The sequence below is a fragment of the Neomonachus schauinslandi genome, chromosome 3 (genome assembly GCF_002201575.2).
Source record: "Neomonachus schauinslandi chromosome 3, ASM220157v2, whole genome shotgun sequence".
Taxonomy (NCBI): Eukaryota; Metazoa; Chordata; class Mammalia; order Carnivora; family Phocidae; genus Neomonachus; species Neomonachus schauinslandi.
The window spans coordinates 54,172,236-54,244,324 of record NC_058405.1 but is presented as its reverse complement, the minus strand read 5'-3'; the positions used below and the strand labels follow the sequence as shown (position 1 = coordinate 54,244,324).

Genomic DNA, 72,089 nt, shown 5'->3' with positions numbered 1-72,089 from the left:
CCCACAACACCAGATTAGACCACATTCTGGACCAGTAAATAAGTCTTAATAAATTTTAAAAGATTGAAATAATATAATGTATATTCTCTAACTTCAATTGAATTAAATTAAAAATCAATAACAAAAATATATGCAGGATTTCTCCAAATATTTGGAAGCTAAAGAACACTTCTAAAAAACCTATAGATCAAAGAAGAAATCATAAGTGAAATTAGAAATTAAGCTGAATGAGGGGCGCCTGGGTGGCTCAGTCGTTAAGCGTCTGCCTTTGGCTCGGGTCGTGATCCCAGGGTTCTGGGATGGAGCCCCACATCAGGCTCCCTGCTCCACGGAGAGCCTGCTTCTTCCTCTCCCACTGCCCCTGCTTGTGTTCCTGCTCTCCCTGTGTCTCTCTCTGTCAAATAAAGAAATAAAATCTTTAAAAAAAAAAAAAAAGAAATTAAGCTGAATGAAAATGAAAACACAGTATTTAAAAATCTGCTGGATCCAGCTAAAGAGTGCTTAGGAACATCATATGGTTGTTTAAGTGTTTATAGCATAATATGCTTATATTAAGAAGTAGAAGGGCTCAAACAACATGACTAAAGTGTGCACCTCAATAAAGTAGAAAGGGAAGAGCAAAGTAAGTTCAAAATAAGGATAAAAAAAGGAATTAAAATGGATACAAACAGAAATCAATGAAACAGAAAACAGAAAAGCAATAGAGAAAAATCAGTGAAAAAAAAAACAGTTCTTTGAAAAAAATTAATAAAATGAATAAACTCTAGCTAGACTGGTCAGGTAAATACATAAATTACCAATATCAGGATTGAAAGATCCTTGCTAAAGATCCAACAGTCACTAAAAGAAAAATTAGGAACAAGTTTATGCCAATAAATTCTCAACTTGGATGAAATGAAAAAATTCCTTGAAACACACAAATAACCAAAGCTCACCTAAGAATTAGCTAGCTTAGATTACCCCCTCCATATCTTTTAAAAAATTTGAATTCATAGTTAAAATTCCAAATGCACACAGCTTTATAAGAGTTACCTTTTGTAACTGATTTAGATATTTTAATTTTTTGTCCCTAGTTGCTTAATCTCTTTATCTTGGTGTTCTGTGGTCTTACTATAACATTCGTTGTCTAGTATGTTTTTTTGGCATGGGACCCATTATGTTTCCTAAATCTGAGGATTTGTGGCCTTCATGAATTTTGGAAAATTCTCAGTCATACTGCCAGAAACGGAACCTCCACTATTCATTAAGTAGTGTTAGGCTGTTTTTTTGTTTTTGTTTTTTTTATTTTTTTAAAGATTTTATTTATTTGAGAGAGAGAATGAAATAGAGAGAGCATGGGGGGGGGGAGGGTCAGAGGGAGAAGCAGACTCCCCGCTGAACAGGGAGCCCGATGCGGGACTCGATCCCACGACCCCAGGATCATGACCTGAGCCCAAGGCAGTCGTTTAACCAACTGAGCCACCCAGGCGCCCAAACTGTTTTTGATCTACAACTGCAGACCATATTTAGGCACAGTTCCTACCTCGCTCAAATTCCAGTTCTCCTGGGCACTCACTTATTGTGACTCTTTTAAACTTAGATAGACTCTTTCATAAATCACCAATGCCCTGTCTCTAATTAGTGGATGATTGAAAACTCCAATCCTGAAGTAGACGAATTTCAGGGTATCCGCTGAGTCCCCGCCCCTTCTTTGTGATTGGCCTTTCACCCTCCTGCTGTTCTATTAGTACAGCGTTACCTCTTCTCCATTAACTAAGCAAGTTGAAACAAAGACTGATGAGGCCCAAACTGAGTTCCTTTCTTAGACTTTAGAATGAGAACACGTGAGAGTGAGTCACTTAATGGAAGGAAAGAAAAGAAACCAAATGAAGCTGAGGCTTTTTGAAGGAAGTCACTACAGTGAGGACCAGAAACTCCAAATAATAGCATCCCCAGAACTGACACTCTCTTCCTAAAAGGATTAAATTCCACTAGATTTGAAGCCTCAAAAAACCACCCAATTTACTTAGGTAGGTGGGGTGGGGATATTCTGGCTAAACCAGAAAATCCGTATCCTCACAGAGGTCCATTTTCCAGTCAGAGGCCATCAATCTTTGTGCCTGACAGTGGAAAAGAAATTAAATAGAGAGATTTCTCACAAGATGTTAACAATTTGAGTATCTTATTAGTGGCTGGTATATTTTTGTCAATTCTTCTTCTTATTGATGTAATACAGAAAGCAGGGAATGGTTCCCTGGGAGATTGCTATCTTGACATCCTTTCTCCATAACACCAATATTCACTTTTATCAAAAAAAAACTATTGATTATCTGATTATCTAGACTCGGACTTTTCCACTGCCATAAATAAGCTTTTCCAAAATAAATTTATTTTTAACAAAAAATATCTAGCTCCAGGGCGCCTGGGTGGCTCAGTTGGTTAAGTGACTGCCTTCGGCTCAGGTCATGATCCTGGAGTCCCGGGATCGAGTCCCACATCAGGCTCCCTGCTCGGCAGGGAGTCTGTTTCTCCCTCTGACCCTCCTCCCTCTCATGCTCTCTGTCTCTCATTCTCTCTCACTCAAATAAATAAATAAAATCTTTTAAAAAAAAAAAAAAATATCTAGCTCCATAGATTTTCAGAACATTCCTCCAAACCTGTACACAATACCACATGTTTTTTTATCTCTTTTAAGTTACTAATGAAATTATTAGCTATTTCTAATTAGTTCTATACTTATCTATACTTATCATATATACATGTAATTAAAAGATTTTATTTATTTATTTGAGAGAGAGAGCGAGAGAGATCACAAGCGGGGAGGAGAGGGAGAAGCAGGCTCCCTGCTTGCAACATGGGGCTTGATCCCAGGACACTGGGATCATGACCTGAGCCAAAAGCAGATGCTTAACTGACTGAGCCACCCAGGTGCCCCTCTCATTATATTTTTATAACAAAATCTGACTCCATCTTCTAGCAGAAATGCCCCTGGAAAAGTCTCAGATAAAGACTAGTACTTGTAAATGTGTGATTAGCATGGGCATAAGATGTTAGAAAATTTGAAAATTTCCTTCAGAGAATTCACTGGAAGGATAATAATTATACATGCTCCCTTTTCCTTCTTTAAATACTAAGTGGTCAAGTGTCCTATAGTACTCCTGAGGACCATTCCTGGCTCCCAGGTTGATTTGCTCAGTGACCACAAGAATGATTTCACTTCCTGTTCTTCAGTCTCAATAAGTAGAAATAATAATTTCACTTCCTATATGGGCAAGAGTTTTAATAAGGATGGGTTGGTGAGGCAATTTGAGATCTCAAATGATTGAGAGGTGAGGGAGGGGTCAATCTATGAGTTCTAGAAGGAAAGGAAGGTTATTATGATGAGAGATTGAGGAATCTCTGCTTCCCCTTCTCAGCAGTGTTGCTGAAATATGAGAAAGTAGTGCCCACACATTGCTTCCAATTCCTGATTATTTCACCAATGCAGGAGCAATTAAGCCAAGATATGCACACTGATTTTAGAATTAGAGAAAATGAACTGATTTATATATGCAAGCAAAACTCATACTAAATTCATATAATCTAACTGCAGATGAACACTGCATACCAGGACCATAGTAGGGAGGAAGAAGAAGGCAAAGAAAAGACCTTAGTATGGGTACTAAAAGCCACAAAGAATTCTCTTAACTAAAGAAAATTACAGTGAGTGCATGCTGGTATTATTCCTGCACACATCCAATTCATCACCCCTTATACTGGAGTCCATCATTCTCGTGAATGGTTATACATAAAAGTAACTTAATAGTTTTGCTTTCTTAGGAAGAAAAAATATAAAAAGTTTAACTCATCACATTTTAAGTGAACAATAAATAATATTAAATCATACTCAATACACAAAATTTGTTCTAAATTACCCTTAAAAATTTCCCTTTAGGAGCCCTCCTACACTGTTGGTGGGAATGCAAGCTGGTGCAGCCACTCTGGAAAACAGTATGGAGGTTCCTCAAAAAGTTGAAAATAGAGCTACCTTATGACCCAGCAATTGCACTAGTGGGTATTTGCCCCAAAGATACAAATGTAGGGATCCGAAGGGGTATGTGCACCCCAGTGTTTATAGCAGCAATGTCCACAATAGCCAAACTGTGGAAAGAGCCAAGATGTCCATAGACAGATGAATGGATGAAGAAGATGTGGTACATATATACAATGGAATATTATGCAGCCATCAAAAGGAATGAAATCTTGCCATTTGCAATGACGTGGATGGAACTGGAGAGTGTTATGCTGAGCAAAATAAGTCAAACAGAGAAAGACATGTATCATATGACCTCACTGATATGAGGAATTCTTAATTTCAGGAAGCAAACTGAGGGTTGCTGGAGTGGTGGGGGATGAGAGGCATGGGGTGGCTGGGTGATAGACATTGGGAAGGGTATGGGCTATAGTGAGTGCTGTGAATTGTGCAAGACTGTTGAATCACAGATCTGTACCTCTGAAACAAATAATACATTATATGTTAAAAAAAAAAAAAAAAGAAGATACCAGGAGGGGAAGAATGAAGGAGGGGAAATCGGAAGGGGAGATGAACCATGAGAGACGATGGACTCTGAAAAACAAACTGAGGGTTCTAGAGGGGAGGGGGTGGGAGGATGGGTTAGCCTGGTGATGGGTATTAAAGAGGGCATGTTCTGCATGGAGCACTGGGTGTTATATGCAAACAATGAATCATGGAACACTGCATCAAAAACTAATGATGTAATGTATGGTGATTAACATAACATAATAATAAAAATAAATAAATTTAAAAAAATAATAAAACTAAAAAAAAAATTTCCCTTTAGTCCCAAGTATGGTCCATTAAGCGGGGAAAGGGAGAAAAGGGAGTGAAGAGGAGGCAAAAGAGAGAGAGAGAGAGAGAAGCAGCAATAAATAAAGAGAAATAAAAAGGAGAAAGGCAGATAGGAAATGAGGGAGGTAAAAAGTGACAAAAAGGGAGTCAGATATACCAATAAAAATAAAAGAGGAACAATTGAAATGAGTATAGATAACAATTTTTGGTAAAAACTGAATAATTATAAAATACCTCTCCCTCCTATTCCTTTTACCTACTTCTTTACTGAATTTGTTTTTGTTTTTTTGTTTAATTTTATTATGTTATGATAGTCACCATACAATATATCATTAGTTTTTGATGTGGTGATCCACAATCCATTGTTTTCGTATAACACCCAGTGCTCCATGCAGTACATGCCCTCCTTAATACCCATCACCGGGCTAACCAATCCCCCCTCCCCCCTCCCCTCTAAAACGCTGTTTGTTTCTCAGAGTCCATAGTCTCTCATGGTTCATCTCTCCCTCTGATTTCCCGCCCTTCATTTTTCCCTTCCTTCTCCTAATGTCCTCCATGCTATTCCTTATGTTCCACAAATAAGTGAAACCATATGATAATTGATTTTCTCTGCTTGACTTATCTCACTTAGTATAATCTCCTCCAGTCCCATCCATGTTGATGTAAAAGTTGGGTATTCATCCTTTCTAATGCCTCAGTAATAGTCCATTGTATATATGGACCACATCTTCTTTATCCATTCATCTGATGAAGGGCATCTCGGCTCTTTCCACAGTTTGGCTATTGCAGACATTGCCACCATGAACATTGGGGTGCATATGGCCCTTCTTTTCACTACATCCGTGTCTTTGGGGTAAATACTGAGGAGTGCAATTGCTGGGTCATAGGGTAGCTCTATTTTTAATTTTTTGAGGCACCTCCACACTGTTTTTCAAAGTGGCTGTCCCAACTTGCATTCCCACCAACAGTGTAAGAGGGTTCCCCTTTCTCCACAACTTCTCCAACATTTGTTTGTTGTTTCTTTCCCTGTCCATTTTGGCCATTCTAACTGGTGTGAGGTGGTATCTCAATGTGGTTTTGATTTGAATCTCCCTGATGGCTAATGATGATGAACATTTTTTCATGTGTCTGTTAGCCATTTGTATGTCTTCTTCAGAGAAATGTCTTCTCATGTCTTCTGCCCATTTTTTGACTTATTTGTTTTTTGGGTGTGGAGTTTGAGAAGTTCTTTATAGATCTTGGATACCAGCCCTTTATCTGTAGTGTCATTTGCAAATATCTTCTCCCATTCTGTGGGTTGCCTCTTTGTTTTGTTGACTGTTTCCTTTGCTGTGCAGAAGCTTTTTATCTTGATGAAGTCCCAAAAGTTCATTTTTGCTTTTGTTTCACTAGCTTTTGGAGATGTATCTTGAAAGAAGTTCCAATGTTGACAATAAGGAACATATAAACATTTGAATTTTTAATGCTTTAATTTTTAAGTTTTAAAGAATCATAAAAATATAGTTATCTAGAAAAGTTATCTAGAAATTTTCAAATTTTAACAAGGTCTCCTTTTGATAAAATATACTAACATTGTTTCTTGCATTATTTTGACTTTTTTTTTTTAAGATTTTATTTATTTATTTGAGAGAGAGAATGAGATAGAGCATGAGAGGGGGGAGGGTCAGAGGGAGAAGCAGACTCCCTGCTGAGCAGGGAGCCCTCTTGCATTATTTTGAAAGGCATCATGATACAACAATTTGCAGAGTTGAAATATAGAAGGAGATGGGGGGAAAATTTGTTCTTTGTTGTTGTTGTTGTTTTATTTTCAAAGTTCCTATATCTTTTTGACCAGAAAATAGACCCTGAGCTTGTATTCAAGGTCACAACAATTGTCTCTTTGAAACAAAGAAAGGAAAAAGGATTACTACTTCCCAATGCCTATTAGTTAAAATACTGGGAAGGTCTTCTTTTTCCTTCTATTCTTTCCTTCCTCCCACCTTCCCTCCCTCCTCTCTCTCTTCCTTCCTTCCTTTCTTCCGTTTTGTAGAAGGGTTAAATGATCAACCAATCTGTTTTTGTCAAGTGAGTCTGTCAAAGTGTTAAATCTAGTGAATAGACAAGGGGGAAAGTTGCTGGATATTTATCCATTCATTCCCTATGCTACCCATAGCAGTGACTAGAGCAATATTACTTCCAATGAAACTTTGAAGTCATCAAATAAGATCTATATCAAAGATTCCATCCTACATTAAGATCATGCCTAGTACTACTCCAAATGGTTCAACTATCTAAATTTTCATTTCTTAACAGGTCAGATTTTCCTCCTCTTATGTTTGTATTAACAAACTATAATAGTCTTATTTTGTTACTCTATGAAAACTCTAATGTACTTGTGCTGAGATTTAGGTACAGATTCTCAGCACTCCAGAAACGGACATAGAGTAGTGTCCCCTAGTACAGAGTGGGGCTATATATAAATTCCTTACACTTTAAACACTTATACAACTATGAAACCAAAAGAAATTTATACTTATATACTATACATATTAAAACAAAATAAGTAAAATTCAAATTTGCAACATTAGTTTAACGTATGGATTTGCTGAAAGTAGAACTCTCATATAGAAAAATAACAACTCAGGGGTGCCTGGGTGGCTCAGATGGTTAAGCGTCTGCCTTCAGCTCAGGTCATGATCCTGGGGTCCTTGAATCGAGCCCCACATCGGGCTCCCTGCTGAGCAGGAAGCCTGCTTCTCTCTCTCCCTCTGCCTGCCACTCCCCCTGCTTGTACTCTCTCTCTGTGTCAAATAAATAAATAAATAAATAAATAAAAATAAAAATGTCAACTCAGATCCAGTTTTAAAATATACTCTCTTTAGAATGGTGGGTTACCAGGGATTTGGAGGTAGAGGAGATGGGGAGATGCTGGTCAAAGGGTACAAGCCTTTAGGTATGAGATGAATAAATCTGGGTATCTAAGTACGGCACAGTGCCTATAGTTAATAGTACTACCTTACGCATTTGAAATTTGCAAGAGAATAGACCTTAAGCATTCTTACCACACACAAATAAAAGATGGTAATTATGTGAGGTGATGGATGTGTGGTAATCATTTCACAGAGTATATGTATGTCAAATCATCACTTTGTATATTATAAATACATGCAGTGTTGTCAATTGAACCTCAATAAGCTGAAAATTTTTTTAAAGATTTATTTATTTATTTGAGAGAGAGAGAGAGTGTGTGCACGAGCAGGGGGGAGGAGAAAAGGGAGAGGGAGAGAGAGAATCTTAAGCAGGCTCCACATCCAGTGTGGAGCTTGATGCAGGGCTCGATCTCACTACCCTGAGATCATGACCTAAGCCAAAATCAAGAGTTGGACACTCAACTGACAAAGCCACCCAGGTGCCCCAATAAGCTGAAAAATTTTTTTAAAAATTTACTCTTTCCCACCATGAAAAAGATTATAGTGTATAGAATAAAGCCTAACTCCTTAACATGGCATTCAAGACCCTCCAAATATATCCCTTTCTAACTTCTTTTCTTTCTGTATTCCCCACTCACCATTCACCAACTTCCAACTTGATGACTTGCCATGATTTGCCAATCTCCCAGAAAAATCCAGTCCTTGCACCTGCCTGTGACTTTGCCCATGCTATTTTCTCAGCCTCTAGTCTCTGCTGCCTATAACATTCTAATTTTGCTCTCAGTTTCAGCTCCAATGCATTTATTTCATAAAGCCATCTTCCAGCCCCCTAGACCTAATAACTGCACCTTTCCCTGAGTTTCCAGAGTGCATTGTTCATATCTGTTTCACATTTCCCAGTATCATGTTAACGGTTTATAGACCTGTGTTCTTTACTATATTGTTAACCTTATAAAAAATAACAACTTTATTGAGATTAATTCACATATCATACAATTCACCCATTTGAAGTATGCAATTGAATGATTTTTAGTATAGTCACAGAGCTGTGCAACCATCACCACAAACAATTTTAGAACATTTTCATTACTGAAAAAAGAAATCTTGTACCATTAGCAGGCACTCTGCACCCCCTTACCCCCAGCCCTAGGCAAATCTTAATTTTCCTTTTTGTCTCTGTAGATTTGCCTTTGCTGCACATTTCATATAAATGGAATGATTTAGATACTTAAAAATCTTTTAAAGGTAAGGACAAAGTCTTATTCATGGAAGGAGGAGTTAATGAGCAGGATATGTGATATAAGAGAAAGAGAATGAGTATGGGATCAGATAGACCTGAGTTAAAATCTCAATTCAGCCATTTACTAATTGTGTAACTTTGGACAAATCACTTCATCTCTCTGAGTCTCAGTTTACACATCTGTAAAATGGGGATAAACAATTCCTCTCTTGAAAGATGGTTGTGAGGATTAGAAAGAGGATATGAAAAGTTCCTAGAATAGAGCTTGCTCAATAAATGGAAGCTGTTATGTGTATTTATCTCTGCATATCCACAGTACCTGGCCTAGTAAACAGTAATGCATATTGATTTAATTAATGGATGAGTGATAAAAAATTCTAATGCCTTTCCTTCGGAGTGCCAATGAGCTTTCAACCACTTAGGTAAGGACATAGAGTTCCTAGGGCCAAATCTGACCTGGAATATCTAAACTAGCTTCCTTTTGTTTCTCAGTCATTACTCTGTCTCAGAGACTGGTCAATGAAGAGAGACAACAAAGCCAATAAACAAATCTAGGATCTGAAATCAGAGAGAAAAAGTTGCTTTCTGGCCCTGATACTGGCATTCTGAAGGCACTTTGAAAAACAGCTCATCCATCTTAACCTCTAGTTTTCATTTCTGTACACTTCTTCATTAAATAATAATTTCTGCTTTCCCTATTACAGGACAAAAGAAATGTGAATCACACCTGAAAACTGCTTGATTTCTAAAGCTAGACGAGCAATACCATCTGAATCATGAGTAGATAAAATTACAGAAAGGGAGAGGCACAGAATAGGTGTCAGTCCAAAGGAAAGAGAAGTCCCACCACCATAAAACAATTAAATTATATCTAGAGATGTCCAAATAAATTGGTAAATAACAGCAATAAGGTTTCCTCACAGGAAAGAAAGGCACTAGCATACCAATCCAATTCTCAAAATAAAAGAAAGAAATTTTTTTTCTAAAAGTCATAATAATAAATTTAGCTGAGTCATACTTATCATAGAGAATATAATGATTCAATCAATGGCCTGAAAGAAATTGAACAGTCTGCCTTAAAACAAAAAGTGTACACAAGTAATTCAATCTCTATGGGAGATAAAAATGGCAGGCTTTTTTTTTTTTTAAAGGATCTAATTTCTAAAAGATGGTAGGGCAAGTTATGTGAGTTGTCTGTAAGATTTAATTTTTAAAACCATAATCCTGCAAATCATGGGGGTTATTAACTATATAATCATTTAATTGGGCAACTGACGATTGAAGCAATGTAGTCTTACCAAAAAAAGAGACTAAAAAAAGGTAGAAATGATTTTGGAAACTTTTGCCATTTTAACCTTTTTTTTTTTTTTTTAATATACAAAGAGCCAGGAAAATTACCTTCGAGCTAGAAGCAACTATGTGAAATTCAGATGGAGACATATCAAATTGGTGTCATGGAAATACCTGAATTGATAAATTCCAGCCCTTACAAGCAGGCTGAGGAAAATCTCAAGCACTGACATGAAGTAATATCCATTACTGGCATAAAGACAGGCTAAAGCATTCCCATCTCAAATTGTTCTAACTCTTTCATTTACTCTTTTCCCAATAATTTATCCCAAGATGAGAGAATGTTTACCTTCTCATCCAAATAAAGAAGGCCAACAAGTTTTTCTATCCACTTATCTTTTTAAAAATAAGACAAAAAAGAAAAATAACAAAAAGAAAATATATTGATTCCTAATGGGTCTAGTTCTTTATACCAGTGGCCTGCTCACATATGTTCATGGACAAGTCATTCTAAAATCTCATGCCATCATCTCACCTCCCTTTTGTGTAAACAAATATTCTCTCCAGGAGATACAAGCAACCCGAGACCTCATTTCTATTTCAAATGTACACAGGTGGGAATAGCTCCTAAAACTCTCCAAAGATATTTGCCCACTGTAAATAAAAAATTCTTTGAGTATCTAGACCTGAATTTAAGATGATGTATATATTTTTTTCTTGTCACTATTCTCCAGATTCTATCAGAGGTCCATTGAAAGTGAAAGGAACAGAGACAATCTATAGGAACAGCAACTTCACAGGTAATACAATGGCACTAAATTCGTATCTATCAATAATTACTCTGAATGTAAATGGACTAAATGCTCCAATCCAAAGACATAGGGTATCAGAATGGATAAAAAAAACAAGACCCATCAATATGCTACTTACAAGACACTCATTTTAGACCCAAAGACAGATGGAAAGTGAGGGGATGGAGAAACATCCATCATGCTAATGGACATCAAAACAAAGCTGGAATAGTCATACTTATATCAGACAAACTAGATTTTAAACCAAACACTGTAATAAGAGATGAAGAAGGGCACTATGTCATAATAAAGGGGTCTGTCTATTCAACAAGATCTAACAATTATAAATATTTATGCCCCTAACTTGGGAGCAGCCAAATATATAAATGGATTAATAACAAACTTAAAGAAACTCATTGATAATAATCCAATAATAGTAGGGTACTTTAACATCTCATTCACAGCAATGGACAGATCATCTAAGCAGAAGATCAACAAGTAAACAATGGCTTTGAATGACACGCTGGACGAGATGGACTTAACAGATATACTCAGAACACTGCATCCTAAAGCAGCAGAACACACATTCTTTACGAGTGCACATGGAACATTCTCCAGAATAGATCAGGCGTCAATAGATCAGGGTCACAAATCAGCCCTCAACCAGTACAAAAAAATTGAGATCATAACCATGCATATTTTCTAACAGATCAAATAGTTGGGAACTCCCTGAAGAACAGGCCAACTCAGCTCCAATACTCAGTCATCAAGAAGTGGAAACAATGTCTGCAGCTTTGACTGGACTTCTGTTTGTATAAGAAGCTCTCAGTACTGAGACAGACTTTCAGTACTAAGCATCATGGAAGGGTTCCCTTTAGTGCTGACAAGCTTTGGAAATGAGAAAGAAGAGGGAAAATTGAAGTAATAAATGTTGGCATCTAATATTACATTAACTATAACTGAAGTGAACCAAAATCCAGACCCTAAATAACCAACATGAAACTCACTGCAAGAAATGAACAGAACACAAACATCCTCCAGTGTAAATGATGGCATAGAAAAATTATTCTGATTCACCAAGCTTCCTTATCCTTTCTAATATTCATAATTATCCTGGTTCTTGCCCAAGCATTAAATGTGTTCATTAGTTTCTGACAGGCCACATAGAATTAAGCCTTAGTGATTGGGTTTATTTTTGTGCCCTTAACATTCCCCAAAAGTGTTGTTTCAAGAGCCAAAAGTCTACCATCCAGGCTAGTAGCCACTAGACTTGTGTGCTATACTGGACTCTTCCAATGACCTGTTACTTTACCCTAGTGAAGTGCTGGTTTCTCTTTTTTTTAACAGGGGAACAATAACATGGTACCTATAATTTGCCTTAACAGGGTAATGGCGAATGTTCTGCAAACATTAGCTCATGGATATTCTTCTGAACAAATATGAAGAGCCATTTCATACTGAAACTGTTACTACACACTATTAAATATTGATATAGAACATTATAGTAATAGCTTCATAGTGGTTAACAGGGCTGAAAGTCATAGTTATACATACCTTTCAGTCCTCAGGATACCTTATTACTGCCCATAATCCTTTTTACTTCTCAGGAATGGAAGCCCCAATGGTCCATTTAGTTTTTCCCTTTATCATCAAAATAGCTTATATTAACAAAAATTCAATCCACTAAAAGACTATGGCCTGTAACTCAGATATTTTTAAAACTGACCAAAATTTTAAATCTCTACTAGCCCAGATTTCTATTAGGCCAGGATAGGTATGCAAATCTGACTTATGATTTAAATATTATAAAGGTTAGTTTGATGAAGAATCTAAGTCAAATAGTAAAAAGGAAAGATTTACAAATCAGCAGAAAGCATATGTAATCCATTCTGCATCCATTATCATGGTGTTCAATTCACTGAGATGTTGGTTTTTTGCTGCCTTAAGGATACAAGGATTCAGCGTCAAGTGAAATATTAGACGGAATCACTTTTGTGTTCATTTTCTGAGGAAGGATATGTGGAATGACAAGATGTTTAGGCTTTTAATCCTCTGCCCTAAAAAGGGGTGGGATTTCAGTTTTGTCTGTTATATAATATTGTACAAATCATTTAATCCTTCTTAGTCTGTTTCTTATGTATAAAATGAAAATAATGACACCAACCCTAGAGCTGTAAATGCTTTTGATGCATTCATCACACGAAATTTTGATTTGCTTATAGGTCAGTCTCTGAGCTTCTTTTTTTTTTAATTTTATTTTATTATGTTAATCACCATATATTGCATCATTAGTTTTTGATGTAGTGGTCCATGATTCATTGTTTGTGCATAACACCCAGTGCTCCATGCAGAACGTGCCCTCTTTAATACCCATCACCAGGCTAACCCATCCCCCACCCCTCTCCCCCTCTAGAACCCTCAGTTTGTTTCTCAGAGTCCATAGTCTCTCATGGTTCGTCTCACCCTCCGATTCCCCCCCTTCATTTTTCCCTTCCTACTATCTTCTTTTTTTTTTTTTTAAGATTTATTTTATTTATTTAAGAGAGAAAGAGCACAGGAGCACATGCGAGTGAGGGGAGGGGCAAAGGGAGAGGATCTCAAGCAGATCTTGCTCTGAGTGGAGCCCAACATAGGGCTCAATCTTATGACCCTGAGATCATGACCTGAACCAAAATCAAGAGTCAGACACTTAACCAACTGAGCCACCCAGGCACCCCAGTCTCTGAGCTTCTTGAGGGCAGGGACTGTCTCATCCATCTCTATTTCTTGAATACCTAACACACACCAACAAATAAAAATCACTCAATAAATATTTGTTAAATGGTACTGAGTCAACTATTTGCACTGCTTTTTTTTTTTTTAAAGATTTTATTTATTTATTTGAGAGAAAGAATGAGAGATAGAGAGCATGAGAGGGGAGAGGGTCAGAGGGAGAAGCAGACCCCCCGCTGAGCAGGGAGCCCGATGTGGGACTCGATCCCGGGACTCCAGGATCATGACCTGAGCCAAAGGCAGTCGCTTAACCAACTGAGCCACCCAGGCGCCCTGCACTGCTTTTGATAACAACATACTAAACATTATTTTTGTAAAGAAGAAAATACCAGTTTTAAATTCAGATGGTAGATTAGATCCCTGTTTATCAGATATTCATCCTCATCCCTCTCCTGAATGAGAAGAGTGTATATTCTCACCCCTTAAATTTAGACTTGGCCATTTGCTTTGCTTTGGCTCACAGGATGTTAGTGGACATGACATGAGCGGAGGTTTGAACTGTACTTGTACAACTGGGCTTGCTCTCGTGAACTCCTGCCTTTCACCGTAAGATAAGTATGCCTTGAGTAGCTACTAGTCCAAGGAGGATGAAAGACACTTGGTATCAAGCCTTGGAGTCTGGGCGTAGTTTGATAATCAGCATTTTTAACAAGTTCTCAGTTGATACTGATACCAATGTAGATTGTGCCTGCAGATTACAGATTAGATAAATGGAAAGAAATTTTTGAAAAAGATTTAACCAGCCTAAAGTATTCATCATTCTACCTGCATCAGTCAGTTTTTTTTTTTAATTTTTTTATTCTTATGTTAATCCCCATACATTACATCATTAGTTTTAGATGCATCAGTCAGTTTTTTAAAGAGAAGGTAATAGAGATATAAGTAGTGGAATTGGTAAGTCAATTAAGTAGCAGTTTGGTTAAGAAATCTCTTACTTTCCACTTCATACAGCTGCTGGAAATTTTCACTGAGGTTATGACTGTAAAGTAGTCAGCAGGGTGCCTGGTCTGTGAAAGCACTCAATAAATGTTATTATTATTATTACTATTCTAGTTTTCTTTTTATTAATTTTTAAAACTCACCCAACACAGCCAAATAATCACCTCTGCATCTTCGTGTAAGTTATTTAATCACTTGGTCACTGAGTTTATTCATCTGTAAAATAAAGTGGTTGGAATAGATGATCTTTATTGTCTTTCTCTAGATCTACAAGTCTCTAGTTTTACATTAACAGGAATTCATCACACCTGTCTTAATTAAGGTTTTGTAGTCACTGAGGGTGCTCCCTCTTTCTGATCACAACTGATGTCCTGAAAATCTTGTTTCTTATTTATCTCATTTGAATTTCTCATCCTGTAGGATATTTTTTTTTTTTTTTTTTTTTGGTAAAAAGTACATTGGACTTTAGGTCAGTTTCCACCCCTATTTATGCCTGAGAACTTAGAACTGACGTATTATAAAGAGAAAAACCCAAACAGGAAAGGTTGTATTTTCTGTTCATAGGGTCATACTTTTCCCATTTGGGTTTTCTCTGAGGCTTTCCTCAAAAAACTAAAGCCCCATTAGCAGACATGCTACAAAAAGAAGCTGCTATTGCTTTAATGATGTGGGTCTAATTACAATAATGTGATGTGAAAGATTACCAGATACTGGAGAGTGTACATCTCAAGTTATTCTAGGATTAGACACTACAAATAATTCACTAAGATAACCATTGACCTCACTGACTGGTCACTGTCTAAAATTCTGTATATCAACATTCTCACTATCAGTATAACTTCACTTATTCACTTAATTTAATGATGAGAAATCAAAACAGAGCAGAAGTGAAATGCACACTTGCCAAAATGATTAATTTACTATTGTCTGTTTGCCTTCTTTGGCAATGCCCTAAGTCTTTGGCTGAAAGTTGTTTTTACTGGAAGAAAAGTGTTCTGCACACACACTGAATCTCACTGCCTCTTGCCTATATGATAACCCCTCTCTCTTGCCATCATCAGCTTCTCTCTGCTGTGTCTTTGTTCTGTGCTCACAAAAATGGTATTTTATTTCTCTCATTTTAGAAAAATCAAAGCTTTTCTTGGTCATAGCTCTCTCTAGGTTCTGCCATTTTCTGCTTCCTTTTGTAGCAATGTGCTGCAAAAGCACTGTGTATATTCACTCTCCATTTCTTCTCTCATTCTCTCTTGAGCAGACTCCTATCAGGGTCCCCACCATTTCAACAAAACTGTTATTTCCTTGTCGCCAATTAACTTCTGATTGCCAAAATCAAAAGTCGATTCTTGGTCTAAGCTGACTGTCCTCCTTTTTGAAATACTCTCTCAATTCGACTTACAGAACACTACACTCTCCTGCTGGCCTGTCCTTCTATCTCAGTGGCTAGTCCTTCTTGATCTTCTTTCCTGAATCCTCCTCAGTTCCTCACCTCTAATGCTGGAATACCCAGGGCTGAGTCCTCAGACATTTCTTCACTAAGTACATTTATCCTCTACATGATCTCAGTCATCTGTCCTATGGATGGATGGCTTTCAGTAACACAGTATGCAGATGATTCCAAAATGTCTCTAGCCCAGGCCTTCCCTGACCATTCTTTCTAAAATAGCACTCCCTCCTGTTATTTTTTTTTTCTGAATTACTTTTAAAATCTATTCTCTTCGCAACTTTCAAATATATAGTATAGTGTTACTAACTATAGTCACTATAATGTACTTTAAATCCTCAGGACTTACTTATTTTATAACAAGAAGTTTGTACCTTTTGACTATCTTCATTCATTTGCCCCCTCCCTCTGGCAATCACTGATCTGCTCTCTGTATCTATGAGCTTGTTTTTTTTTGGGGGGGGGGGTTAGATTCCACATGTAAGTGAGATCATATGGTATTTGTCTTTCTCTATCTGACTTATTTCACTTAGCATAATGCCCTTGAGGCCCATCCATGTCAATGCAAATGGCAGGATTTCCTTCTTTTTATGGCTGAGTAATATTCCATTGTGTGTATCCTCTTTATCCAGTCATACATTGATAGACATTTAGGTTGTTTCCGTATCTTGGCTATCATAAATAATGCTGCAAGGAACATAGGGGTAGATTTATCCTTTCAAATTAATATTTTTGTTTTCTTCAGATAAATACCAGAAGTAGAATTGCTGGGTCAGATGGTGGCTCTATGCCCACTTCTCAGCCCATCATAAAGCCCACTTTCACATGATGGAAGCAGTTTGGCTGAGATTGTCCTTAGGGCCCCATGGTCACTGGGCATCTCACTTGTGGCTTCAGTCACTCAGTTTTGGTGGCTCTATTTATAATTTTTTGAAGAACCTCTCTACTGTTCTCCACAGTGGCTACACCAATTTACATTCCCACCAACAGTGCACAAGACTCCTTTTTCCCACATCCTTGCCAACACTTGTTATCTCTTGTCTTTTTGATAATAGCCATTCTAACAAGCATGAGGTGATGTCTCATTGTGGTTTTGATTTGCATTTCCTTCATGTTAGTGATTTTGATTAATGATGTCATTTTCTATTCTCTTTCCCTGCTTTGTTCCTTCACAGCACTTACTTTTTAGCAGCAACTTTATATTATATATCTATTCATTTACTTGCTTATCATGTTCCATCTAGACTAGAATGTAAACTCCATGGAGGAAAGGGATTTGGTCTTGTTCCTTGTATCTCTAGCACCCGAACAGCATGTAGTATGGTATATTTTAGGTACTCAGTAAATATTTGTCAGGTGAATAATGACAAAATTAATTCTTTCAAATTCTTCAACACCAATTTCTTTTATGTAACAGTGATAGACAAGCAAGAGCTTTAGCTCTCAGAGTAGGATTATAGCAGGATGCTCGAGCTACATTCAGCATGCCAAGATGAAGGAGGATGAGCTGAGGGGCACAAGTAGGGGACCCTGTTCAGTGGTAGCAATTCTAATTTGTGTCCAAACCAGGGAATGGCAAATCCAGTCCAGCCCAATGCAGATGTTGGTTTTAGGGTGAGGAAACAATGGAATGGGAGGGCCAGAGTGTAGGGACACAGCTTTATAACTATCAGGTGAAGAGTGTACACTACAGGTCTCTAAATAGCAAACAAGGTTATCCAGGGAAACTATCAGATGTTCTGAAGCAAAAGAAAATGTGCTAAGCCCACAGGAGACCTACCACCTTAATGCCTATCTCCTTAATTTCAGTGTAGGATCACGGCTGCCTGCAGATGGCTTCATGCTCAATCCAGTATCAGATGTGGGATGTACTGGAGCAGGTATTGTGGGAAATGCAAAGATAAAACAAAATTTCTACTTTCAAAGTTCCTATAGACTTATGGGAGATGATAAGACACAGCTAATAAAAATAAGAGCATTACATAACATGTAACCTGCTCCTCAGAGAGTCATGGAATCGTAGCAAATTATATCTGCAAAGAGGTTATTTCTGGATTGTGTTTAAATATAGAACTAGTCTCTTGAGTACAAGAAAAAAGAACAATTTACCAGTCACAAATCTCTTCATCTGTAAAATGTAAGCTTTAAACAGAATTCTTCTTTATGTTTCCTTCCAGTTCCAAATTGCTATCATTCTTAATTCACATATATGTATATACATGTACATATTTAGATAGGTAATAAAATATCATTAATTTGGAATTGGCTAATCTGGAATTTATGATCAACCATCAAAGTGAGCCTAGTTGAATTTTAATTTTGCTCTAACAGAGACATCACTGTTCACTAAACAGTGTAAACAAATTATAAAAGGAATGCTCACAAAATTTAAAGAACAAACTGTTTTCAAAGCATTCAGAACTCCTATTTGTGAACAAATAGCTGAAGTAGACATCAGCCACTTGGACTAGTGTTTTGATACACTTCATACAGATCCCTGAGCTAGGGCCCAATGGACAGAAGGGGGTTGACACACCAGTTCCCTGACCCTCACCTCCATTCAGAGCATAGAAGTCAGCTTGATTTGACTGAAGAAGACAGAGGACATCATATCCAGAAGAACCATGGCCTTGCTGCTTATTCCTTGAGCCTCCTACTGTATTTCTTTTTCTGATAGTAAAAAGTGCTATGCAAAGTGTGCACCGAAACGATGTATTTTTTTATTGACAGATTATTATGTAAAATCCATTCATTTGGAAAGATTTATCAAATGTCTACTGTGCAGGAGGCACTAATACATATCCTTGTCACATGATGGATTTTTCAGTGCCACATGTTTATTTGTCCACAGCTCTTGAAAATATGCTAGAAGAATATCTCATTATTACATAATTCTAATGGGAATTTTAATTACATTGCCTCAAAAGGCTGCATGTGGACCTCAGAGGCAAATGGGAATGTTACCAAAAATAGAAACTAAGGTGATTAGAAATAGAAAAGTTAGCAAAACTTTTAGGATGAAGGTCAGAAAAGCAGAAATTCAGAATGAAATGCAAATTGAAAAAAGCCAAGAAGGAAATGGAAAAGGAGATCATGGAAATCATACAACTAGAAACCTTCACTATAACTCAGAAAAATAATAAAGTGAATCATGAAGAAGAGGTGGATATGGGAAAGCAGAAATAGGAGTCATACAACCTATCAGCTGCTCTCTGTGGCTGAGTCAAAAGACAAATCAAGATAGGCCATGGTCCTCAATCTCCCTTGAACACATTGAGGTCATTTCCAACTTGGTGTCTTTCCTAATGCTACTCTCCTCACCCACTGCCTGACTTTTCAGATACTGGTCACTCTTTAGAGCACTGTTTCCAAATCTCCATGTGTTCACCAACCTGCAAGCTCTCAGAACCCCAACCTTTTGGGTTTTTATGGAGGCTTCATTACGTAGCACAATTGATTAAATCATTGGTCATTGACCATCTGTGATTGATTCAACCTCCAGCCCCTAGACGCTCTCCCCTCCCCTGAGGTCAGGGGGTGGGACTGTAAGTTCCAACCCTCTAATCATTTCCTTCTCCTGGCAATCAGCCTCCATCCTTTGGTTACACAGGAGTTTTCCAAAAACCACCTTATTAACATAATAAAAGACATCTTTCTGGTTCTCATCACTTAAAAAATTCCATGGGTGGGTGCCTGGGTGGCTCAGTTGGTTAAGCGACTGCCTTCGGCTCAGGTCATGATCCTGGAGTCCCAGGATCGAGTCCCGCATCGGGCTCCTTGCTCAGCAGGGAGTCTGCTTCTCCCTCTGACCCTCCCCCCTCTCATGCTCTCTCTCTCTATCTCATTCTCTCTCAAATAAATAAATAAAATCTTTAAAAAAAAAAATTCCATGGGTTTTAGGAGCTCTCTGCCAGGAAAGGGGACAAAGATCAAATATATATTTCTTATTATAAATCGCAATATCATATTATCAAATTCTGCTGATTCTTTCAGATCCATTCCTGCCTCTCCTTAAGCACAGTTTTTACCTTGGCTCAGGCCTTAGCATTCCCACCCAGGTTCTATGGTCATTTCCTAACTGGTTGCTTTATATTCGGTCTCACCTTTTTCCAATTTGTGCCATATAGAGCTGGGGATGATCTTTCTAAAATGCAAATCTATTTGTGTCATCCCCCTTCCTAAATCTTGTAATGACTTTTAATGCCTAAAGGATAAAGTCCTAACTTCCTTGCATGTCATTCAAGGACCCTCATAATCTGGTCCCTACCTTTCCTTTTAACATCAACTTTGGCCATTTACCTATACATCATACCTTCTAACCATGCTAAAATTCTCAGACTTTGAAATACCATGCCATTTCATAAATAAAACCATATTTGACTCTGTATCCATTTAAACTATTGAGTTACCTCCAGACCTAACTCAAGGGCCAATTTCTTTCTTTCTTTTTTTTTTTTTTAAAGATTTTATTTATTTATTTGACACAGAGAGAGACAGCGAGAGCAGGAACACAAGCAGGGGGAGTGGGAGAGGGAGAATCAGGCTTCCCGCCGAGCAGGGAGCCCGATGTGGGACTCGATCCCAGGACCCTGGGATCATGACCTGAGCCGAAGGCAGACGCTTAATGACTGAGCCACCCAGGCGCCCGGGCCAATTTCTTTCTTGACCATCCCTGCAAGGCTGATACTTTGGTCATCACTAGGCCTGGTAATTGCCTTCAATCTATTTGTTCATATACCCATTTTACCAACTGGATCTTCTTTACTCTCAGAAGGGTAGAAAGGGACATAGCAGATTCTGGTATGGAAATAGAGTACACAGTTAGTCATCTAGTTTATCAGCATCATCATAATAACCACTCAAATGTTTGTTGAATACTGGTAAGTCAATGATGAGTTTACAAGAAAAGGAATTTCAGGGAAGAGAACAGCAGGAACAAAGGCTCAGAAGTAGCAGTGAACTTGCAGTAGGCTGAGACTACCCCAAGGTGTTGTTTTTCTGACGTTGCTAAATTGCAGGTTTTTATAAAGGGGCTAAAGGTGAGGAAAGGAATCAGTTTGAACAAGCAGTGAGTCAATGAGTAAAACATGAAATGAAAAAGAAAAATAACGCAAAGATTTGTGCCTGGGAGGCTGGCAGATTGGCAGCACCTTAATAGAAAACAAGTCTGATTGCACATTCAAACCAGTTCTCATCATCTGAGTTTGAAAAAAATGTCTAAGAAGGAAAACTGAATGGTTACCTACAAACTACCTATAAATGTCCTTGCCAATCTGAGGGCTTATGCCACCTGGTGGCAGTTTACTCAATTTTAGCTTCAGCTCTTTAAAGTGGTGTCACTATAAATTTGTACCTGAAAACCTTAGCACAGTTCCAGGAACAGAGCAGCTACTTAAACATTTTTTGATGAATAGATATATGAGTTGAATGTATAAATCAATGATTAAACAAGACAAAGCTCTGTGGTGAAAAGAGCTCTGACCTGAGGATCAAGACAGTAAACATACAGCTCCACATTATTACCTGTGGGATGACCCTAAGAAAGTCAACAGATCTCTGGGTCTCAACACTGGTGTCTGTAGACTCTCTAAGTAGATGATCTCTAGTGTTGTGTCCAGCACTAACATTATTGACTTTATATTGGGACTTCAGTATGCTCATCTGGAAAAAAAAATTAGGTAGTCAAAGTTGATGATATGTAAAAATCCCTTAACATTATATTATTTGGTTTTGAATAAGTATATAAGGAAAAAGGGAAAAGTCCATTGTCAATGCAAGAGCCACAGAAATAAGAGATAGGATACTGAGACTATTGGAGCTGAAAAATAGGGGAATTTAGAAAGGGCATGTGTGTGTTTAAGGAGTGAGGTATGAATAACTCTAAAATGGTGAGGGATAAGAAGACCGTGAAGGATCATCTATTTTGCAAATGTGTGTGAACATATTGGGAGGACAGAGAATGTGGTTGAGAGTCAATGGCAGGAAGTATTAACATTATTAAAATCTCTGTAGTCACTTCTGGGTTGGAGCTTGAATATAGATAAAACTGTTTATGATTTGATACAATGGCTATTTTTCAGATAAAAAGTTTCACATCTTAAATTCAGTTACAAGGGAGGTGGTGGGAGAGGAACAGGGGACTAGAAACAGTATACATTCTTGAGTACATATTGCCACCTAGTGGATGAATGTGCATAACACACAAAACATTTATAAAGGGAAAGACAAAGGAAGACATTAAGAGGTTATGACCATGATGCTAGTGTTAAAGCTTTGTTTATGCTCAGTGAAGGCCAGATATCATAGGTGATCCAAACCTGAATCACCACTCTTTTAGAATGCCAGACTAGATTTTAATATACATTTTCAAAGTATTCTGATAAACAGTATCAGAGGCTTTCAGCAATGAGAGAAAAGTATTATGAGTGTTCTTACCTCTGCGTTAGATACTAAAGTCTCATTAATACTAATGAAACTTATGTCCATGAATTTCCAATAAAACATAACTTACAATAAGGCAGAAAGAGGGTTCTCAAGGCAGAGATTAGGGATTCAAATCTTGACTCCCCAGGGTGCTAAGAGCTTTGATATGAAGTCTAGAACCAATTATATTTTTGGTATAATAATCTTGAGTTTCCCTTCATCTGAAAGCAAATAAATATTAGAGTAGGGATATACAGAGACAATGGATGGAAGTTGGGTCATTTATGTATTGAGGTCATGTTTATGGAGGGATTTCCTAGTGGTTCAACTTGGAGGGGCACAACAGTATCCTTCTCATTGGGTTAACTCCGTAAGAATCTTCTGGTATTCTGTAGACAAGTATAAACCTATTTACTAGGTCTTCTCAAAGGAATAATAAAATTCATGCTATTGTTGTTTTTTTAAGATTTTATTTATTTGAGAGAAAGAGAGCATGAGCAGGGGGAGGGGCAGTGGGAGGGGGGAGAGAATCTTCCAGCAGACTCCCCTCTGAGCGAGGAGCCTGATTGGGGGCTTGATCCCAGGACCCCAAGATCATGACCTGAATGGCAGATGCTTAACTGACTGAGCCACCCAGGTGCCCCAAAATTCATTCTATTGTAATGACATTAGAAGTCCAAGGAAAACTAGTCTGGGGCTTTATTTCTTGCTATGTTTAGGTAGTATCCCCATCAAGGGACTTATCCATCCACTTATGAACACATCTAGATAGGGAGCCCAGTAACAAATGCGCTTCTTCTTTGTTGGGTCTGGAATTTCTTTATCTAACCCTTCTTATAAGCTAATAAATTAGCTAATAAACAGCCTATCATTGTTTCATGGATGTTGGCAGAAGACATGAGATGCCTGAGTCAGGGACAAAAGACTTCATTATGCACAATTAGCAAGTAGGATGAACACTACATTTGAGCTAGTTTCCCTAGCTGCCAAAGTCCCATGGGGGCACCAGAGAGGGACCTAGGTATATTCTTGTGTACACAAGTTTATGTCCTACGATAAGAATACTGAATTTTGGGAATTTACCACTTTTATAATATAATAAGTGGTAAGGAAGTATGCCTTTTTCCAATGGGATCAAGCAATGCCTGTCTGGTCCACGTTGGGAAGAGAAGCTTTAAATTTAGATCAGATTGGACTCAATATTCTCAAATTTACTACAAGCTTGAAACAGGAAAATCTAATGATGGGTAAAAAAAAAAAAAAAAAAATGGCTGAAAGCCCGAAGATAGATCTCTATTGCAAACATTCTTTCTTCATACTACATTAATATATCATTATTTAAATAAATTCAACTAAATGAGGATATAGAAGTACCTGGTGACCCGTGGTTCTCAAAGTTGGCTTTGAAATGCACTGATGCCTGGTCCTAACACTCCCACCTGTCATTCTAATTGAATTGGTTTTGGGTGTTATTTATTTAAAGATTTTATTTATTTGAGAGAGAGAGAGAGAGAGCACAAGTGGGGAGAAGGGAGAGGGGCAGAGAGAGAATCCCAAGCAGACTCCATCATGCGACCTCAGAGCCCGACATGGGGCTTGATCCCATGACCCTGAGATCATGATCTGAGCTGAAATCAAGAGTCAGGTGCTTAACCAACAAGCGACCCAGGTACCCCTGGTTTTGGGTGTTTTTTAAAGCTTACCAGGTAATTCTATTCATGTAGCCAAGGTTGAGAACTACCGCTCTAGAGATTCTACCAAAACAAGACTCTAGAGAGTCTACCAAAACAAAACAATTTTACTATTTTACTTTCAAATATCAAGAGAGCTATTGAAAAGTTATTTAATTTTCATGGAAAAGACCTACCTATTTGACCTTCACTCTCTGGATCCCTGTCATAGTGATTTGATTAAATGGTTGTATTCATTTCATTAACAGGATGTAAATAAGTAAGTGCCATGGGATCAGGGACCATGGCTCTTGTGTAATATAAAATAAATATTAAAATATATTATTACAGGAGTGAAAAAAATCAACAGTTTTGCAAAATACATATTGGTCTCTAACATACGGCATTCCCATAGAAGACACATATTTTATTTTATTTTAGATTTTATTTATTTATTTGTCAGAGAGAGAGCACAAGCAGGGGGAGCAGCAGGTAGAGGGAGAAGCAGGCTCCCCACTGAGCAGGGAGCCCAACGTGGGACTCAATCCCAGGACCCCGGGATTGTAACCTGAGCCGAAGGCAGACGCTTAACCAACTGAGCCACCCAGGCATCCTGAAGACACGTATTTTAAGGCAATAATTTAATGTTTTTTTTGTTATACAAACTGGAAACCAGAAATTCCAATGTTTTTAAGAAACATGGCTGAACACATTAAACAGATGTTCTTTCTTTAAATAAACATGGCTGAACACTTTAAAACAGATGTCCTTCAAAAAGACATTAATGTATCACAATTATTTAAATTCAACTAAACATTGAAGATAGAAAACTACTTGGTAAAAAATGACAACACACACACTCCCCCCCCCGAAAATGTTTTATAATCTTTATCTTTGGACTTTGTATTGCATCATTAAAAGATTCCTTCCCTTCTCCCTCCCTTTTTTCCTTCTATAGATATAAGTGATTACAATGTGTTAATCTTTGCTAAATATTAAAAATATCTAGCAAATGAGTAAGACCTGGCCCTTACTCTGATGGAGCTTACATTTACTAGTAGACAAGTAAACAGAACATTTAAAAATGAGTACACTGAGGACTATAAAAAGTGATGCACAGGATGCTAGCGAGGAAAATGACCAAGGAAAATGTTCTGGAAGAGAGACCACTTGTCTGAGCCTTAAAGAATGGTTATGAGTTATTCAAGAAAAATGAGTTTGAGAACTATGCACACAGAGCCAGCAATAGGTACAAAGCCAGAAGGCAAGATAAATCACCACTACGAAAGATAATGGTAAGACCTGCTATGAACCCAATGACATCCAAAAAAAATTACTCATGTTTAGATACAGCAAAATTTTGTTATATGGTAGAAGGTAGACTTTGAACATTAACATGGCCCCTCACCCTGCCTAATGGAACAAAAACTACTGAGCTTCTTCTATATATGACCGGCGTACCACTCACTGAATATATACTACATTGACAACTGAATTTTGGTCATATCTCCCTAAGGAACTAGGGGGACACTGGGGTGCTATATCCATTCACCTAGGTGTTTATATTATATGTCCTTGGTGCTGCTTGTTTTCTAATTTGTAGAAAGCCTAAGTGAAAGTAACCTTAAACCTAATTTGACTTCTAGTCTATCTTTGAATGCAAACCAACCTTTGTGACCTGACCTAGCTTAATGTATATTCTAGGAAATGAAAAAAAAAAGCAGAATGGCTAGAATATGTGATATCGATATAATGGTGGAAATTGAAAAGGTAAGCAGGGGTGAGATCATAATAGCACTTATAAAAGTCAGTGAGCAGGTCTTTATCTTGGGGACAGTGGAAAAGCCATAAAATAATTCAGAGGGATGTAATATGACCAGACTTGCATTTTAGAATAATCAATAATAGCAGTAAAAGAAGGGATTCAATAAGGACTAGTTAGAAGGCTGCTCAAATGATGCACATGAGACATGATGATCTGAATATCTGGCAGTTGTGACAGAGACACAGGAATGGATGATAGATTTACAAAGGTAGAAGCATAGGAAAAGAAGAGGTGAAGGAAAGGGAGACTTTCAGAAACACTCTAAGATTTTTGGATGGGCAACTTCATGGAAAATGATTTCATTCTCTGAGATAGAACATGAGAGGGGAACAAATTTTGGAGGGAAAATGGTAACTTGGAGGATATTGTTTTGAGGGGCCCATAGGATATGTCCAACAAGGAACTTTTATACCCGTCTGAATATGTACTTGAAAGTATAAAATTGAAAGAATTAAGTTACCTTATGAATATGAAACATCAATTATGAAAACAAGGATGATGGGGGATAAGAAAATATAACTCTAAAACGTACTTAAGGAAAGTAAAGGAATAGGGAAGTACGTGTAAGATATAAATTGAAGCAACGTGCAATGCAAAACTAAGAATTAAGAAAATGGAAAACTCAATTGTTACCATTAACAAATCTATTTTCCACAAATGTTTCTCATGAAATGAAAATACTCTTTTTGTTGTTGTTGTTAGAAAGGAATGTGACATTCTGAGCTAGAGTCTGCTGGAAATTTTAGTTGTTTAATAAAATATATAACTGAACACCCCAGCCTTCTGAGAATTAAATAAAACAAAAAGCCTGCTCCAGATTTAGAAAGGACATAGTTTACCACCGGCATGTGGCACAAGGACTCAGGAAATACGATGTAAGCATTTATTTCTCCATTTAAAAAAAAAATGCATCTAAGGAGAGTAGGAAAAGTCTGTCTCCACAAAATTGACATGCAATCATCATGAGTCCAAACTAAATGTGTTAACCTGGAAAAAGTAGTACTGGCAGATTCTAATTCCTTCACTAAGCAAGTATCTAGCACAGAATAATGCATTATTTGCAGCAGCTGCCCCGTCTCTGAAATCACAAGTTTTTAAAACACTGCCTACAATGGAAACGTAGGTGCGCCAGACCACAGTTCCCATAAACATACACAGTAAGCACATAAACCATGATTCCCACTCTTTACTGCACAATTTACAAAAATTTTATAGAAAGAAATCTATTAATTCCACTGCATCCAATATGTTTTGTGTGAATTTACATTTAGGGCAAAGAGGCTATGTATCATATATAACACATACAGATTTCTTGCTTGCCATTTAGCGTGAACACTCAGATCCACACATACACACACACAAACACATAGATAACTGAGCAGTGCTTTCTTGAAAGCCTGAACTTCCAGAGGTTGGTGGCATTCTCTAAGAGTTCACAAAAAAGTAGGATGGATATATTCTAAGTATAACTTTAGGACAACCAAGTGAAAACCATATCTAATCCACTTTGGGATATAAAATGATGTAATTCATATGTAACTGACATCTTATCTTTCAGCTTCTGAATTGGTGGGTATTATTTATGTTTTTGTCATGTGTCACAGAATAAGCTTCTGTGAATTTTTCCCCCAAAAATCTACGTATAGAAAGCGTTACTAGAGATTCTGTAGAAGTGAGATAGTTCCAGGTGGGTGAGGGTTCCTAAATGCTTTTATATACTTGAACTACAAGATATTTGCATATAAAGTAGGACCAATACATTCATTAAGTTTAAATGCCCCTCCTTTTTTTTTTTTTTTTTGGTATAACTAAATACAGAGAATAGATTGGTTCAACTTTATATCAAGAAACAGAGCAGAGCTACTTGTAGAAATACTGCCTCCTAGTGGAAAGATCACTTTTTTAATTTGTTTTATAAAGCACTGTAGTATAGCATATTTAGTCACTATGCTATTATTCACAATTTAAAATTACAATTAAATTTTAGTTTGATACTTAGTACCTCCAAAATAATCAAGTCATGAACTCTTATCTGATTTACAAACTTAATTCCTCTTCTTAATAAAACGACAACCAATATTTCCTATGTGCAGTTAGTAGCAGTGCTTAGACTGAAAACAAAACTTACTAAAAATAAAAATTATCATTGTGATTGTACCCCCAAAGTCCCAGAAACCTATATATAAATGCTTGAGAGTGACAGAGATCTTATAGAGATAATAAGATATGATGATTTAACAACCTAGTCATTATGTTTCTGAGTTATGAATCAGTATTTTTCACTGAGTAAAACAGCAAGGAGACTTTTCATTAAATACTCTGAAGCAGATAATCTAAAATCACAGATAACCAAATATAATTTTTATTTGGTTTTAGAATATTTTGGTACATAAAGTGAAATATGGCCACCTAATACTCTTTTTTTTTTTTAAGATTTTATTTATTTGAGAGAGAGGGCGAGGGAGCACGATCGAGCAGGGGGAGGAGCAGAGGGAGAAGCAGACTCCCCGCTAAAAAGGGAGCCCAACATGGGGCTCAATCTTAGGACCCTGGAATTAGACCTGAGCAGAAGGCAGACACCTAACTGACTGAGCCACCCAGGTGCCCCAGCCACCTAATACTCCTGTAAATTTGTAAACTTCAAAAAAATAATGCACAGAACTGGAAAATTATCAACCTTTCTAAATGTGTGAAATTATTCTTTATCTTTATAGTTATCATTAAACAGAAAAGTTTTTTGCATGAGTTTGAAATTATTGTCCTATGCTTTGTGTTTAATGCCTTTCGCCAACTGGAAGAAATGAGGTATTTTATTTAAATTTTACACTGAGCTACGAGTTGCATAGAAGAATTCAACTAAATAAGGTATCAGGTTGTGACAGCTGTACAACATAAATCGCAGTATTGAAATTGCTGGTTTATTGATTGCCACCTTTCACTAGATATTAAACATCTGAAAGGCTACGACTATATTTTTTTTAACCTATCCTTGTATCTCAACAAAATTTTGGCTGAATGTATGAATGGATGATATTAACAAAAAGTTGAAAATAAAAATTAACTTAGATAGCTTTGATTAACTATAAAATCTGAAATGAGATTTTAAGTCACAAGATATGGGTTCAAATCTTATTTTACCACAAATTATATGATTTTAAGTTACAACGAGACTCAGTTTTCTCACCTGAATAAAAAGAGTAACAACTGACCTATGTATTTCAGAGTAGCTATAAAGGTAAAATGAGATAATGTATGTAAAAGTCCTTTGTAAATACCTAACAAATGTAATTTTCCATTATTCTACCACATGTTCAGTTAGAAACAAATGTATAACAAGAAAATTTTTTAAGATGCAATATAACTACTCACATTAAAAATAACATGTCATATATTACATGTCACACCATTTTCTCCCAAGTGAAAACAGCTTGACTCCTCTCTTCAGCCTACAAATATACTTAAAAGTACTGATCAAAAAAAAAAAAATACCCCTTCCTTTGAGATACAACCCCCAGTACTTTATTTTCTCTAGTAAATACTATCAAAGAAGAGAGGACACTCATGCATCCTCCTCCTCAATGCACTGAAATCAGACTCTGCCACCATTGCTTGTAGAACAGCTTTGATATGGTTAATCCACTGGCTTCCTTCTCAGTCCTCATTTTATTCTATCTCTGAAAATTTCTTGTACCTTGTATCTCTGGAAATTCTGAGTACCTCTCACATTCATACTGGCTATTTTCTTCAAAATAAGTATACTGTTTTTTCCCCCCTTATTTCTAATGATTCATCTTTTTTTTTTTTTTTTTTTTTTTTTACTGGTTCAGCTTCTTATTCTTCAAATGTAGGTGTTGTATGAGGTTTCACACTTGAACCTCCTTTTTCTCACCCTGTAGTTCTGTCTAGATGATTCAGCCTACTCCAACAGATTCAGGCCTCATCTCTGCATAGCCAACTTCTAAATCTGTATCTTTCTCCCAGCTCCCACCAAGATATGACGTCTGTATTTCTAGTTATTGACCAAATATTTCCATCTGGATATACTTCAGTCTGCATGTCAAACTCATTATTCTTCTCCCTTTTCCCAAACATCTTCCTTCCCCTTTTTGCTGTTGTTGATAGTCAACCAAGCAGAAATCTTGGAGTCATCAATGACTTCTCCACTCTTCCTCACCTGTCATCTTCATTATCTATTAAGAGGATCTACTGATTCTATGTCTGAAATGTCTCTTCATCTACTCTCCTCCATCTTAATTCCACTGTCTTCATTGTTTCTTTTTTAAAGTATTTTGCCTCTTAAAAAAGTCGCTCTGCTTTGGTCTCTCACAATTTAAATCCATCCTGTTACAAATGACGCTAAGGAAATAAAAACACTCCCCTACTTTTTATGCCTACTCTTTATCCAGAAAATCAACTCTAAACTCTTTGACATGGCATTTGAGACTAACTAATCTCTTTCCAACCTGTTTTTCTAGTAACTTCTGCCTACACCTTTCTCTCTCTAGAACATGTTTTACACTTTCAATTTCATGCCCTAGTTCATGGTGTTCCCTCTACCTGTTATGGTTGTTCTTCATTTATCAAAAGCCTGTACATCTTTTGGGCCCATGTGATATATCATTTTCTTTATAGCACTTTCCCGACCCTTCCTTCTTCTGTACTCTTCCACTGCTATCAAAATTAAAGTATTATAAGTGTTTATCTCCTCCACTGCATTCGACTCAAGGAGAAAAGGTCTTATTCACTTTGATTCACTTATGTTTCAGACAATGCCTGACAAATAGGGTGTACCCAGTAAATAATGAACTGAAGAGACCTATTCCTGATTTATATAGCAAACAGAACAAACTTTAAGAATAATCCTCATCTAGATTTTACTAGAATCAAGTGAAAGTCATTTGGCTTTGGAGAATAGTGAAAATATACCTAAAGATGAATTATCCATTGTAATCCTTTTTTTTTTAAGATTTTTTTTTTTTTTTTTTATTCATGAGAGACAGAGCGAGAGAGAAAGGCAGAGGGAGAAGCAGGCTCCCCGCCTAGCAGGGAGCCCGATGCGGGACTCGATCCCAGGACCCTGAGATCATGACCTGAGCCGAAGGCAGACGCTTAACCATCTGAGCCACCCAGGCGCCCCATTGTAATCCTTTTGGTTTTAAGTAAATCAAACAGCTAAATTTCTCTCTTGTAGTCAGTTTAGAAGGAGACAAGAAATAGTTGTATAAAAATCCAGTCAAGTATCTGTAAAAATACATAGAAAACAAATATAAGATTCTTACTAGTGCTATTACAATATCAAGGTAAGGATCATTAAGCCTACTAAAGTCTTTTGTATATTAAAGAGTTAAAGACATTGTGAAGATTAAAAATAATATTAATTCAGTTAAGAGTAAACTTAAGGAAAATTAGATATATGCTAAAGGGTCAGCACTAAATCACTGTCATGAAATATTTTTGTATAACTAAAAAAAATCTGAAATAAATACTAATTTAATGAAATTATACTCAGTCTTACTCAATGACTACAGATCGTGTATCAGCAAATTATAGCCTGTGGGCCAAACCTGCCTGGCCCCTCACCTGTTTTTTATAAATAAAGTTTTATTGAAACACAGTCAAACTCATTTGTTTGTGTTGTTATATCTGCTTTTGCTCTATAATGGCAAAGCTAAGTAGTTGAGACAGAGACTGTATGTACCACAAAGCCTAAAATATTTACTATCTACCCTTTAAAGAAAATTGGCCAACCCTTGCTATAGATAATCAGTTGCAAATCTAGTTGAAAACCAAGCCAGTTTGGATATGTGAGGACTTTTTATTATCCTAGAATTTAAAATCTTTATACAAAGATTTCTTCTCAAAAATCAAAAGAATAAAAAAGAAAGGTATAAAGGTGTTATGATAGGAAATATACTGATGTCAAGTACATAGGTGATAAATGGTATACATACAGGATTTTTTAAATAAATGATTTTATTTTTATTTTTATATGCTGGCCTGATTATTCTTGATTAACTAGGAAAAGGAGTGGCTATTCTTTATATTAGAGCATGCCCCTAAAAATTAACTTTCCTACCTCTATTGCTTCACTAAAAAGTAGAAACTTAATTCTTCCTCCAAGAATAAAGGGGTAAAGTTAAATATAATTAGTTATTTTTAAAAATGAGGGGAGGGAAAGGTGGAAACAGGAAGGAGAGAAGTAAAGGGAGAGAAAGAACCTACTGTACCTCATTCTCTAATTGATATGAAGCCAATCTGTGTACCAAAATTAAGGCCATCTCGGACATGGGAGAAAAACTTGTCAGGATGGCAGGATGTACAGAGGTTAAGATCTTGGTTCAGGTCCTGGATATTCTGTGGTAGAATTCCTCCCCGTTCTAGAAGAATCCTTAGGATAAAGATTTTGCAAAAGATACCAAGAGTTTATTTTACCAATAGCCAAAGCAGTAAAAAATATATACATATGGATACTGGTGTAAAAGAATTCTGAGAAAGATTTGCTTGAAACAATGCAAATTGGTTTACAGATATAAAACATGAAAAAGTCAAGAAATGGAAGATTTTATCACCATTAATCTAAGTTCATATATGAACTGTAAAACCTTCTATATTGTCCTGCAGACATGACCTGGGTACAGAATTTTATAATCAAAATCAAGTACTTATTTAGAAGAAACTTCTAAAGTTACCAGGGTATTTGCAGAAAGATTCATTTGGTTCAGACAGAGCATGCTTTTTAGTCATTTGGCCTTCCCATCTCTTGTCCTCCTATTAAAAAATTTTTCACAGAGAAGTTGCTTCTCCGTAACACTTTACAATATGAAATATGACTATAAATTAGTGATACTATTTCCACAAGTTACATTTAAGAATCAACTTCAATCCTTTCTACTTATGTGCTAAATCATGCAGAATCTGGGCAAGGTTTTGTTGACGAATAGAAGCACAATTCAGATCAGACAATTTTCTTTTTTAGAAAAGACAAATAATGGCTTTTAATAGCAAAATTTCATAATTCAAAATTGAAAGGGACCATAAAAAGCTTGAAAGTGACTATGTGCTTATATTATCTAACATTTTCGCTAAGAAATATATTCCTCTAGTTAATTAGAGAATAAAAATAATTTTAAAATACCATCTTCCTGATAGTTTATTACATTAGAGATTTTAGCTGTAGAAGGGCTATGAAGTACATGCAACTTTTCTATATGAAGTTTAAGTAGATCTCTCAAAACTATATGCCAAATATATCTTCCTTCACTTTAAAGTCAATTAAGAGATAACAGGAAAATTTGTTAGTCAAATGTAGATGAGAATATATTTCATAATCAAAATAAGTTTTTATATATATGTGTATGTCAGCTACTTATTTATCCGCCACCTCAATTTTTCTTGGAGTTACTAACTGTTGTCTAAAATAATTTTCATTTTAGAAACAATAAGCAATAACCAAACTTGCAGTTCTGGAATGAAATCAAACATACCTGGTGGCTTTACGAATGTCAACACAGGGATTTGGTGAATCAAATAACCGTACACATTCAGGATCAAGATTATGAAATCCCTTTGCTGATTCCCTTGGCAGAGTAAAACAGCAAGGTCCTACTGAAGGTCCTAGTACAACAATAATGTCTTCCAAACTACAGCCATATTCTGTGATCATAGCATTCACTGTAGCCATAGCAATACCTAACAAAGTACCCCTCCAACCTGGTAAATAGGAAGAAAAAGAGATAAGGGAAGTTAAAACATAACATTTCACCCTGATTTATATCTAACTTAAAAATGAGCAGAGTCAGTTTCTTTTTTTCAAAGTCAGAAATAGCAAATGAATCACAAAATCAATTAATTAAGCTAAGTAATCAATTAACTAAAACACTGGTTTTTAAATGAGGTACACTATGCAAAGCATCTGACATGGGAGAGATACTTAATGGGAGGTCCTTTCCACTTCCTTTAAAAATCTACACTTTCAGTTACCACTGGGATTATACCATGTTAGTCTTCTTTCTCTCCTTCACTTTTTATTCACATTTTTTTTAATTGGGGGGGAATATACATAGCATAAAATTTACCATTTTAACGCTTTTTAAGTGTATACTTCAGTAGTATTAAATATATTCACATTGTTGTGCTACCAAGTTCTAGAACTTTTTCATCTTGCAAAACTAAAACTCTATGCCCATTAAATAACAATTCTCCCTCGCCACTTTCCCCCAGCACCCCAGCACCCACCATTCTACTTTCTGTTTCTGTGAATTTGACTACTTCACATACCTCATATAAGTGGAATCTTACAGTGTCTTTTTGTGACTGACTTATTACATTTAGCATAATGTCCTCAAGGTCTTCATTCAGGTGTTAGGATTTCCTTCCTTTTTAATGCTAAATAATATTCCATTGTATGTATATATCACATTTTGCTTATCTAATCATCCATCTAGGGACACCTAGATTGCTTCCACCTCTCTGCTATTATGGATAATTCTGCTATAAGCACGAGTGTGCAAGTATCTTGTCAAGATCCTGCTTTCAATTCTTTTGGATAGACACCCAGAAGTAGAATTGCTGGATCATATGGTAATTCTATTTTAAAATTTTTGAGGAACCACCATACTATTTTCTATAGCAGCTTACCACTTTACATTCCCACCAACTGTGCATCAGAGTTATAATTTCTCCACATCTTCACCAACATTTGTTATTTTTTGTTTGTTTTTTTTAGTATTAGCTATCCTAATGGGTGTGAGGTGATATCTCATTATAGTTTTGATGGCATTTCCCTAATTATTAGTGACACTAAACATCTTTTCACCATTTGCTTACTGGCCATTTGCTTATCATGTTTGAAGAAATGTCTATTCAAGCCCTTTGCCCATTTTTAACTGAGTTGTTGATATTTTCTGTTGTTGAATTGTAGGAGTTCTTAATATATTCTGGACATTAACCCCTTATCAGATACATGAATTGCAAATATTTTCTCCCATTCCATGGGCTGCCTTTTAACTTTGTTGACTGTGTCCTTTGATGCATAGTTTTTTAATTTCGATGAATTCCAATTTATCTGTCTTTACTCTTGTTTCTTGTGCTTTTGGTGTTGTTTCTATGAAACCACTGCCTAATCCAAGTTCACAAGGATTTATACTTTGTTTTCTTTGATAAGTTTTATAGATTTAGGTCTTTAACCTATTTTTTTTTTAAAGATTTATTCATTTGAGAGAGAGAGAGAGAGACAGAGAGAGCACACAAGCAGGGGGAGAGGCAGAGGGAGAGGAAGAACCAGGCTTCCCGCTGAGCCAGCCAGGAGCCTCATGTGGGGTCGAACCCAGGACTCTGGGATCAAGACCTGAGCTGAAGGCAGATGCCCAACCATCTGAGCTACCCATGCGCTGGGTCTTTAACCTATTTTGAGTTAAATTTTATATATGATGTAAGATAAGGATCTAACATCATTCTTTTGCATGTGAATATCCAGTTTTCTCAGCACTATTTGTTGGAGACTGTCCTTTCCCCACTGTATATACTCTAGGTACCTTGTTAAAATCTTCTGATCATATATGCAAATGTTTATTTCTGGGCACTTTCTTTTATTCCATTGGTCTATATGTCTGTCTTTATGCCAATACCATACTGTTTTGATTACTGTGGCTTTATGACAAGTTTTAAAAATCAGAAAGTGTCAGACCTTTAACTTCATTCAAGAGTGTTTCATTTTGACAGCTTTGATCTTTGGTATTTAAAAATAATGTTTCAAAACCTAAGAAATAAATAAGATTCTCTTTTTGTATCTAGGAAATAAGACTCAAATGTTAAATAACTTTTTGATACTGTCAAATCATAAATCTGACTGCTAGTCATCCAATCCTATAAGTTTAGCTAGATCAAAAGAAAAATATGCCACTTCCTTATTTATCTTTTGTCTAAAAAGCAAAGTAGTCAGAGATTTACAAGCAGAAGGAACTCTAAAAGATCATCCCTCATTTCACAAAGTTATAACCATAGGATAATCCAAATAGCATTTTAAAATACTTTCAGAAAACAACATTCCATAACCTTAACACAATATTTAAAAATCCTTTGTTCTTAACTATACAGAATAGTTAAAGGCACTAGACTATAACATATTAAACTAAATGCAGTTTTCCAAACATATCTTGCTTCTTAACTCCATACCTCTACACATGCTGCTGCACCTTCATCTTCAATGAATACCTTTCTCTGACATGCCTTATCTTCCTATTCCCCATTGCCTAGACTTCAAGGGTTCTCAACCAGAGGCAGTACCACTCCCTTTGGAGTGCTCTGAAAAGCATGTAGGAGCTATTTTGTTGTTATTACAACAACTGGGGGTGCTACTGGCATTAGGAATTTTGAAAACCAAGCAAACTGCAATATAAGATTATCTTGCCCAAAATGTTAATAGCGACCCTGCTGAGAAACCCTGGCACCTAGTCAAGTCCTATAAATTCCTCAGGAATCAGCCTGGGTATTGCTTCCTTTGGGAATTCTACTCTGATTCACATAATTTGACTTAGGTACTGCTTTTATCTGCTCCTATAATAAAAGTATCCTGTCTCTATCCCTATTTCTACACTTAGTACCATGTAAAGTAATTAACTGTCATGCCCAGCAGAAAGAAATTATAATTTTTCCTATACTACAAAACTGGTAAAATCCTAAATGCTTAATTAAGTATACTTACCAGAGTGAGCAACACCACATGCTTTCCTGACAGGATCAGCAAAAACAATTGGTATACAGTCAGCAGCAAGAGCTGCTATTGTGACTCCCCTCTGATTTGTGGTGATTCCATCATAAGATTCAGGTTCCTTCCTTTCCATAATCCAGACGTCACTGGCATGATCAGTCTAATACCAAAGATGTGTGATAAAAATATTTTGAAAGAAGAATTTCTCATACCATAAGCTTTTTCTGAAAATACTCATTTTGTATAAAATTATATAACTAGTTTAATATTACTAATAAGCATTAAAAATATCACTTCTATGGTAAAATACCAAACTTACTTGTCATTTAACTTTTGGTATTATAATCTCTGCATATTTTATGCAAAGGAAAACAGACTTTAACACTTAACAATTTAATAAAGTCCATCACAAATATCTCCTACTAGAGATGGGTAAATCTCTACTTGCAGCACTTTCCATAAAGTACTATTTATGGAAAGAAGTTAAATTAATTACCAAATTAAAGATATTTTTACTTTTCCTGACCCAAATAAAGCTAGAATTCTGTAAGAAACAAAGCATCAATAGAGATCCTAGTTCCTCCGAATGCTGAATGGCCTTTCCCACCATTCTGGAATCTTCCTTCTAAATCAAAAAGGGCAGTGGTACTATAAGAATTGACTGTACTTTTAGATACATTGAACTTCAGGTGAAAGATACCTATCATAGAATTGATTTTTAGGCTATAGTGTACAGATCTAAGAAAAACAACCATAAGCATTATCCTAAAATTTTAGATAAAACACAAGATGCAAAAGTTAAATAGCTTGATTAAAGTCCATGTAGTCATTAGCACAGTCAAGAATATATTTTAGATATTCTAAAACATGAAACAAAATTTTACCTTTATTCGGTAAAATTTCTCCACATTAAATCCTGCAGCATTCCCCAACCTACGCAGATTTTCTTGAACAACGACCTTGGGATCTCTTCTTTTGGAACTACTGAAGAGATTGAATGAGCTAAGAGTTGGGATGTAAGATATTCCACCTGTTCTTGTAGTAAATCCATGTAAGAAAATATCTGTTGAATAGAAGTAATAAAGATTAAAAATACACTATACAAAAGACTATAAAATGTTACAAACCCAGTGTCTCACTAAGACTTTCTATGATCACCTCAAGCTGCATGTTTTCCTGGCTTCCAATTTCTACAGCACTGTGTACCTCATGTGTTCTTGTTACATATGGCTTTGTGTTTTCTTTACCATCCCCATGGGATTATTGCTCTTCAGAGTATCTTCTGTCCCCTTTGTCTTTGTTATTCCTAACAGCATATAGCCCACACTAAATATCATTTAACCAAGAAGTAAGATTGATTTTCTAAAATTTCATTCTTCTGTGAAGGTGCCAATGAGTTAAGGTATCACAATTTCTAAATAGGAGATGCTTAGGGTCATAAATCTCATTTTAAAGGAAGGCTGGGGGATTTGTCTTAAAACTGAATTTGCATAAAACAAATTTATTTATTAAGGGTGGCTCCGAAGGGACTATCCCTTGATATCCCTTGACATCCCTCACACTCCCATGTTGCAACTGATGCCAATGAGCTCATAAACCTATAGTCTACAAAAGAAAGGAGGGAAAAAAAGGCGAACAAGCTCTAAAGAAAGACTAGTTTTTCATGTATACAGTAGAAACAACAGTGTTTAACATACCTGAGATCAAAGGAGATGTGATAATGGTTAACTCTCCTTTCAGTGCTGGCAGACTTCTCAAATATGTTTGTATTTCATTCTGGATTGCTTCTACTTCTTGAGCTGTGATCATGTCTATTTCAGTGGATTGTTTCAGAGGAACTCCCCTCAAAGTCACCTGTAAGTCTTCAAACTCAAAACTGTAAACACTGGTGAAGAGTTGATCAATAAAAGCCTTCAGTAATGTCTTCCGGTGCATGGGTACAATTACCTTAATGCTGCTCAAATTTTTTTCATCAATTTTCTGCTTAATAGTATACAAGGAGGCAGCCATACTAGGATTGCTAACAGTCTCAAATTCTCTCAGGAGAGTTGATAATCCATTGCTTGCTTCTAATTCACAGTTATTATGTGCACCATTCCTTTCACAGCTGATGTTATTGCAACACATTATGCAAAGAAACTTGGCCTTGGCAGCATGGTGGTATCGGACAGCATTCAATGTCTTCAGTAATGCCTGATGACTATTTTTCTGAGAGTTAAATTTCAAACCAAAGAAATCAATCAACACTGCTTCTGCCATCCTTCAATATGGTACAAAGCCCTTCAAAGATTTCTGTACCTCCTAGAAATCACCTATAAAGAAAAATTAGCCTAAGAATGCAAAATTATATCAATCTTCTCATAGTTAGAAATTTGTACCTACGTTTTAAAAAAAAAAAAGTTTCACTGATCTAAAAACATAACAAAATAGTAGATCTAGACGATTCCAAGCAAAGATAGTCCATTATTTGTCCTAAGAGAACCATAAGAGTGGAACCATCTCTTAATTCGTTTTGTGAAAGTGATTTGTACATCTTTCCAGCAGAACAACAGTTACTCTGTGTGTGTGATGTTTTTTCACACAGCAAATTTTAAGTAGGGAATTACTTATTTTTTTTTAAGATTTTTTTTTTAAGATTTTATTTATTTATTTGAGAGAGAGAGAATGAGATAGAGAGCATGAGAGGGGGGAGGGTCAGAGAGAGAGGCAGACTCCCTGCTGAGCAGGGAGCCCGACGTGGGACTCGATCCCGGGACTCCAGGATCATGACCTGAGCCGAAGGCAGTCGTTTAACCAACTGAGCCACCCAGGCGCCCGGGAATTACTTATTAACTTAGACAAAGTCCTGCTTTTTAATTACAGGGTGTCAATTTATCTTATATGTATATCATTAATCCTGACATGACTGGCATGTTAGGTCATACCCTTCATATGAAATATCGGGGCCTTCAATAGGTTAATGGGAGCTGCACCTAAAATATACATTTTTTAAGGGGATAAAAGCTGAGACGATTCCAGGATTTACACAGCACTCCAGGTGAGTGATTTGGATCAGACGTGCTACCCACCTACTTCCTTACTCGGTACCAGCACCACCATCACCCGCTCTCCCAGGCGCGGATCTTCTCCCCTCCCAGCCCTGGCAGTCGGTTTCTCTTCAGAGGCCGCCTTTGGTGGTGACCCCCTTGGCCCGGGACGCTTTTCTCCTGCAGCCACTCCCAACCTCCACTCCGTACCGAACTGGGCTCCCACTGAGGTTCATTTCGCCAATTTTGAAAAACGAGAGCAGCGAGGGGGGTGACGACCATACTCCCTTCTGCCTTGGGAAATGCCACAAAAAGCATCTGTCCTCCCCGCCCCGCCCGGTCCTGCGCTCGGTCTCCACCTGCCCTGGCGCCTCCACCGCCTCCACCCGCCCCCTTGGGACTTTCTGACCCACCGACGCACAACGCAGGCAGTTTTCCCCGTACCGCCTGCCGGCGCTCCGCCTTGGCTTGTACTCTCAGTCTTCCGCGAGCTCCGAGGCGCCCGGCCGCCGCCACCCGCCGCCCAGAGCCTGGACGGAACCCGGAAGCCACGAGCGTGGCACCTGGAATTCTAAGCCCGACCCCGCGACTCCGCCGCAGCAGCGCCTGCCCCACCTCACCCACCTCACCGCCGACCGACCACGGGCGCCCGGCCTGGCGTGGGCACGACGGCTGGGGCCCCGCGACTGCGGAGGACCGGGCTGGACCAGGCCAGCGACCCGCAGGGAGGCACGAGCGAGTTCGGGGGAAGAGGGTTGGGCACCGAGGGGCGCGGGGAAAGCCCGGGAGGAGCCGAGCGCCGGCCCTCGCAGCCGCCTCAGCAGTTCCGGGTCAGCGCAGCCCGTCGAGGCCGTACTCCGCCGCCCCGCTGAGGTAAGAGAAACAGGAACCAGAGCCCTCTAGCAGGAGCCAGCCGGGTCAGCTGGCGGGGGCCGGGGCGGCGAGCCACGAGGGGAGCTGGGAGGGAGGCGGGCCCGTGACGGGGGCGGGGCGGAGGGCGGGCCCTTGAGTGGGGAGGGACGTCAGGCGCGCAGGTGAGAGAAGCGGGGCGACTGGCATGCTTGCTGGCCCCTGAGGGGAACCGGGCGGCTGAGAGGCTTGCGGGCGGGTGAGGGGAGCTGGGCGGCGGGAGGGCGGGTCGGTGAGGGGAGTAGGGCGGCTGGAAGGCTATGGGCCGGGGAGGGGAGCAGGGCGGCGGGAGAGCGGGCCAGGTGAGGGGAACGAGTCGGTGAGGGGAGCAGGGCGGCGGGAGCGACCCGGGGAACAAATGGCAGACTCCCTTCTGCGAATGGAAGCGCTCTCCCCCAACGCTTGAGGACGAGCAGTGTGGGTCAGACAACTTGGTTTAATCACCAGAGCCCAACCCTGAGACAGCCTGTGTTATCCCTTGGCAGTTCGCCCCATCCAGGGTTCAACTAATCGGCCTCCTTGGGTGGAGTTTGTTTGTTGTTCTTAGTGTTTTTTACAGTGTGTTTTTTTGTTCCCAGAAACACTTGGGTTGAACCTTCCTTTGCCTTTTTGCGGATTCCACCTTACTTGCTGACTGGACCAACACTCTTTACAGCTCCTTTATTTGTACTGACAAAGACTTGTAAGGCCGTTTAAAAATCTGTGTCACTAGTAGAAAATTAGAAGACAGTAACTCTTAGAATTGTGATAAATTAGCATCCCTTGTCTAACCTCAAAGAGTATAACGTTTATTTAGAAATAGCAAACAGCTATTACTACATGGAGGGCAGGTGCTAAGATAAAGGGACAATCTGTTCAGCCAATGAAGAGTAGGAGAAAGGATGCTTCCTGTGGAACTGGTTATGGTGGAAGGAGAGGTCCCTTTTGTCTTTATTGTTGCTCAGACAATAAATGCTGAAGAAGTTTTGCCTGAAAGAGAAAGAGTCCTAGATATCTAGGAGTTTAGAAGAGCACTTGGAGGTGGGCAAGTGCTTCCATTCTATTTGACTAGGTAATGGGATCACCAACCCAGAATAGGAACTTGCTGTTCAGTATCCCTCACAGATATTTTTGTCAAAATTTGTATTTTCATGATTTTTGTGGGGCATTTGTTAAGAGCCCTGAGCGGTAGATGGTACACCTGATCAGAAGGTACACTCTACACTCTGAGTTTGTTTTATGTTAAATATTACCTTAAGCAAAATAGAGATCTTTTGAGTTACAACACTGGTTTAAAACATTTATCCCTGTTTTTATAGACAATGATGGGAATTCATTTTCTTTCATGAAACAGTAGTGGCAGTAAAAAATTTAAAAATATTTCAAAATAGGAAAGCTGTCAGGGAAGAGATAGTTTGTCATTGTGTTGTATTTACATACCATTTCCTTTCACCATTTGTTCCTAGACTATCTACCCTCATCTAACTCTCTTACCTCATCTCCATTGACCCACTCCAGTGGTTCTCCTGGCTGTACATCAGAACTACAAGCAGAACTTAAAACTAAATCTAGGGACTCCACTCGATATACATTTGAATCAGAATCTCTGGGAGTCAAGTCTGGGCATGTTTTTCTTTGCTGTTTATTTTGCTTTAATCTATACAGATGATTCAGATGCATAATTAGGTTTGAAAAACAACTGCCTTATTCCCAAGCCACTCAAACTAAAGGCTGTTTCTTGGATGAGCTACAAGATTTTATCCCATACATATGCTATTCCTTTTACTTAGAACACCCTTCTCTTTTTATGCTTACCTAACTGCTACTTATTTAAGATCTTTCAACCTCAATCATAACTTTCCTTGAATCCCCATTCCCTCACCAGGCAGAATTAATTGCTTCTTCCTTAGCATTTTGTTCATACAGAGAAACCCTCTCATTGATGCAGTCTGAACCCATAGCCTAGTAATAAGTTGAAAAAGTCAATTAAACACTGAAGTGTACACTTTATAAGGATGAACTTGATAGTATATAACTGTGTGACTTGGGACTCTACGTCTTCATACTCATATGGTCTTCTTAATGTGTGTCTGAGTTTCAAATTTCCCTCTGCCTTTCTGCTGTAAAAACACCTGTGTGGAAATAATGACCAGCCATATGAGAACAAGCAAAGAATTATTTATGCAGAGTTTGCTATGGCAAGGGAGTCAGCCATCACTTGTGTGTTGGCAGAGTAGGAAAGCTTTAATAGTGGAAAAAGGGGAAATCTTCAGGTATATCCCGATTGGAGGCTACTGGCATGGGGAAGCTGTAGGTAGGCTAACTAGAAGCAGGACATCCTATGTGATTGGCTAAGAGTGTACCTTTTGGCTTTCTCTGATTGGCCCCAATTAGGGAAGCTGTTAGTTATTCATCAAATACTGGTCATTTGGGGCCAATTGTTATAGGACTTATTGTTTGGCTTCTGGAATTGTTATTAGAGATAGTGGTCTGGCTTCCTACAAGTCTGACATAGATAGCAGTATGGCTTCCTAGTCTGGTTACTGTAGATAGCGAATTGGTTTCCTGAATTGGTTGCTGCAGGTTGTGGGTGAAAGTGCTGTATTTATATATGGTCTGACCACTTTTTACATAGCCAGTCTCTTACCTGCATTGGATTTAGGGCCCACCCTAAATCCACAATGATCTCATCCAAGGTACTTAACTTAATTACATCTGCAAAGACTATTTTTCCAAATAAGACCACATTCACAGGTTCTGGAGGTTAGGATATAGACTTATGGCGGGGGGCACCATTCAACCCACTGCAAGCTCCTTATGGTTTAGAAATCACGCTTACTTGTAGAGTAACAGAAGACCTTGCTTCTTACTGTTCTCGATGAAACAAGCAGGTAGATTATGACTGGATTTCATCATAGGCCTGGCATTTCTATTTGAAACAGTGGCCTGGCCATCCCTTAAAGCTTGGATTCAAGCTGCTGATCAGTCTCTGTATGTCTACACTTTAAAAGGACACATTTGGTAGTCCAGCACTATCAGAACATTCAGAGAAATCTCACCTTCGGTAGAAAGCTAGAAGCAATGTGGATAATATATTAATGTTGTCTGTATTGTCTTTGATAGGAAGTTAAAGAACAGTACAAATCCTTTGGGTTTTTGTTTTATTTTGTTTTCAGTATCCTGAAACCTTAATCTCACTGCCTAGTCAAAGAAGAGAGTAATGCCTAGTCCTAGCAGATCCTAACACACAAGTATATAATAGGTATGAAGAAATTTTTAATGATTCAATGAATTAATTCCTTTGGATGACTCTGATAATGTTGTAACTTCTCTTGAAAACATGTGGTTGAAAACACTTACGGTCTTTTTTTTTACCTGAAATATGTCTTGTTCTTACTCATTTGTACAGTGTGTCACATTTTTCCCACTATTATCTTGTTGGAATTGAACCACTCAAATCTGATTTCATCATGCTTATGGCAAATATAGACCATAATTTAAAATTTGCTTGATACCAAGGAACTCTTTTATCTCATCTTTCCCCAGGCTAATTTTTTAGCTTTCTCAGTTAAATGTCAGCTTTAGATATTAAGCCCCCCGCCCTTATAAAACAGTTTCACACAAGGAAAAATTATCTGTTTTCTGATAAAGTATCTATTCTAAAGGGGTAGAATGAAATTATAAACTTAACTACTTTAACTACCTGGCAGGTTCACATGATAGCTTTTCCCATTCAGAATCAAAAACAGTGCCTATGTGATATGGATGCACATGTACAATTGCCTCCTCTTAATTCTTCTAAGCTAAAAGCTCTCAAAAGCCCCAGGGTAGTTTGACAGTCTTGCTTTATTTTGCTCATTAATGTGGAGGAGGTACCAGATGATGAGTTTCCAAAAGCTGGAATCATGGCCTTTTTAAATTCTCCCAAGGGTCAAATAGAGGGGTTTGCCTCTTCAATGGAAAAGAGATAATGCACAAATCATGCTTATCCCAGTGCTTTAGTACATATTAAGTGCCTAATAAATGTTAATTTGGATCCTAATTGTTTCAAATTCCATCCTTCCTACTTGTTGGATGTGTGGCCTTTGGCTAATTTCTTAATTTCTCCAAGTCTTAGTTTACTCATCTACAAAATATAAATAAAAATAATATCTAGCTTATAGGATTGCTCTGAGGGAAAATAAAGATAATTCCTGTAAAAGCACTTAGAAAAATGCTAGTTAATTGTAAGTACTCAATAAATGTTGACTATAGTTATTATAAGAGAATGGTAGTTTAATATAGTATCTGCATTACATTGTTTTCTGTAAAGCTAATTTTCTTAGTTAAAAATATTTTTTCTAAATGTGTTTTAGATGTAAATTGGACATTTACTATGGAATACTGTAGATACTGTTTTTTTAAATCAGAGTCACTTAATTCATCTTTATATTCCTCACAATACCTTGCATATTATATGTACCTACATATGTGGTTTGAATGAAAGAGTAATTGATACTGTCTAGTCTAAACTCTGTTTTCATTGATTTAAGCAATTGTAATGAATTATCAGTAGGTGGCAGTAGTTTTCATTTTTATCTTTTGTCCATTCTACAATAGAGATCCAGAAAAAACTAAAACTTTCCCAATTTTATTTTTTTTAAGATTTTATTTATTTATTTGAGAGAGAGAGCACAAATGGGGAGGGTGGGGAGAGGGGCAGAGGGAGAGAGAGAAGCAGACTCCACCCCTGAGCAGGGAGCCTCACTTGGTGCTCAGTCCCACCCATGACCAGACCATGGACCTGAGCCAAAGGCAGACACTTAACTGACTGAGCCACCTAGGCGCCCCTAAAACCTTCCCAATTTTAAAGTAGATATCCTTTCACAAATAGGTGGTTTAAATAAATGTCACCCAAGAGTTTTTCAATTTATGTTGCTTCAGAAATAGAGGTCAAGAAGTACCAGTTATTTTATTTTTTGTTATATAGATCTAATTTTCTTCATTTTTTAGATTTCTTCACCAAATTTTTTAGGGAATACAAAAATGTATAAGACATTATATCTGTCTTCCTGGAGCTTACAGTTTAATAGGGAAATAGAGTATAAAATAATGGAAATAATAAGAACAAAAACTTTTGAGTAGCAGGAATTTGCTAAATGCTGTCATGCATTATTTCATGTAGTCCTCCCAATAGTCCTAATGAGACAGGTATTACTATTGTTTCTGTTTTATAGATAAAGAATCTTAGGCCCAGCTTGGAAAGAATTTACCTAATAAAGTAGTAAGTGGTACAACCTGAGTTCAAAGCTAGCTCTATCTTACTGTATGACCTAAACTGTTATAGAGATATAGAAACAATTGCACTAAAGAGAGGGAAGGATCATATCTACCAAGAAAGACTTCTTAAAGAAGATGCCATCTATGATGGAGTTGAAAGATTGGCTGTGATGTTGACATGGTGGGAACAGTATTTTAGGAGCATAATTCTATCATTAGAACAGAGTAAATTGAAGTGGAGATAGACTACAAATAGACACCTGTTAAGTAAGTGCCAGGCACTGTTCTAAGATCTCTGCCCTGGTGGAGCTTACATTAGTAAAAGGAGATAGAAAAGAAACAAATGTATATAAAATATCAGTGGTGGCAAATGCTATTAAGAAAAATCAGGCTGGGGCGCCTGGGTGGCTCAGTTGGTTAAGTGACTGCCTTCGGCTCAGGTCATGATCCTGGAGTCCCGGGATCGAGTCCCGCATCAGGCTCCCTGCTCGGCGGGGAGTCTGCTTCTCCCTCTGACCCTCCTCCCTCTCATGCTCTCTGTCTCTCATTCTCTCTCTCTCAAATAAATAAATAAAATCTTTAAAAAAAAAAAGAAAGAAAAATCAGGCAGGGTAAGGAAATGGGAGAATGAAGGAGGAGAGGTCCTGTTTTAAAGGTTATGAGGGAAGGCTTCTCTACTAAGATACTATTTAGAAGTGGTAAGCAGTGAGTGGATTCCAATATAATTTATTTTTTTTTTTTTAAAGATTTTATTTATTTATCTGAGACAGAGAGCACATGAGAGGGGGAAAGGTCAGAGGGAGAAGCAGGCTCCCTGCCGAGCAGGGAGCCCGATGTGGGACTCGATCCAGGGACTCCAGGATCATGACCTGAGCCGAAGGCAGTCGCTTAACCAACTGAGCCACCCAGGCGCCCCCAATATAATTTAAACGTAGAACCAATGAGTTTTGCTAAAAGAATTGCATGCAGCATGTAAGAGAAAAGTCGAGATTTTGGTTTGTCCTTTGAGTAAACAATTAGGGCAGAAGTCCTGGGCCATATGCTTGGAAAATGTCTTAAAGGATTTCCCAAAGAGCCTATGAAACATCAACAGTGAGCTCTCATTTATGATTATCTTGGGCAAGTCTTGTTGAATTTCCATGGGCTCTACACTCTTCTAGAGGCCTCCTTGCTAATGTCTCCAGGGATTTGGGCCTGAACAAGAAAAACTTATAATTTATTGAAAGGAAGAGACTATGAAGGAGCAGGTTTAGTGGTGGTGATGGAGTGAACAGAGACATCAAGAGTTCAGTTTGGGATATATTAAGTTGAAATGACTGTAAAAATCCGAGTGAAGATACCAAGTAGGCAATTTAGAATGAGTCTGGAGCTCAAGAAGGATGTTCAAGTTAGAGATATAAATAAGATAAAACCTATAAGTGGATTTTAAAGCTGTGCAACTAGATGACATCACCTGAAGAGTGAGTATAGAGAAGAGGCCTAAGGACTTAGCACTGGGACACTGACCTAGATGAGAAAGCTGAGGAGGAACTAGCAAAGGAAACCCTAGACAGAGTCCATAGTAATTAATTACTCACTATATATGTAAGGTACTATGCTAAGCATGCTACATATATTACTTTATTATGACAGTCTTGTGAGGTTTTACAGATGAGGACCCTGACGATCAAAGAAGTTAAGAAACTTGCTCAAAATCATAACAGCTAAAAAGCAAGAGAACCAAGATTCAAATACAGTTCTATTTTCTCTAAAACTCTCTGACTTAACCATTGTATTTTAATTCTTGGAACAAAGATGAAATATCATTACCATCCCTATGAGGTATTTGACAGTGAATTTGCTTTCAGTATCACCAGGATAAATGATGGGGGGAAAAAAACAAAGAAGAGTGAAAAATTGTCAATATTGATTATTTTGTAGGCATAAAGAAGGTGAACAAAAAAGGGAGAAGGAGACAAAGTAGAATGTCAGGCAACAAAGAAAGGAAGAGTCAAGGAGTTCCTGAAGAAGGTAATTAAGCAATCTTAAGAAATAAATAATTAAAAGATAAGCAGCAACAAAAAGGTAGTATGATAGGATAATTGTGTTAAAATGTATAGCCAAATAGAATAGAGGGAAGCTATTAAATTTCTCCAGGAAGAAACTTACATGGTGTTTAGAAAAGGCATAACAACCTAAAAATGCAGGCCTGTACTGAAAATTCATCAACTATAATTGCTATATGGTTATTATGATAGCACTGTAATTATGCATATGTATAAGTGGTCTGGATTAAAAAAATGAGGACAATCAAAATATTTATCCTGTTCCATACGGGAACAGGTATAACATTGCAGTAGGCAATTCTGAATTGTGTCTTATTATGGCTTTTGATTTTGGTTTTGTTTGTAGTCAGAAAGGTAATATTACCAACCCTAAATCTACTTTATTTAGAGAAACATCGTATTTTTCATGACTATGTGTGAAGAAACAATAATTTTCTTAGAGTGTTTGCAACTTACATTTTTATTATATACTTTATTCTTTTGTTCAGCTCTGGCTAACCAAGGCACATCTTCATTAACTGATGCTGTAGAACAAGTTGCAAAGCAACAACAATCACAAACATCAGAAATAGAAAAAAACAAAAAAGTTCTGTTCCATTTGCAGGTAATCTACTTCATATAGTCTTTTAAATGAGTCATTACTATCTTCAGAACTATATTAAATTATTAATAGGGAAGTTATTAAGGATACTTGGGAGGCTATTTGAAACTCCTGTTTTTCATGCTTACTCCTTCTTAATTATTATGTTATCCCAAAGTGAAGTCTGTACAAGTATTCTAGTTTCATGGAACATTTCACACACCCAATATACAAGAATTCAGAAATGTCCTTACAACTGTAGTATGTACATATAAAACCCATGTATCACACAGAATTATTTTAAACTCACTTTTATTTGATAGTTTTTCCTAAAATGCTAAATTGAAGGAAGGTTAAGTTTTTAAGCCAGTGTTTTTAAAGCCATGGCTTTTGAGTTATTAGTAGTCAGTGAACATTTCAAGTTGATAAGAAACATTTTTGTGTTCCTTATATTTCATAATATAGTCATAATTCCGCTGTGGAGAATCTGGAAGCCATACTTGTTTTTTGTATGCAGCACAATTAGATATAACTATACTCTGTTAATATAGCTAAAGAAACAAAAATGGAAATGGTATCTTTACTTTGTGCTTTGTAAAGGTTATTAAATATATCATGGAAGTGAAGACTAGGCTCTACAGCCCAGCTACCTAGTTTGAAAGACAAGGTTTGCTACTTTTAGCTCCATGGTTTAATTTCTCTGTGCTTGTGTTTTTGTATTTGTAAAATGGAGATAATAATATGACCTGCTTACAAGGTTTTCATGAGGATTAAATGAATTAATATTTGTAAATATATGTAAAGTATCCTGCTGGGGCCCTGGTGGACAATATAGAGCTAGATTTTGATGTTGGCTTTAGGTATTAATGCATCAGCAGAGCTGTGATGATAATAATTATACTATCTTAGTACTCTGGATCTCATAAATATTTGCATTGCATAGTCATTTTTAGAAAAGAATACATTTTTTGCAAGAGAATATAATATAAAAATAATAATGTCTTAGCTTTTTATAAAGAAATTTTCTGTACAACTTCTCAGTCTTCAATGAGTTTCACAGGGCTTATTTCACTTATATCAAGGGCCTACTTTTTTTTTTTTAAGATTTTATTTATTTATTTATTTGACAGAGAGAGAGAGACAGCAAGAGAGGGAACACAAGTAGGGGGAGTGGGAGAGGGAGAAGCAGGCTTCCTGCTGAGCATGGAACCCTATGTGGGGCTCAGTCCCAGGACCCTGGAATCACGACCTGAGCCAAAGGCAGCCACTTAACCAACTGAGCCACCCAGGCGCCCCTTGAGGGCCTACTTTTTATTAAGCATTTTGCCAAACATTGTCCTCACTCATCTATTGAAGAGGGAGACAACGAAATAAATAATTATATGCAGGGTAGTAATGTCTACAATAGAGGCATGAACACAAATTTAACACTGAAGACGGAATGATCACAAAGTGATGTTTCAGTTGAGTTTAAAAGAAGACAGCTGGAGTTCACTTGAATATTGGGTATCTAGGACACGTTTAAGGGTTAGGGGGTGAGGAGGATGGTATTCGGACAACAGGTTTCTGAGAAAATTCACAGAGGCCTGAAATAGCATTTGATACATTCATAGAACTACAGTTGACCCTTGAATAATGTGGGGGTTAGGAGTGTTAACCCCTGGCCCAGTTAAATCCACATATAAATTTTGATCACCCCAAAACTTAGCTACAATAGGCTACTATTGACTAGACGACTTACCAATAACATAAACAGTCAATTAAGACAGATCTTTAAGTTACATGTATTATATACTGTATTTTTACAATAAAGTCAGCTAGAGGAAAAAAATGTCATTAAGAAAATCACAAGGGGACGCCTGGGTGGCTCAGTTGGTTAAACGTCTGCCTTTGGCTCAGGTCATGATCCCAGGGTCCTGGGATTAAGCCCTGAGTTGCAAGTTGCATTGGGCTTCCTGCTCACCGGAGAGTCTACTTCTCCCTCTGCCTCTCCCCCTGGCTTGTGCTCTCTCTCTCTCTCGCTTACTCTCTCTCTCAAATAAATAAAATCTTAAAAAAAATTATAAGGAAGAGAAAATACATTTACAGTACTGTACTGTATTTATATATATAAAAAATCTGCCTATACATGGACCCATGCAGTGCAAACCTGTGTTGCTCAGGGGTCAACTGTATATGTAGTTTGGTGGCAGTATAACAGGGTATGTTTTGAGAAGTGGTGGAAGATACATAATTATGATAAAAAACCTGGACATTATTCTAAAAGTGATGGGAAGATTTTGATGGGCTTTAAGCAAGAGAGCAAATGATTACATTTATATTTTAGAAAGAGAATTATAGATGCATAAAAAATACTTTTCATAATCCAACATACATTCATGATTAAAATTCTAGCAAATTAGGAGTAGAACTTCCTTAATCTAAAAAAGGGCATATACATCCCTTTATGAATCCTATAGCCAACTTCATACCTAATGGTGAAAAACTGAATGTTTCTCTCCTAAGATCAGAACAAGGCAAGGATATGTGGTCTTACCACTTCTGTTATTTCTGTGGTACTGGTGGTTCAAGCAAGTGCAATCATGAAAGAAAAATAAATAAAAGGCATCCATATTGAGAGGAGTAAGTAAAACTTTTTATTCACAGATGTTCAGTACAAGCACTTTGGAAATAGTTCACATTTTCTTAAAAGATTAACATATAATTACTGTATAACTCAGCCATTCAACTTCTAGATATTTGTTTACCCAAGAGAAATGAAAGTGTATGCTCACTGGAAAACTGCATAAAACCCAAATACCCATCAGAACAAAGTGTGGTATATCCACACAATGGAATGCTACTCGGCAATAAAAAGGAAGAGCCACTGATATATACAACAATACAGATGTATCTAAAAGTAATTATGCTGAGGACTTTGAGCCTTGCTTGATTCATCAAATTAGACATCTGAATTTTCTTCTGCTGCTCAATCTGCTTTTCTTTCTTCTCGTAGTAGTCCATAATCTTCAGTCTTTGGGTTTGCACAAGACGACCTTTCTCAGTGTTGAACTCTTCCTCTGCCTTCACATCTATTTCCTCTGCTTTCTTATTGGCTTCCTGTTCAATAAAAGCCATCATAGCACATACCCTCCCCAATATCTATCACCCAGCCACCCCATCCCTCCCACCCCACCCCCCACTCCAGCAACCCTCTTTTTGTTTCCTGAGATCAAGAATTCCTCATATCAGTGAGGTCATATGATACATGTCTTTCTCTGATTGACTTATTTCACTCAGCATAACACCCTCCAGTTCTATCCTCGTCATTGCAAATGGCAAGATCTCATTCCTTTTGATGGCTGCATAATATTCCAGTGTGTGTGTGTGTGTGTGTGTGTGTATATATATATATATACCACATCTTCTTTATCCATTCATCTGTCGATGGACATCTTGGCTCTTTCCGCAGTTTGGCTATTGTGGACATTGCTGCTATAAACATTGGGGTGCATCTGCCCCTTCGGATCCCTACATTTGTATCTTTGGGGTAAATACCCAGTAGTGCAATTGCTGGGTCGTAGGGTAGCTTTATTTTCAACTTTTTGAGGAACCTCCATACTGTTTTCCAGAGTGGCTGCACCAGCTTGCATTCCCACCAACAGTGTAGGAGGGTTTCCCTTTCTCCGCATCCTCGCCAACATCTGTTGTTTCCTGACTTGTTAATTTTAGCCATTCTGACTGGTGTGAGGTGGTATCTCACTGAGGTTTTGATTTGGATTTCCCTGATGCCGAGTAACGTTGAGCACTTTTTCATGTGTCTGTTGGCCATTTGGATGTCTTCTTTGGAAAAATGTCTGTTCATGTCTTCTGCCCATTTCTTGATTGGATTCTTTGTTCTTTGGGTGTTGAGTTTGATGAGTTCTTTATAGATTTTGGATACTAGCCCTTTCTCTGATATGTCATTTGCAAATATCTTCTCCCATTCTGTCGGTTGTCTTTTGGTTTTGTTGACTGTTTCCTTTGCTGTGCAAAAGCTTTTTATCTTGATGAAGTCCCAATATTTCATTTTTACCCTTGCTTCCCTTGCCTTCAGAGATGCATCTAGGAAGAAGTTGCTGTGGCTGAGGTCAAAGAGGTTGCTGCCTGTGTTCTCCTCTAGGATTTTGAGGGATTCCTGTCTCACATTTTGGTCTTTCATCCATTTTGAGTCTATTTTTATGTGTGGTGTAAGGAAATGGTCCAGTTTCATTCTTCTGCATGTGGCTGTCCAATTTTCCCAATACCATTTGTTGAAGAGACTGTCTTTTTTCCATTGGACATTCTTTCCTGCTTTGTCAAAGATTAGTTGACCACAGAGTTGAGGGTCCATTTCTGGGCTCTCTATTCTGTTCCATTGATCTTTGTGCCTGTTTTTGTGCCAGTACTATACTGTCTTGATGATTACAGCTTTGTAATAGAGCTTAAAATCCAAAATTGTGATGCCACCCACTTTGCTTTTCTTTTTCAACATTCCTCTGGCTATTCGGGGTCTTCTCTGGTTCCATACAAATTTTAGGATTATTTGTTCCATTTCTTTGAAAGAAGTTGATGGTATTTTGATAGGGATTGCACTAAATGTGTAGATTGCTCTAGGTAGCATAGACACTTTCACAATATTTCTCTTCCAATCCATGAGCATGGAACGTTTTTCCATTTCTTTGTGTCTTCCTCAATTTCTTTCATGAGTATTCTATAGTTTTCTGAATACAGAATCTTTGCCTCTTTGGTTAATTTATTCCTAGGTATCTTACGGTTTTGGGTGCAATTGTAAATGGGATCAACTCCTTAATTTCTCTTTCGTCTGTCTTGTTATTGGTGTATAGAAATGCCACTGATTTCCCTGCATTGATTTTATATCCTGCCACTTTACTGAATTCCTATATGAGTTCTAATAGTTTTGGAGTGGAGTCTTTCGGGTTTTCCACATAAAGTATCATATCATCTGCAAAGAGTGAGAGTTTGACTTCTTCTTTGCCAATTTGGATGCCTTTTATTTCTTTTTGTTGTCTGATTGCTGAGGCTAGGACTTCTAGAACTATGTTGAATAGCAGTGGTGATAGTGGACATCCCTGCCATGTTCCTGACCTTAGGGGAAAAGCTCTCAGTTTTTCCCCATTGAGTATGATATTCGCTGTGGGTTTTTCGTAGATGGCTTTTATGATATTGAGGTATGTACCCTCTATCCCTACACTGTGAAGAGCATTATTTTATTTTATTTTTTTTAAAGATTTTATTTATTTATTTTGACAGAGAGAGAGAGACAGCGAGAGAGGGAACACAAGCAGGGGGAGTGGGAGAGGGAGAAGCAGGCTTCCCGCCGAGCAGGGAGCCCGATGCGGCGCTCGATCCCAGGACCCTGGGATCATGACCCGAGCCAAAGGCAGACGCCCAACGACTGAGCCACCCAGGTGCCCCTGTGAAGAGCTTTAATCAAGAAAGGATGCTGTTCTTTGTCAAATGCTTTTTCTGCATCTATTGAGAGGATCATATGGTTCTTTTTCTTTTACTAATGTATTGTATCACATTGATTGACTTGCTGATGTTGAACCAACCTTGCAGCCTAGGAATAAATCCTGAATAATCCTTTTAATGTACTGTTGGATCCTATTGGCTAGTATTTTGGTGAGAATTTTTGTATCCATGTTCATCAGGGATATTGGTCTATAGTTCTTCTTTTTGATGGGGTCTTTGTCTGGTTTTGGGATCAAAGTAATGCTGGCCTCTTAAAATGAGTTTGGAAGTTTTCCTTCCATTTCTATTCTTTGAAACAGCTTCAGAAGAATAGGTATTAATTCTACTTTAAATGTTTGGTAGAATTCCCCTGGGAAGCCATTTGGCCCTGGGCTCTTGTTTGTTGGGAGATTTTTGATGACTGCTTCAATTTCCTTACTGGTTATGGGTCTGTTCAGGTTTTCTATTTCTTCCTGGTTCAGTTTTGGTAGTTGATACATCTCTAGAAATGCATCCATTTCTTTCAGATTACCTAATTTGCTGGCATATAGTTGCTCATAATATGTTCTTAAAATTGTTTGTATTTCTTTGGTGTTGGTTGTGATCTCTCCTCTTCCATTCATGATTTTATTTATTTGGGTCCTTTCTCTTTTCTTTTTGAGAAGTCTGGCCAGGCGTTTATCAATCTTATTAATTCTTTCAAGGAACCAGCTCCTAGTTTCGTTGATCTGTTCTACTGTTCTTTTAGTATCTATTTCATTGATTTCTGCTCTGATCTTTATTACTTCTCTTCTCCTGCTGGGTTTAGGCTTTATTTGCTGTTCTTTCTCCAGCTCCTTTAGGTGTAGGGTTAGGTTGTGTATTTGAGACCTTTCTTGTTTCTTGAGAAAAGCTTGTATTGCTATGTACTTTCCTCTTAGGACCGCCTTTGCAGCATCCCAAAGATTTTGAACAGTTGTGTTTTCATTTTCATTTGTTTCCATGAATTTTTAAATTCTCCTTTAATTTCCTGGTTGACCCATTCATTCTTCAGTAGGATGCTCTTTAGCCTCCATGTATTTGAGTTCTTTCCGACTTTCCTCTTATGATTGAGTTCTAGTTTCAAAGCATTGTGGTCCGAAAATATGCAGGGAATGATCCCAATCTTTTGGTACAGGTTGAGACCTGATTTGTGACCCAGGATGTGATCTATTCTAGAGAATGTTCCATGGGCACTAGAGAAGAATGTGTATTCTGTTGCTTTGGGATGGAATGTTCTAAATATATCTGTGAAGTCCATCTGGTCCAGTGTGTCATTTAAAGCCTTTATTTACCTGTTGATCTTTTGCTTAGATGATCTGTCCATTTCAGTGAGGGGTGGTATTAAAGTCCCTTACTATTACTGTGTTATTGTCAATGTATTTCTTTGATTTTGTTATTAATTGGCTTATATAATTGGCTGCTCCCATGTTAGGGGCATAGATATTTAAAATTGTTAGATCTTCTTGTTGGATAGACCCTTTAAGTATGATGTCGTGTCCTTCCTCATCTTCCTTTTGATTGGGGCATTTAACCCATTTACAATCAGGGTAACTCTTGAAAGATATGAATTTAGTGCCATTGTATTGCCTTTAAAGTGACTGTTACTGTATATTGTCTCTGTTCCTTTCTGGTCTATGTTACTTTTAGGCTCTTTCTTTGCTTAGAAGACCCCTTTCAATATTTCTTGTAGGGCTGGTTTGGTGTTCACAAAAACTACTAAAAGTAGTTTTTGTTTTTCCTGGAAGCTTTTTATCTCTCCTTCTATTTTCAGTGACAGCCTAGCTGGATATAGTGTTCTTGGCTGCCTATTTTTCTCATTTAGTGCTCTGAATATATCATGCCAGTCCTTTCTGGCCTGCCAGGTCTCTGTGGATAGGTCTGCTGCCAATCTAATGTTTCTACCATGGGGGTTACAGACCTCTTGTCCTGAGCTGCTTTCAGGATTTTCTCTTTGTCTCTGAGACTTGTGAGTTTTACTATTAGATGTTGGGGTGTTGACCTATTTTTATTGATTTTGAGGGGGGTTCTCTGTGCCTCCTGGATTTTGATGCCTATTTCCTTCCCCAAATTAAGGAAGTTCTCTGCTATAATTTGCTCCAATATACTTTCTGCCCCTCTCTCTCTTTCTTCTTCTTCTGGGATCCCAATTATTCTAATGTTGTTTCACTTTATGGTATCACTTATCTCTCGAATTCTGCCCCGTGATCCAGTAGTTGTTTATCTTTTTCTCAGCCTCTTTATTCTCCATAATTTGATCTTCTATATCATTGATTCTCTCTTCTGCCTCATTTATCCTAGCAGTTAGAGCCTCTGTTTTTTATTGTAGCTCATTAATAGCCTTTTTTATTTCGACTTGGTTAGATTTTGGTTCTTTTATTTGTCCAGAAGGGGATTCTCTGGTATCTTCTATGCTTTTTTCAAGCCTAGCTAGTATCTTTATAATCGTCATTCTGAACTCTAGTTCCAACATCTTACTAATGTCTGTATTGATTAGGTCCCTGGCAGTCGGTACTGCCTCTTGTTCTTTTTTGTGAGGTGAGTTTTTCCACCTTGTATTTTGTCGAGAGGAGAATAGATGAATGAGAGAACAAAATGCTAAAAAAAAATGCTAAAAAGGTAACAATGGCCCCAGAAAAATATACACTAAACAAATCAGAAGAGACCTGAAACCTGGGGGAAAGGAAAGGGGAGGAAAAAATGAATATGATCAGGCTGGTGAAAATAACAGAGCCACGCACTAGATTTTGGGTGTATTTTGGTCTGTTAAAAGAAATTGCCTCCCAAAATTTTAAAGAAAGAAAAACATATATATATATACAAAAATAAGGGTAAATTTGATGAAGTGATAGAATATGACTGTGAAGATGAAAATTAAAAAAGGTTTTAAAAAAGGATAAGTTGGTTGAAAAAAGAATGAAAAAAATTTTTAAAAAAAGAATGTGAATAGACGGGAGACTAGAACAACGTCATACACTAGATTTAGGGTATATTTTGGTCTGTTAGAAGAAACTGTATCCCAAAATTTTAAAGAAAGAAAAACTTATATATATATACAAAAAGTAAGGTTAAATACAATGAAGAGATAGAATATGACTGTAAAAATGAAAATTAGAAAAGATTTTTAAAAAGGAATGATAAGATGTTGATTGAAAAAGGAAAGAAGAAAAATTCAACTAAAAAAGTAGAAAAAGAAAAAAGTAAAATTTAAAAAATTAACTTTGAAAGACTAAAGAATCATGGGGAAAAAAGTCATGAATTCTATGTGCTGTATTCCCCTAGTGCTGGGGTTTTGCCATTCTCATTGATTGGTAAACTTGGTCTTGGCTGGCTGTTCTTGCTGATCTTCCGGGGGAGGGGCCTGTTGCAGTGATTCTCAAATGTCTTTGCCTGAGGCAGAATTGCCCTGCCCTTGCCAGAGGCCAGGCTAAGTAATCTGCTCGGGTTTGCTCTCAGTATCTTTTGTTCCCTGCAAGCTTTCCGTACAGCTTTGGAGGACGAGAGTGAAAATGGCGGCCTCCCAATCTCTGGTCCCAGAGGAGCCTAGAGCTCAGGGCCCCACTCCTCAGTGTGCCCTCAGAGAAAAGCAGTCAGTCACTCCTGTCTCCCTGGTCTCTGGCTGCACTGCGTGCTCACCGTGACTGAGCATTTCTATCTCTGGCACCCGACCCTGTGTGGAGTCTCCAAACCCAGCAGATTCCTGCAGTGCGCTCCCATGCCGCTCCTCCCAGGGGAGGAAGAGGAGTGAGTCTCCCCAGATCTGCTGCTTGTTGGGTCCCTGCTGGAAGAGCAGTGGCCAGACTATGCCGTGGATCACGGTTTATGGCCACCCTGAGCTGAGAGCCCACTCCTTGGCTCCGTCTTTGCAGCCTGCTTCCCTGCTCCGATACCTGGGAGCTCTGCTGTACTCAGGCACCCCCAGTCTTTCTGTGACCCCAAGGGTCCCGAGACCACACTGTCCCAGCGAGGGTTCCATCCCCCGCTTAGCCAGTGGAGTGATGTCCCTCAGTGGAGCAAACTTCTAAAATTTCTGATTTTGTGCTCCACTGCTCTATTGCTTGCTGGTAGCAGCTGATGGAGGCTCCCTCCCCCTGCAGTCTGTCTTTCCATATATCACCTCAGATTCACTTCTATGTCCTACCTTCCAGAAAGTGGTCCCTTTTTTGTTCAGAGAGTTGCTACTATTCTTTTCTTCAATCTCCTGTTGAGTTTGAGGTACAAATGATAAAATTTTAATATTTTGAATTAGATAAACATTAAAAAGTAAGAAATATATAACTCTGGGCTCCCTCCAACATTATAAAATAATTTTGTTACTTATTGAATGGTTCCTTTTATTGTATATCAATTTTTCTATATCTGATATGTATTTTTTATGTTGTGATTTTACTATAGACTTATGGATCAAAACAATAACATTCTTAATGTTGAATATCATGAATTAATAATAATAATATTGAAATATTTTACAGAATGAACTCCATAAGCTTGAAAAACAAATAGCATCTGTCTCTGCAGAAACTAAAGAAACAGAAAGGCAGATTTATCAGCAAGATGCTGCCATAGAGCATGCCAAACTTCAATGTGGGAACCTGGAAACTCAAATCAAATCCTTACATACAGAAAATGTCAAGCTTAAATTTGACATAGAAGCAGCCCAAGAAGACTTTGAGGAACACATGATAAGATATAATGAATATTATGCAAAAATAAAAGAGCATAAAGATAATTTGGGGGAGGTAGAAAGCAAATGGTCATTCATGACTGCACTACATGAAAAACGAGATCTTGTTAAAAAACTAAAAACAACGAAAGAGGAACTTATGCAAAATCTCCAAAATCCAGACGGAAATCGCATAAAAGAAGTACAGGTTTGAAATACCACTTATCATAACTTTTTCTATTACTCCTTTTTTGCAAGTACACTTACTAAGTAATACATTTATCATTAGTAAAATGTCCATAGCTGCCTTAACTAGATTCAGAAACTATTTTCACAACTTTTAAAAACGTAAATACATGAGTTATGTAACAACTACACCAAATGTACAAATACATAAGGGAGTTGTTCTCAAATCCTCAGTGGATTAATAAAAATATATGGTCAAACAAAATTGCAGTGAACAATTAATCCATTTTTTCAGAAAGTGTGACTCACAAAAATGTTGAAGCCCTATCTTCTTAGGCTAATGGATCTGACCAATTCAAATCAATTTTGTATGCTTAATGCTATTATACAAACAATAACAATTAATAATTGTACCTTAATAATTTTTTTTAATACTATTTTTTGAAGGCAATAGGAGATATAAACTTAAAATATCTGTCATTTCTTGCTAGAGAATTTAAAAGTATCCTTTATACTGTTACTGGGCAATTGCCACTATGACTACTGCTTTTCTTATGTCTTATTTACATTTAGTTTTAATTTAAGATTTTTATTTTATTATTTTTTTAATTTAAATTCAATTTAATTAACATTTACTGTATTATGAGTTACTGTTGCTGGGCAATGGCCAGTATGACTACCACTTTTTTTTATATCTTACTTGCATTTAGTTTTAATTTTAAGTTTTTAAATCAAAGGTTTATTTGTTTGAATAACAGTTCTTTATTTGTACCTATAAAAGTAATATTCTAATCCTGCTTACTGAAATTAAATGTGATGGTTAGTTTTTTTAAATTATAGAAATACTGAACATGTTGGACTTATATTGACCATTCATTGTTTCACTTGTATATTTTAAACTTTATAAACATACAGGAAGACATTACAAAGTTAAAGGATAAAATTATAACTGTAAAAGAATCTATCACTGAAAAAACTTGTTTTCTTGAAGAAGAAAAAAAGACACATGAAAAATTAAGAAAAGAAATAGAGGTAAGTCTTAATTATCTGATTTCAATGTTTTATGGTATCATTTCTTAAGCTTATACCGTATTTATAATTTCCATAGTTTACTCTCAATTTCTAAAACAGCTAGAGAACAAAAAAGAACTATAAAAAGTAGTAAAGTTCAAATCATTAATAGAGATAACTCCCTCATTTAGATACTTAAATATGTGAAATGTATTCAAACAAAGCAAGCACTCATTCTTAAAATGTGGCCTAGAATTATTATAGGTCTCATTCCACCAACACCTTGGTTCTTAATTAATATGTCTAGAAAGCAGAGATTATCAAGTCAAAAAGGATGACCATTACTAGAGAGACATCAGAAACTCCTTAAAATAGAGTAAGAGACAATGGAAGTCATTAGTATTCTAAACCTCTCTGACTTTATATTTTCTATTATTAAGAATAAAAAAAAACTGATATGCAAAACTGAAAGTGAGATTAAATTTGGGGTACCACTAGTAGACTTCTATGGTCATTATTATATAAATGAATGGAGAACAAAAATGGAAAAGAATCTGTTGTTGAGGGCAAATAAATAATTTTCACCCTTAAGACATTAATTTGAAAACTAAAAAGATGCATTTGCTTGTGACTAATTTGCTTATGGCTAATTTGTCACAATAGGAAAGCATCTGAGGAATTTGAAGATAAAAATCCTCACCTTTACAAAACATTTATCTCAGAAACATCATTACTTTATCTTACATTTTTCTAGTAATCTGAATAAGTGATTTTTTTTACCTTCTAGATCAAGATTTATTATAAAATTATAAATAGTAAGACACTATCAGTGGCATCAAAATAGAAATAAAATGACTAATGAAATAGAAATAAGAATACAGATATAATCATTCATAAATGGTACAAACGAAATAGGTTAGCCATATGGAAAAATAAAGCAAATTTAGAAATAAAATTGTATTTCTGTCTTATAACACACACATATAACCATTTCCAGGAAGATTAAAGACAGTATAAGAGATAAACTTACCCACTTATGTCAGAGAAGTATTTCTTTTAAAAGACACACACTCAAACTGCATGATTAAATACTACTTTTGACAATATCATAAATTTCTAATTATTAATAATAAATGCACCATAACAATAGAGAAGAGAATACTCATTTTGAGAGAAGGTATTTGTGATTTATATAAGTGACTAAGAGATAAGATGTCAAACAAACCAATAGAACATTGAGTAAATGATATGAAAAGTCTTATTTTTTGAAACATGAATATTTAAAAAATAATGGGAAAAATCACTAACCTAATTAATAATAACAGACTAATAATTAAAACCACAATGGGGTTCCATATTTAGTCCCTCAGATTATCAATATTATAGTTGGTAATATGTGGAGCACTTGAATTTTAATATACTATTGGTATGAATGTAAATTGGTAAAAAGCATTTTGGAAAGGAATTTGAGATTACCTATTAATTTTTTACTCTAATCTTCTTTATTGAGGTATAATTATAAGAGTAAGTACACAAATTAAAAGGTTTAGCTTGATTAATTTTGACTAAGATATATATTTACACCCATGTTACCATTACCTAGATCAAGATGTAAAACTTGCCCATTCATGCTTAGGAAATTCTTTTGTGCCCCTTTCCTTAGGCTACCACTAGTCTGATTTTTAAAAACAACTTTATTGAGGTACAATTCACCCATTGAAAGTGCACAATTCAGTGATTTTTGGTATATTCACAGATAATTTGTAACCATTACTTCAGTTAATTTTAGAAATTTTCATCACCTCAAAACAGAAATTCCATACCCATTAGCTATGACCTCTCCATTTGTCTATTGTATTTACCTATATATAGAGAGAGTTTTGATTTTCACTTTTCAAAAAGTAAACAATGTAATTCAGTACATTAACAAAATTGAAGGAGTTAAAAAGAAATAATTTGATAGTTGCAGAAACAGCATTAGACAAATTTCAACACCATTCATAATAACAACGCTCAGCAAATTAAGAATAGAATTCTAGGAAACTTTCTCAGCCTAATTAAGGGCATCTATAAAACAACTTACAGCTAACAACATCATGTTTACTATAAAATGTTGAATGATTTTCCCCCAAAGATTGGAAACACGGCAAAGATGTATTATCCTACCTAAAACATCATATTAGAGATCCTAATCAGTGCTATAAGGCAAGAGAAAATAAGACATAAAGATTGTAAAGAAGTAAAATTATATTTACAGACAGCATGATTGCTTATGTAGACTCCTAAAGAATCTACAAAAAGACTAATAAGCAAGTAAATTTAGTAAGGTCACAGGATAAAAGGTTAAAACAAAAAATGAATTGTATTTTTTTCTATTCTATTTCCATTCTATATAGATTCCATGAAGTAGCAACAAGCAACTGAAAAGTGAAATGAATAAAATAAAACTCTTCATTGACACTAAAGAACATAAAATATTTGCTAAGAAATTTAATGAAAAAATCTATAAAACTTCTATAATAAAAATACTAATGAGAAATTAAAGAACAATAAATGGAATGATATAATATGTTCATGATTTATAAAACTCAATATTTTAGTGTCAACTTTCTCCAAAAATGATCTATAGGTTCAACACCATTCCATAAAAAATCCCAGTAGATATTTTTTGTAGAAATTTACAAGCTGTTCTAAAATTTATACACAAATGCAAAGGATCTAGTTAGCTAAAACAAACTTGAAAAAGAAGAATAAAGTTGTAATACTGCCCTAACTGATATTAAGATTTATTATGAAGCTACAATTGTTAAGAAACTGTAGTATTGGTGAAAGAATAAATAAATGGACCAATGGAACAGAACACAGTTCAAAAATCAATCACACTTTGTTAATTTGACAAAGATGTCAAGATAATTCCATGAAGAAAGGAAATGGTGCTGGAACAACTGGGTATCTGTCTGGAAACAATGAACCCCTGTGCCTACTTCACAACATACATAACACTGCATTTGAAGTAGATCAGAGATCTAAATGTAAAAGCTAAAACCGTAAAGCGTCTAGAAGAAACCATAGGAGAATATCTTCATTTAGATTTGGGTTAAACAAAGATTTCTTAGAACACAAAATGCACTAACCATAATGGAAAAAATTGATACATTGGACCTTAAACTTTGAAACCTCATTCTTCAAAAGATGCTCTCAAGAAAATGAAAAGATAGAGGTGCCTGGGGTGGCTCAGTTGGTTAAGCATCCGACTCTTAATTTTGGCTCAGATCGTGATCTCTGGGTTGTGAGATTGAGCCCTACCCCCAACAGGGAGCCTGCTTAAGATTCTCTCTCTGCTGGGGCACCTAGGTGGCTCAGTCGTTAGGCGTCTGCCTTCGGCTTGGGTCATGATCCCAGGGTCCTGGGATCTAGCCCCACATCGGGCTCCTTGCTCAGTGGGAAGCCTGCTTCTCCCTCCCCCACTCCCCCTGCTTGTGTTCCCTCTCTCGCTGTCTCTCTCTCTGTCAAAAAATAAATAAAATCGTTATATATAAAAAGAAAAGGATTCTCTCTCTGCCTGTCCCTCCACATCCACCCACCACCCCCTCCCCCCACTTAAAAAAAAAGGAATGAAAAGACAAAATCATAGGAGTAAAAATATTTGCAATACATATAGCTGAGAGAAGACATATCAAAGGCCTATATATAAAGAACTCTTAACAATCCATTTTAAAAATGAGCAAAAGATATAAACAAATTTCACAGAAGACATAGGATGGCCAGTAAGTACATGAAAAGATGCTCAGCATCTTTAACCACCAAGGAAGTGAAAATTAAAACCACAGTATGATATCATTTCACAACCAATAGAAAGGTTAAAATTACAATGAATGATAATACCAAATGTCAAGGGTGTGGAGCAACTGAAAATCTCTTGCATTTTTGGTGAGATTATAAAATGGTGCAACTGCTTTAGAAAATGGTTTGGCAGTTTATTAAAAAGTTAGCACATACCTATTGTATGTTTCAACAATTCCATCCCTAGGTGTTTACTCAAGAAAAAAGAAAACATATGTCTTAAAATAAAACTTGCATATGAATATTCATAGAAGCTTTATTCATAATAGCCCCAAAAGAGAAACACTACAAATGTCCCTCAAAAAGAGAATGGATAAACAAATTGAGGAATTTCTGTGTTATGGAATACTATTCAGTGATAAAAAGAATGAAATACTGACACACACAACATGGGTGTATACATTTGTCAAAAGTCATTTAACCATAGCCTTAAAAATCTGTGTATTTATACTTCCATAAATATATTTAACCATAATTTTAGATTAAACAACCAGAAGAGAAGTTACAGGACATGTTCAAATGGTAACCAGTAAGCTCCAAGTCTTTTAAGTGCAGCATTTTCTCCATGGTAAAACAATGACATTTTAGGAGTCTTTGTTACATTCTGAACAATACAGAATTTAGTAATATATTTTATATAACATTCTTCTCAAAGTAGGGTAGCAGTCATTTGGTTTCTAAATATTCATATATTTATTCAGTAATTTATTCAACTTATTTATTGAGCTCATACTATGTGCTAGTTACTCTTTCAGGCTCTGACAATAGAGTGGTGAATAAAATAGCACATGACTCCTTCACTTTTCTATGTGTGTGCTACATTCTTCATAAAACCCTTTCTAATATATGTCTTCATGAACTTGCCTTCTAGTTGAAGAGACAGACCTAAACAAGATGTGTAAGACATACAGCATGTTAGCTAAGGATAGGGTTAAGAACAACAACAAAAAAAATGGAGCAGAGAAGGGAATATGTAATACATGTATTGCAGGGAGAGAGAAGGTGAAATATTAGATCTTGCAGCCATCAAAATCTTTACTGAGTAGGTCTCTTTCAGCAAAATCCTAAAAGAAGTGAAGGAGAGGCATGCAGATCTGAGGAAGAGCTTTCCAGGAAAAAGAAAAAGCAAGTGTAAAGGTCTTAAGATGAGAACATACGTTGGCTCAGAGAATAGAAGAACAGTGTGGCTAGAATGGAGGGAACAACAAAAAAAAAGTAGTGAATGAGGTGAGATTTGGCTTATACAGGGCTTTGCTTTCTTTTTGCCACTGTGTTTTGTGGGCACCAGCCCTCCTTCACTATTGCTCTTAGTTCTGCCTAGCCAGCAACACTAATTAATGAGATTAGTAGCCCATCCACTTCCTAGAGGCAAAAAGTTATGTTCTATACAGAACCATTTACATTCTTAGTGCCTACAGATATTCAAATTTGAATATTAAGGTACATATCAAAGTCTCAATGTTACCAGTAGAGGCTGAACAAATGCCTGTCTTTCAAGAAGGCTCACAATGCGACCTTTGCCTTTATAAAGTCACTTCTTGTCTCTCCCTCTTCTTTTTTCCCTTTGCTCATTTGGTGGTGGTGGTGGTTGGTGGTGGTGACCTGTGTGTGTGTGTGTGTGTATGTGTGTGTGTGTGTGTGATGTTTTATTTGGTTGTGTTTGTTTGTTTAGTTTCAAGTTTTTATTAAATTCCATTAGTTACCAGAGGGGAGGTGGGTGGGTGACAGGTGAAATAGGTGATGGGGATTAAGGAGTGCACCTGTGCTGATGAGCACTGGGTGACATGGAATTGTTGAATCACTATATTATACGCATGAAACTAATATAACACTAAATGTTAACTGGAATTCAAATAAAACAAAATAAGATAAATGAAATATTGGCATGTGAAAAAAAATAAAGTCACTTTTTGGTCAAAACTGCCTTTTAGCCTTGTGAACTTAGAAACTTAATCTTGTTAGTGTCCCAGTGTTCAGTAGACATGGAGAGATGCTAGTAGAGTTCACAAGAAACTGATGTATGAAACTCAAATACCAGTTTATTAATTTACAATAATAAAACTCTCAAGGAAACCAGATAACTTATGTCAGTCATTAGTGCTTCTTCTTCCTTATAAGGAAACTACAGTGGAAACCAAATTATCACAAATTTTTAGTTAGTGAGCATGGAAATCAAGTCAGTCATCTGAGTTTGACTGTTCTTGGCCTCTGGCTCTGGGTGCTCAAGCCAATCTCCATAACAGAGTTATACTTGCGTCAGATAAATAGACACTACCAGTGCATGACTCCTTCACTTTCCTATGTATGTACTACATTCTTCACAAAACCTCTTCTGAAGATATTCTTTCTTTAGATACATTCTTTCTTTAGCTACATTAATATCATCTGTGACAGCTAGCTATGACTGGTGATCTGGGAGGGGACTTTGCACATCTCTACTCTGATCCATTGTCTATTAGTTTCATAGCTTAACTAATGAAGAATAATTTTAGAAATATGCTACTGTGCAACTGACCAAATGTATTGATTAACCAAAAATTTGTTTTAGTTATTTTATTTCTATGAATATATTTTATGAACAGGAGTATGGGCATATTTAGTTATTATACTCTCCCTATGAATATATTCTATTGAATATACCAATGAATATATATTATATATAAATATGTATAGTGAATATATATTTTTAAATATAAATATATTCAATGTTTAAAAAAATCTTGTTTTGAATATAGCTTCATATTTAATATGATGTTTCAATTTAAACTAATTTATTTCTAATCCTTTTCATTTTTTTATTTTGCCAACATACCAGTAGGCCTGGTTCACCGATTTCAATGAATTATCTGAATTTACAGAATTAACAAAAACTGGAGACTTAAAAAGACAAAGTTTATAGAAATTTATGTGAATTTTTAGTTGACAAGTTTTCACTTCATTTTTACAGCAGTACTTTGGAATACTTAGAGTGTCTTGGTCCCTGTTCCTCTGCTACTGCTGCAGAGTTGTGTTTCAATATAATTGATTTCCTTTGTAATTGTGCATGTTTTATTTGATGCATTAAAAACATTATTCTAAGGAGTCCATAGTCTTCACAATACTGTCGAAAGAACCCATGGCATAATAAAAGTAGAGAAGCCATGCTGAGGGAGGAGCTTGGAAACAGGAAGTATCCTTTGCTGGGGGAAAAGCAGAGAGGAGATTCAAGATGTGGAGAAATCTGAACCCTCACACAGGAATCATGGGAATGTAAAAATGGTGCCGTCACTATGGAAAACAGTCTGGCAATTCCTCAAGTGGTTGAACATAGAATTACCATATGATCTCAGTTCTACTCCTAGGTATAGACCCTGTAGAAGTGAAAATATAAATCCACACAAAAACTTGCACATGAATGTTCATAACAGCATTGTTCATAATAGCAAAACCTGGAAACAAATGTCCATTATCTGATGAATTGGGTAAATAAAATTTGGTATTATTCTACAATGGAATATTATTTGGCAATAAAAAGTAATGAAGTACTAATACATGCCACAACATGGTAGACCCTTAAAAGGATTATGCTAAGTTGAAGAAGCCAATCATAAAAGACCATATACTGTATGATTCCACTTATAAGAAATATCCAGAATAGGCAAATCTATATAAAGAAAAGGTTAGTAATTGTCTAGTGCTAAGAGTGGGGGTGTGGGAATGGGAAGTCACTGCTTACGGGTACTACCTTTCTTTTTGAGGTAATGTAAATGTTCTAAAAATTGATTGTGGTAGCAGTTGCACAACTCTGAATGTACTAAAACCCATTGAATTGTCCACTTTAAAGGATGGATTGTATGATATGTGAATTATATCTCAATAAAGCTGTCTTAAAAAAGAAGATTGGGTATTTTTTGTATAGCTAACACTAATATTAGGAATTTTTTCCTTTCTACTTTCTCATGGCCTAACACCAAAAGCCTTGCACTTTCCACTGTGCTTCATTGCCTTCCAGTGTAGTAGCACCGTCTGGCTCAGCATAAATATACTGCTCTACTTATTATTATGACTATATGATCTTTTGGATCTTTGAGATGGATGGGTCTCAATGAACCACTGGATATAGGGAATGAAACCATTTCTCCTAACTGGTAACTATTTTGATAACTCGAAGGCACTCCATCACAGATGCTTTGCTTGAATTCAGATCTCAAACACCATCACTTGCTAGCTATGAAGCCTTGGTTGAATTACTTAAACTCTTCACTCTTCAGATTTTTTTGTACAAAAATGGAGATAATAATATCTATCCACATCATATGGTATTATGAGAATTTAATTATATCTAAAAAGTTCTCAGTATAGTATCTAACATGTAATAAGTGTTGAATAGTTATTATTACTGTTTATTTTTATTACCATTATTATTTACAGTGAGTAATTTCTAATCAAGTGTTTTCTTCTTTAGAGTAGTCAAAATATCCTTTATGGCCATTTACTACTTATCCTTCTCAAGCCCTGTTGACATGTACTCTTCTTTTAATAGGTGCAACATAAGAGATATGGTGCAATTCTTAAGCGTTTGCATTGTCAGGTGAACAAGCTTCAGTCAAATAAAAGACAATGGCAATGGAACATTCACCAACTGGAAAAAACTGCAGCTGAACTAAGAAAACGCATTGGAATGAAAGATTAACATGGCCAAAGGGCAATGTAGAACACAGACTATGCCAACAAAAATGATAGGGCAAAAGGTTCAGAAAATTCTTTGGATTCTTAACCAGCATCCACTAACAGAGGTCTGTCTTAATAACATATATTTTCTCTTTTTTTTTTGAATCGGTTAATCTGTTTGCTAAAGTGCCTTCCAAGCCTGCAATTGATAGTAGTAGATAGACAATAGGAATGCTTACAGAAGAATAGTGGAAGACTCTGTATAAATATTTTGAGTATGTAAGATATAACTCTATTCATGAATGCCTATTTATAAACATGTTGCCTTCACTATCATATGAAGTAAAAATGTCAAAGAAACACATAAAGTTACAATGATTTAAATTGTTATATTTTAAATGATTCTATTTCAAATTTTTTATTAAAACTTGCTTTTTTACCACTGTCTTCACAGTAGTCCATAAATATTGACATTTACAATAATGTTGTATGTTCAATGCTTCAGGTATTTTACTTTTTATCTTATTCAGAAAGTAACAATCATTTTTTCTTTGTTATTAACACAGTTTTAGAGTGTTGCAAGGCATAAAAATTTTTGTTTACTTTTCTGTCTTTAAATTCTTTAGTACTATTCTGTGAAAAATTTGAAGTTATAACATCATTATAAGGTAAATACCAGCTCGTAAAAAAAAAAAAGAATGTTAGAGTGTAGACTACTGTGTATTTTTTTCTCACTGAAAGTTATATGCTATTTCCATGGCAACATTTCAAAATTTAACTTGTCCATATTAAGATAAAAGTGCTCCTTCTCATGGCTCCACTGAATCAAATTTTTAGGAACAGAAAAAATATTATTGAAGATAATGGTTTTTAAATATTTACTTTTAGGATTTAATGCTTTCAAAGCAACAACATCAAAAAGGTATCTCAAGTTCATTTTCTCCTCACCTTTCTTCATGCCTAAGACTAAGTAAGAGGATAGCTGATATAAAACCTGATATTAATAATCTTGTTATGTCTAACATTAATAATCCTATTATGAATTAACATGGCTTATTATAGCTAACACTTCAGATGGCTTTGCTGTAACACAATCAACTTTGGCACATGACTCAGAAATGCAGTTACAAATAAAAATGGTTAAACCTACAGATTGTAGAGAGTACCCACTATGCTCAGCTGAAGACAAGGCTGAAACCTTTTAAGGCTGATTGTATAAAAATATTTCAATTTAATTTGCGTATTTAAAAGGCTATTTTTATAACTATACTTCATAATTTTATTTACAGTTTATAAAAGAAAAATTCTAGTTTTCTAAACTCTTTTAAAGTTTATAATAGGTTTGAAAATATTTGTACCTGATAGCTAACTCCTTGAGTTATATTTGTGAAAGTTATTTTTCAATTAAGATATAACAAAATAGGTTTAATCTGTTTAAGATAATGTGCCTATTTGAGAAAGTAATTTTCAGTGTAGTGTTCTGAAGTACCCATGATAATAATACATGTACCTATTTAAAATTTTGTGACAGATGAAAGTATTATTTGAACAAGAAATTTTTCCTTTCCTTGCTCTTTATAATCTTGAAAATCATTTCAGATGATGGACGCTCTCAGATTAGCCAAGAAGAACTAAAGCTTGGGGTATCGTCAAGCCTGATCATATAGTTAGTGGATGTGATATCTCAATATGGTCACAAACTCTAAAGTTAGAAAATGAATTAATTTTAAAAATTTCTCTAGAACTTAACCTAGCTTAGAATATGAGCTCTTCTGCTTAAAGGCCTTCGTCACATACACTTTTGCCTTAAAATTCAGTCTCTTTTCGGTTATCATTCAGTTCAGAATTCTCCTTCTCATTTTCTTCCTGGAAGTAACCTAAATTCCTGGGGCAGGGATTGGGGGGTACATTTATGTTGTTTTGTCATCAGGGGAAGGGTCCTGGTGCAAGTGCCATTCTCACTGGCCTCTGCAGAGGTGTAATCGATCTTCTTGGTCTTGAGCATTACCTTTTGTCTATGCTGTACCTGCAGTTGTTTTCTCTAGTCAATGTGGTCAGCCTCCTTACCCAATCACAAAGCCTCTTCTGGTCATATTTAATTCTCTTTTTCTGTATGCAGGCCAAATTTTACCTCTTTGCGGCCTGCTGTTCTACCCATGCATTCTTCCTTACTCAGATTTCTGGTATAAAATGAGTCTTTCAAGTCTCTCAGTGCTTTGGGGCTCAGCAAATTCTTCTCTCAAAATGCCCCTTTTCTGCAAAGTAAAGCTATGATTTCAACAATATTGTTTCTACTGCGAACTTTTTAAAAGGCTTAATGTGAAACTCAAAACTGATAAATGACTTCTTAATTCTGAGTAGTGTCTGTCCTGACTCCAGCCTGCTAGGTTCTATTACCTAAATGATCAGGAAAAGGTAACTAATCCAAGGAAGCAGTAGGAGGGAAAAAACCTATAGTTAAATATCAAAATATTACTTACTACATGTGCAATCTATGGGCAAATTATAATTGACCAATGTGAAGAAATTGATATCTGCTTTTAAGCCATATATTAATAGTGGTGATTTCCATTGTCAAAGCAGCCATCATGGATAGTGTCACAGCCAATATGAATGATCTGTATGTTATCTGTTAGGCTATGTTCTTCCACTCAATTGATTAACCATGCTATTTTCCAAAACACTGCAGATGTGAAATAGCAACACTAATAACAGACTGAGTAACTATCCTGTGTCCTATTTGGCAATTTGTATAAATTAGTTCATTTACGGAATAATGAGAATAATGGCTTAAAGTATATATTATCCTTGATTTACTGATGGGGAAACTGAGGCTTGGTAACTTGCTTAAGATTTTATCACACAGGTCATCAGGATCAGAGTTGAAATTCATTGCCCTATTTTTTTAGCTACATAAAATACCCTGCAAGAAATGATTCCAAGGCAAGCCTCGATTTTACTATGAATAAATAATAATTTATTTGTATATTTAATCAATTCTTTTAATAGATTACAAGGCATAAGATGAATTTAACTAAAGAGAGAAATCTTATGATTAAAAAACAGGTTCCATGGGTGCCTGCATGGTTCAGTCGGGTAAGCATCTGACTCTTGATCTCAGGGTCGTAGGATTGAGCCCTGTGTGGGGCTCTGTACTCAGTGTAGAGTGTGCTTGGGCTTCTCTCTCTCTCCCTCTCCCGGCCCTCTACCCCTCCCTTCTCTCTCTCTCAAAAAAATCTTTAAAAAGGGGGGGTTCCACATATAAGTCACAACACCATCCTAACAAGTGAAAAGCTGATAGGCTGAAAAATTAATAACTCCTCTTGGATCCCTAAGAGAGGTAAGGACAGAGGAAAAACCACTGTCTCTGAAGTTGGAGAGACAGGTAGGCAAATACAGGGAGTCACAGTGACCAGAGCAGAGACTCATAAACCACCACAGGAAACAGTGTTAGGATAGCAAAACCTAACTGTAATTTATAAAATTTCTGGAGTCTTGGTGTAGACAACTCTAAGAGTTAAAAACTCCAGGGGAGCCCAGTCAGAAGGAGGTCCCCACAATATTGTGAGATTTACCTCCAGATAAGAATTACATCTGACTTCTCAGGAACCA

At 36.6% G+C, this 72,089-nt stretch overlaps 2 protein-coding genes across 8 annotated transcripts; one reads left to right on the top strand and one right to left on the bottom strand.

The window, feature by feature from the left end:
• Window positions 1-31,308: 31,308 nt before the first annotated feature.
• LACC1 (laccase domain containing 1) lies at window positions 31,309-39,225 on the bottom strand. Its single transcript, XM_021697845.2, has 6 exons — window positions 38,534-39,225; window positions 37,721-37,899; window positions 36,831-36,996; window positions 33,613-33,838; window positions 32,356-32,516; window positions 31,309-31,369 (listed from the first exon to the last, which is right to left on the bottom strand). Exons 1-5 carry the CDS (start codon window positions 39,093-39,095, stop codon window positions 32,357-32,359), a joined length of 1,293 nt encoding a protein of 430 aa, XP_021553520.1. The 5' UTR covers window positions 39,096-39,225; the 3' UTR covers window positions 31,309-31,369; window position 32,356.
• A 1,328-nt stretch (window positions 39,226-40,553) lies between these two features.
• CCDC122 (coiled-coil domain containing 122) lies at window positions 40,554-68,508 on the top strand. Of its 7 annotated transcripts, none has more exons than XM_021697846.1 (7): window positions 40,753-40,779; window positions 41,350-41,453; window positions 47,930-48,019; window positions 48,543-48,658; window positions 58,597-58,995; window positions 59,889-60,005; window positions 68,350-68,508. In XM_021697846.1, exons 3-7 carry the CDS (start codon window positions 47,974-47,976, stop codon window positions 68,497-68,499), a joined length of 828 nt encoding a protein of 275 aa, XP_021553521.1. In that variant the 5' UTR covers window positions 40,753-40,779; window positions 41,350-41,453; window positions 47,930-47,973; the 3' UTR covers window positions 68,500-68,508. The 7 variants fall into 7 exon arrangements, with proteins under 7 accessions (XP_021553522.1, XP_021553526.1, XP_021553521.1 ...); XM_021697848.2 differs by lacking the exon at window positions 68,350-68,508 and adding an exon at window positions 62,381-62,487; XM_021697847.2 differs by lacking the exons at window positions 40,753-40,779; window positions 41,350-41,453 and adding an exon at window positions 40,554-40,735.
• The last annotated feature ends 3,581 nt before the right edge of the window (window positions 68,509-72,089 follow it).

Coding starts and splice junctions, on each gene's coding strand:
- LACC1 (XM_021697845.2), bottom strand. CDS start 39,095: ATGGCAGAAGCAGTGTTGATTGATTTCTTTGGTTTGAAATTTAACTCT. Junction 37,900..38,533: donor CACATCTCCTTTGATCTCAG/GTATGTTAAACA, acceptor TCTATTCAACAG/ATATTTTCTTACATGGATTT. Junction 33,839..36,830: donor ATGTGGTGTTGCTCACTCTG/GTAAGTATACTT, acceptor CCTATTTACCAG/GTTGGAGGGGTACTTTGTTA.
- CCDC122 (XM_021697847.2), top strand. CDS start 47,974: ATGTCAGGCAACAAAGAAAGGAAGAGTCAAGGAGTTCCTGAAGAAG. Junction 48,020..48,542: donor TCAAGGAGTTCCTGAAGAAG/GTAATTAAGCAA, acceptor TCTTTTGTTCAG/CTCTGGCTAACCAAGGCACA. Junction 48,659..58,596: donor AAGTTCTGTTCCATTTGCAG/GTAATCTACTTC, acceptor AATATTTTACAG/AATGAACTCCATAAGCTTGA.